The sequence below is a fragment of the Vicugna pacos genome, chromosome 7 (assembly GCF_048564905.1).
Source record: "Vicugna pacos chromosome 7, VicPac4, whole genome shotgun sequence".
In the NCBI taxonomy this organism is placed as follows: domain Eukaryota; kingdom Metazoa; phylum Chordata; class Mammalia; order Artiodactyla; family Camelidae; genus Vicugna; species Vicugna pacos.
The window spans coordinates 40,652,812-40,716,661 of record NC_132993.1 but is presented as its reverse complement, the minus strand read 5'-3'; the positions used below and the strand labels follow the sequence as shown (position 1 = coordinate 40,716,661).

The following is a 63,850-nucleotide window of genomic DNA, read 5'->3' as shown; positions in this document are numbered from 1 at the left end:
CAAATCTCTTTGGCAGAGGCCAAATATCTCTGGGTTGTCAAACTTGCCCAGACCTGCCTGAGCTGAGAAGGAAAGGCCGATCAAGCTCACAGAGCTTGTGCTTAGCATGCATGAGGTCCTGGGTTCAATCCCCAGTACCTCCATTAAAAATAAATAAATTTAAAATTTAAAAATAAATAAATAAACTTAATTACCCCCACCCCCCAATTAAACAATAAGAGCCTGGGACCCTAGGTCATAAGGAAAATTCCAGCTAACGGGGAACATTGCCCTGATCCCCGCTTCAAGCAGAAGAAAAGAACAGAAAAAGCAAGTGGCAGAGGCAGAATCCTCACCAAAAACACAGCCTTGGAGCAGACAAGAGCTGTAACTAGACAACCGCCAGGCATTTAGAAAATGAAGAAATGGTTGCCTCTGAGAAGAAAGAGTATGGGAAAAAGATGGTAAGACACCAGGACGTGAAACATGAGCTTAGAAAACAAGTGGGGGAAAAAAAAGAAAAATTAGCCCAAGGAAGAAAAACCACTGCTGAAAATATTGCAGTGATGTAACAAAAACTCAGCAAAATGAAGTGGAAATAAAAAAGCTTAAAAGAATTAGACATGCAAAGGATCAGCAAAGACTTTAAGGATGTACTGAGCACCTATGATGTACCAGGCACCATTCTAGGCACTCATGTAGGGGAGCAAAACATGCCACCCCGAAGGGTCTCTTTGGCATGTGGAGTATTTTCAACGGAAGACAATCGAGCCTCAAAAGACTCAGGAACAAACTTCGATCTTCTCCTTAACTGCCTAAATGGATTTAGACAGAGGGCCTGCTCCTGGAATAGAGCTGTCACCAGGGAGCTCTGTAAAGATTACAGGCTGGTTGGGGTGGGGGAAACTTGGCAGTGCCTGCACATTAGAGTCCACTCTGGCCCGTCACCTCTGTGTGGCCCAGCAAACGTTTGTTTCTAAAATTTGCTTTTCCATCTCCATGTGAATTGCCTTCCTCCCCTTTGAGGTCCCAAACCACAACCCCCAACATCCTCTTTTGTCCTTAGCTGAAGACAGTGTTTAAGGTGAGGGTTTCGGTCATTTTGGAGTTACTCAGTTTTCCTGGGTCTCGCCCATGTATACACATTATTAAACTTTTGTTTGACTTTCTCCTGTTAATCTGTCTCATGTCAACTTAATTCCTACACCGGCCAGAAAAATCTAGAAGGGTAGAGGAACATTTCTTCCTCCCTGACATAGGAATACAGCAGCTTCATGATGACACTGACCAGGCCCTGGTAGCCCCTGGAACAAAATCGTGTCTTGTTTTCAGCTTTCCAGACCATCTACAGTCGAAAACGCAAAGCCCACTGTCAGAGGATGCAAGGAATGAAAAGTGCCCACCGAACTGAGAAGGCATCTTGAGACTGAAAAGCGAGGCAGGCAGCTCCGTATAACCAATGATCAGTTTATTATGGGACAACTTACACACAGGGTGGGATCTGGATCTGGTGGGCAACGATCCGGAAGGATTCGCAGTTGCACTCCACACCACCAAGGGGCCGTGGGGACCATTTTACAGTTACCTAGGATATGGCGGCAGGTGCTTAGAAACACGACATGCATTCCTAAGCTGAGATTTATGAATGGGTAACTAGCCTCAAGGGTGCCAGGATTATACCACCGACAGTTTTCATCATTGTTTGGGGACTTACAGAGGCCACCTGGTCTCAGTGACTATTAAACAATATCTATTAACTGCAAAGCCCTTGATGACAGAGAGGTGACTCACTGCACAGTACAGTCCTGGGTGGGGTCAGCTGAAGGGCAGGAGAAACCGTAAGTGCCCAAGATGGCGTCAGTTATGCCAACAGCCATACAACCCCCCAACAGAGGGCCCACAGTCAAGGTACCCCAGGGACCCCTCTGCTCCCTCCCATCAACAGGTGTCTGGTATTATCCAGCATTGGAACAGCCTCCTCAAAAATTAATTTTCCACACCTTTCTAACTTTATCTTGTCACCTCCTCCTTAGCTTGGTCATTGTGATGGATTGAATTGTGTCCCCCCACCCAATTCGTAGGATGAAGCCCTAGCCTCAAAATGGGACTGTATTTGGAGATATGGCCTTTAAGGAGGTCATTAAGGTTAAATGAGGTAATAAGGTTGGGGCCTTGATCCAGTAAGACTGGTTTCCTTATAAGAGGACGAGACACAGGAGTGAGTGCACACGCAGAAGAGGCCAGGTGAGGGCACCGTGAGAAGGAAGCCGGCTACGAGCCAGGAAGAGGGCTCTCACCTGAACCTGAGTTTGCGGCACCTTGACCATGGACCTCTAACCTCCAGAACCATAAAGAAGTAAATGTCTGTGGTTTAAGCCACTCAGCCTATGAGATTTTATTATGTCAGCTCAGTCTAATACAGTCACTGAATGTGGCCCATGCCCAGAAAGGGACCATCTCCTCTTCTTGCTTCCTGGGTAATGTCCAGAGCAAAGGGGTGGTGAGCTCTATAAGCTTATTTTGAAAATTTGGGATTCTACCCTGACCATTCCTGGACATGGTGCTTCTTTTCTCCCCCAGATGCAACACCAGGCCAGGCTGGTGTGTACCCTCCTGGGGGCAGCTCAACCAAAAGGGGACGAGGGGATCCAGACAATTCTGGATCAGCCACTGGATCTTCTTCTTGGCTTGAGACGGTCCTAGATCATAAAGCTAATGGCTACTTGGCTGAGAGCCCTGCTTGCCGAATCCTCCTGCAGCAGTCCTTGGAGCACTGCTGTGCGTCTCTGTGAATCTGTTAAAAATCCTTGTCACTCTTGTATGTGGCCCTCCTGGACAGAAGGTCTGGGCGTGCTGTGGGGATCACTAAGGAAAGATGAAGGTACAGGCACTGGAATGGGATGGGATGGCCACTTTTGTGGTGGTGGAGGAAGAAGCAGAACCCTAGCATCTGTGGGCGGCATGCCTTGGACCCTGGGGGTGCTGAGTTGCAGGGGCAGGGGTGCAAGTAATGGTTCCTTGTTCACAGGACCTGGCACCATCACACTGTCTGCGTAGATCAGGCAGCAGCCATTACTACAACATACCCTTCTGTGGGGTTTGCCATCCTGATCTGAACACAATGAAAATAGAGAAATTCATGTGGAAATGGCGGCTTCTGAAGCATCCTCTGTGCCTGATGCTGCCAGTAGCAACCCCAGTCATGCCTCCCATCACCCCTGATACTGTCCAAACACCTTGTTTCTATCTGACCGAGTCAAATTCATATGCTGCTTCTGATGCCCGAGTGATCTTGGGTTATGCCACATATGGCAACCAAGGCTGCAACGACTCAGTGCCCTGTTCATGTCCCTTAACCAAACTATCGTAGTAGTGATCCAAATCCAGTCTAACAACGAATCCCAAGCTAGAGTGACCCACGCCCCTTTGGAGTCTATCGCTGTATGAGAGGGAGAACGGGCCGCTGCATGTCTCTCCAATGGGGTCTGAGTCTCAGCCCCGGAAAAGGCTCTCCCCAAGGTGACTTCTTCCTTGGGTGCTGTGCCTCAGTCCTGGGCCACTGCCTGCTCCTACATCCACTCTTCCTGTTCTTTGTGTGTGTGTGTGTATGTGAGTGTGTGTGGTGAATGGACGTAAATAAAATTCACCACTTTAACCCTTGTTTAAGTGTACAATTCAGTGACATTAAGTACATCATGATGTTGGGTAATCATCACCATTATCTATTTCCCAACTCTTCCAACATCCTAAACTGAAACTCTCTACCCATTAAACAACCGCTCCCCATTCCCCCTCCATCAGCCCCTGGCTACCTCTGTTCTCCTTTGTCTGCATGAATTTGCCTATTCCAGATACCCCGTATAAGTGGGACTGTACTATACTTGTCCTTTTGTGTCTGGCTTATTTCACTCAGCAAAACGTTTTCAAGGTTCATCCATGTTGGGGCACGTGTGAGAATTTCCTTCCTTTCTTTGGCAGAATAATATTCCATTGTGTGTATATACACCACATTTTGTTTATCCACTTGTCTCTCTGTATTCTTTAGAGTTCTCCTTACCACTCAGTGGTTAACCCTCTGCCATCGGTTAATAATTATTTATATTAAACTTTCCTTGTTCACATCGTGTGGTTCCTGTCTCCTGGCTGGGACCCTGACTGACACACCAGCCTTTGGGAACTGTCTTTCTCTTACTCGGTGTGACTTTGATGGGGCCAATCATGGAATCTCATTTCTCTCATCGTAAGTCATACTGCCCCATCACTCTAGTAATAGTGATGACCCAGGACGGGAACCTAAACCAACCAATGCCAATCAGATTCCTTCCCCAGGACTGACAGGTGAATACAGGAATCCCCATGGGATTGCTTCTCTGGAGTTCCTGCGGCCACCTTCCCAACACGGACAGGGGGCTTCGCTCACGGCAGCAGAAACTGAGACCAACAGGCCAAGAGAACTAGAGATGGGAGTGAGACGAGAAGAGCTTCCTAACATGGCCGAGGCGGCGCAGCTGGAGAAGGTCAGGCCTTAAGGGAGTGAGGGGCCAATGGGAGCAGCGACAAGGGGCAGCCAGACGCAGAAGGAACATCGGATGCCGTTAGTACCTGATACTGTGATCATTAGGACACCAAGAGAGGATTTTTTAAGAGAAAGGAGATTTTAGAAGGGCTGGAAAATGGCCCCTGGATGGGGCATGAGGTAGGGGTGGAGAGCAGCGCCCCCAGAGTGCTCCCTGTCCGTCTCCAGCACCTCTAGAGCTCCAGGCTCAGCCACACTTGCTGTTCCTCAAAGGTCCTGCAGCTCCCAAGCTTCCCCGGCTCATCCTTTTGACCAAGTCTGATTGATTCTCCCAAATTCAGCTCAAGCTCAGCTCTTCAGAGAGGCCCAGCAGGTCAGCTTCCTGATCCCAGAGAGGAGGAGCCCTTCCCGCAGCACTTGGCTCATCCATCCTTCGGATAGTCACTCTTCATGCTGTTGGCTTTGCATGTTTGTCCCCTTCTCCAGTCTGAGGACCCCTGTAAGGCAGGGACTTGGCTTTGTGCATCTTTGTGTTCCAAGCACTCAGCACAGGGCCTGACCTTGGAAGGAGCTCAGCACGCACTGACAGGTCAGGGTCTGCAGGGCTGCGCTTGCCACTCTCTTGTGAGAGGAGAAGGCGATCTGGTTGCCATGGTGCTGAGGGAACGATTTCTCCACCCGCTGTTTTCAGAAGGAACAAATCACAGTTAGCTGACTGCATCTGGGCATCTGGCCAGCAGGAGCTGCAGAATTCAGCAGGATGGATGCCACGCCAACCCTGAGATGGCTGAGACCCCTTTCCAGCTATCCAGACCTTCTGCCCTTTTCTCCCAGGCAAATAAACATCAAAGAATTGCCTTCTTTCTGCCCCTTGGCCGATTTAAAGGGCTCATCTTTTGCCAGAATTCCCTTAGCTCTCAGTCCAGTTTTTCCTCTCCCCCTGCACGGTCCTTTCTACCTCCTTGCCTACTGCTACCAAATCCCCAGAGGACCTCAGTCTTTTCCTAAAGGACTTCAGCTGATTGGATGAGGCCCAACCACATGATGGAGAATTACTCTACTCAAAGTCTACTGATTTAAATGTTAATCTCATCTAAAAAAAATTCCTTCACACAACAACATGTTTGACCAAATGTCTGAACACCGTGGCCTAGCCAAGGTCACACACACTAAGAAACATCACATTGTATGACCCAGTGCTGGCCAATGAGATGTCAGCAGAAGTCGCTGAGTGGGGCTGCCGGGAGGGCTCCTGAAGAGGGGGGCAGCTATGCTGGCCCACATCCTGTTACCTCTTTCTCATCCTTCCTGCCTGAGAGGTGAGCCTCGTGATGGGCACTTCATTAGCCATCTTGAACTAGCCTCGGAAAACCCAAGAGAAGCTCGAAGAACTCAGCCCAACATCCTTAAGCCCTGCACCCGCCCCGGACTTCTCACCTTGGGGCTTCTCTGTAGATGAGAGAACAACAGAGCACTGGGTTTCTCATGTCTCTGCCACCTGCAGCCAGAAGCAATTCCTAACAAATACTCTCTGCTTCTTGGACATTCAGACCTCCCTGACCCTCCCTGACCTGGCTCTCACTGACCCTGTGAGCCTCTCTGATGTCTCTCCAATAGGTGTCCTGTCATTTGGGCTTGCCTGAATGGGACCTTGTTTGCGTCCAAGAATCCTCCCTGATACAAGTCATAAGCCAGGCATAAGGGACTAAGGAGATTAGGGGCATGATGGGGGGCAGGGGGCAGTAGAGATGAAAGAAAATGTTCCAGGGAGAGGTATGAGGACACACAGAGGCCAAAGGCAAAAGGCCACACTTCCTGCAGGTTAGTAAGGCTGGGTCCCAGAGTGTGGGTGGGGAGCTGACTAGAGTGGGGCTGAGAGGGAGGCTATGGTGAGCCTGGACTTTAACCCCAAGGATGTGGGCAGTCATGGGCAGGTTTCGTGTGTGTGTGTGTGTGTGTGTGTGTGTGTGTGTGTGTGTGTGTGTGTGTGTGTAAGGTCACATGATCACATTTCCAAACTGGGAAGCTCGCTGTCAGTGTTGCAAGGAGAAAGGATTACAAAGAGCCAGGGCAGCTGGCTCCACGTAAGGAATGATGGAGGCAGTAGGGAAAGGAGAAACAAATTTTAGAGAGGTGTGGAGATAAAATAGGCGAGAACTATATTTGGTTGGTAAAGGAGAAAAAGACGTCAAGTTCAGAGTCAAGAATTCTGTCTTGATGAATGGATAAAGGAGATGCGGTGTATATGTATCACTCAGCCATAAAAAAGAATGAAATATTGCCATTTGCAGTAACATGGATGGACCTAGAGAATATCATGCTAAATGAGGTAAGTCAGATAGAGACAAATATTATATGATATCAGTTAAATGTGGAATCTAAAAAATAATACAAATGAATTTACTGACAAAACAGAAACAGACTCAAAACAAACTTATGGTTACCAAAAGGGAAAGGGGGGAGAGGGATAAATTAGGAGTTTGGGATTAACAGATACACACTACTATATATGAAATAAATAAACAACAGGTACCTATTGTATAGCACAGGGAACCATATTCAGTATCTTGTAATAACTTATAATGGAAAAGATTCAGAAAAAAAATATAACAATCACTTTGCTGCACACGTGAAACTAATATTGTAAATCAACTAAACTTCAGGTTTTTAAAAAAGAATTCTATCTTGAGCACCTGGATGGATACCACCTTTTTCCTCCAGCAGGCAGTTTATCATCTTCATACCACACCCCTGTACCTGTGGAAGTGTTCCTGGTGACCAAAGAACCTGTCATCTCTTATCCCTTCCTTGGAATCACAATGGTCACAGTCTTTCAGATGGTCTCAGGCTGCATCATCAAAGATATTAAGCTCAGAACCAGGGAGGTGATGCTCCTGCTCTCCTGACTCTGGTTAGCACATATACCAGCTATATCATATCCAGTCTTGGTCACTAATGGCAAAGAGAAGTTTAACAACTGGAGCTTGTCCGTGTAAAGTGACCATTAGGAAACCACAGCAACAAGGACATTTAGAGGGACCTGGGACCAGACAATTTTTAAGGGGATAAGGCTCCTGTGCATAAATATCTAAAGGCAGAGGGAGCAGAGGGTTCTGTGTGGCCCTTGAATACAGAGCAAGGGCTGGTGGGCTGAAGCTATAGGGAGGCAGATTTTTTCCAACACAAAAACCGTCTCTGGGTCAGAGTTGCCCCATGTGAACAGGAAGCCTAGGGAGGAAATGAACAGCCCACGCTGAGAAGAGTTTGGGGAGCAGCTGAGGGGTTCTTCCTGCCAGCCTCCAGGGATGGTGGAACCGGGACCACAGCTCAAATGCCCACAGGAGCCAAGTGAGGCACTCGGAGGAGCGGTCCAGCTAAAGGCACCCAAATTCAAAACTAAAGCCAACAGCAGCAACAACAAACACTGTGCATTTGTAACAGAGCCCACTGCAAAGGTGGGGTGGAGTGGATGCACAGCCTCTGCCTTAGAAGGTGGGGGGCAGCGTGTATTAATATGCTGCTGCTGCCAGAACACAGAACCCCCAACTGGATGGCTTAAGAGAAATTTATCATCTCACAGTTCTGGAGGCCAGAAGTTCAAAATCGAAGTACTGGCAGAGCCATGCTCCTTCGGAAGCTTCTAGGGGAGGATCCTTCCAGCTTCTAGCAGCCCCTGTGTTACTTGGCTTCTGACTAGACATGACTCCAATCTCTGCCTCCATCTCTACGTGGCCATCTTCCCTCTATGTCTGTGTCCAGATTTCCCAAGGACACCAGTCATACTAGACAAGGGTCCACCCTACCCCAGTATGGACTCATTTTAATTTAATTAGTCACACTTGCACTGATCTCGTTTCCAAATGAGGTCACATTCTGAGGTGACAGTATCTTTTGGGGAGATGCAATTCACACCATAACTGGGGTCTGAGGTCCCATCCAGCTGGAGACATGTCAACCTAGGGGTAACACCTAGCTTTGGTGAGTCTTTTATTTGCCTGGTTTTGCCGTCTTGTCTTCCCAGCTCGCATAAACTTCCTTCTCCCAATCAAACTGGCAAAGCCAGAGCCCCACTAATCTTAAGTGACTAACCCACTCTCTCTCTGCAGGGCAGGCGTGGGGGGCTGGAATGCCTTAGGGAAGAGCTGAGAAGGGGTTCAAGGGCTCCCCTGTGGTCACTCTCCAGGGGCAGCGTGCCTAGTGCTCAGAACTTGGGCTCAGAGGTTCCTTCCTGCACAGAAGGCTCCATAAGGTCAGGCCTGCACATGCCCATCACAGCCCTCATGCAGCTTAGCTGCTGGTTTGTGGGGAGCTGCTCCCCTCTGCTGGACAGAGGGAAATCTGCTCTTTCCAGTTCTTAGGAGTTCGTTTCCCTATGTCACAAGTTCACAACCCCATAGTAGAAACAGGAAGGGGTCAGAGATCAGCAGGTCCAGTTTCCCTCATTGTTCAGAGTGGGAAACTGAGGCTGGAGTGGGGAAAGGCCCTGCCTAAGGCCACACAGAGACCAAGCATGAGCTGCCTCCCTCCCATATTAAGGTCTGGGAAGCATCATCCGTTAGGGTCCTGAAGGTGTGGGTTGGAAAAAAGCCATGGTGGGGCTCCTGGGAAGTCTGCATACTGCAGACCTTGGAGAACAAACGGCCAGAGGAGGAGAAGGCAAAGAATGAGCGGGTAGCTTACTTCAAGGAGAGGCACCAGAAAGCTGGAGAGACACTGACCCAGGGAAGAGAACCAGGACCAACAGTCAGTCCACCCACTCTGGGTGATTCCCATCAGCCTGTATGAGTGATCCCAGTACAGCCTAACTCCATACTCCTAAAAAGTCATGTATAAACAGAACTTTTGTAAATCAAATGCTCTTTTCACCCTCTCCCTCTTTCTCCTGTGTCCCAGATACCCTGACCACCTTTCTCACACGTGGCCCAGTGGTAGTACTGCAGTTAGGGCAAGCTTACTGCTCTAAAAAGTGGACCAGGATGTATCACAGCTCAAACACAATGGAAACCTACTTTGTGCTTGTGTCAACAGTTCACAGCGGTGTTGGGAAAACTGGACAGCAGCATGTAAATCAGCGAAGCTAGAACACTCCCTGACACCATACACAAAAATAAACTCAAAATGGATCAAAAACTTAAACATAAGACAAGATACAATAAACCTCCTAGAAGAAAATATAGGCAAAATATTATTTCACATACATCTCAAAAATGCTCTCATAGGGCAGTCTACCCAAGCAATAGAAATATAAGCAGGAATAAACAAATGGGACCTAATTAAAGTTACAAGCTTCTGCACAGCAAAGGAAAACGTAAGTAAGACAAAATGACAACCTATGGAATGGGAGAAAATTTTTGCAAACGATGAAACTGACAAAGGCTTGATCTCCAGTATATATAAGCAGCTCATACAACATAATAAGAAAAAACCAAACAACCCAATCCAAAAATGGGCAGAAGACTTAAATAAGCAATTCTCCAAGGAAGAAATACAAATGATCGATAGGCACATGAAAAAATGCTCAATATCACTAATTATCAGATGAGGTATCACCTCACACCAGACAGAATGGCCATCATTCAAAAGTCTACAAATGACAAATGCTGGAGAGGCTGTGGAGAAAGGGGAACCCTCCTACACTGCTGGTGGGAATGCAGTTTGGTGCAGCCACTGTGGAAAACAGTATGGAGATTCCTCAAAAGACTAGGAATAGACTTACCATATGACCCAGAAATCCCACTCCTGGGTATATATCCAAAAGGAACCCTACTTCAAAAAGACACCTGCACCCCAATGTTCATAGCAGCACTATTTACAATAGCCAAGACATGGAAACAGCCTAAATGTCCATCAACAGAGGACTGGATAAAGAAGATGTGGTATATTTATACAGTGGAATACTATTCAGCCATAAAAATGACAACATAATGCCATTTGCAGCAACATGGATGTCCCTGGAGAATGTCATTCTAAGTGAAGTAAGCCAGAAAGAGAAAGAAAAATACCATATGAGATCGCTCAGATGCAGAATCTTAAAAAAAAAAAAACATAAATACAAAACAGAAACAGACACATAGACATAGAATACAAACTTGTGGTTACCAAGAGGATGGTGGGTGGGAAGGGACAGACTGAGATTTCAAAATTTGTAGATACCAACAGGCATATGCAGAATAGATAAACAAGATTATACTGTATAGCACAGGGAAATATATACAAGATATTGTGGTAGCTCACAGTGAAAAAAATGTGACAGTGAATATATGTATGTTCATGTATAACTGGAAAATTGTGCTCTAGTTTGGAATTTGACACGACATTGTAAAATGACTATCACTCAATAGAAAAATGTAAAAAAAAAAAAAACAAAAACCAGTTCACAGAGCTTATCAGAAGTGGTGGGGCGATGGGCTCTGTTCCACATAGTCACTCACGGACCACGCTCTGCCATCTTTAACATACAGACATCGATATCCAACCAGCAGAAAATGGAAAGGCAGAGGATGGCACACAGAAGTTCTTATAGGCTGGGCTGGGAAGTGGTGTACAGCAAACTCAGTCACGTTCTATTGGCTAGAACTCAAAGGACCCAGAAAGGACAAGGAAAAAAACAAGCCCAAACCTAGGTTAGATGTTGATCTGATGGGAGGTGTGGTAATACAAGAATCCACCTCACAGGCCTCCTACCCCAACTGCTGCTCTTTGAAATCCACGACAAAGCTTGTGCCAAAGCACGCCTCCCACAGGCTGCTCCCTGTATTGCAGATGAGTGCAGTTGACACACTAAGGCAGATGGTTCCTGCCACGACAGAAGACTCTTGTGTGTTGTGTTGTCAACTTTGGTTGCAGAACTTCCAGTGGCTTTGCTGAGCCTTCCTTAGACTGTGTGGCAGGCTAAGATGCTTCACCCAACTATCACTCTCTCTCTCCTTCTCTTGGGGTCAGACTTGCATTGTGGTCTGGTGGTTTTCCTGGCCTCCCTGGCTTCTTCCCTATTTCCTTTCACATAGGGTCTTCCCTTGATAAAATCCTTGCACTCTTAATCCTGTCTTGGCATCTGCAACTTAGAGGACCCAGTCTGACACAGGAGACTACGTCCTGGTGAATACCCCAGTGCTGGCTGGAGTCATTTAGCACAGGTAGTGAAGATGGACAAGACTTGTTCGAACAAAAGATGCTCTGGGTAATCCCAGAACTTGCTAAGTTCATATAAAGGTACCAGCGGTTAGGATTTCAATACGATTTTTGGGAGGACACAATTCAACTCATCATAGTCTCCACCTTTGGTAAGGCCTCCAGTAGTAGCTTGACTCCTGTCCGCATTTTCCTACAGGGTTACTCTACTGCTCTTCAGCAGGGCTTTTCCAAACCTTCTCCACTCTCAACATTACACCCTGCAACCTTTCCCTTCACATTCAATGACTTTAGCGCCTCCTTCACAGAAAAATGGACACCGACAGAAGGCGAGTCCTTTAACCTCATGTAGTACCTGCCTTTCACTGTCTCTACCTTCTTCTCCTGCCCTCCATCGCCATGTTCTTCTTCTAGTCTAATCTATATCCTAGTTTTTGGATCTCTTTCCTCTGAAGCAGGAACCTTGCCCCTCTCCCAATTTTCACCACATCAGGAAATGACACCACGATCTATTCATTTGCTCAAGCTAATGATATCTATGAGTCCATCTTTATTATTTGCTTTTCCTGACTTTCCTTCTCCAACACAACTAATCCATAGCATGTCTTATTTGCTTCACCTTCAGAATATTTCCTAAATCCAACCCCTTTCAATATCACCACTATAACTGCTCTGATCCAGGCAATCTAACAGGTAACTACAATAGCCTCTTAACTGGTCTTCCTGCTTCCACTCTTGTTTCATTCCAGCCCAGTCTCCACACATAGCCAGGATGATCATCTTAGAGACATCAGACCACTCACCTCACTCCCCTGCTTCAAATGCTTCAGAGACTTTGCACTGCACAGAAAAAAAAACTGTGTGTGTGTGTTTTTTTTTTTTACCATGGCCTACAAGATCTATATGATTTGGTCTCTGCTTACCACTCTAATACTATTTCTTGCTTCTCTATTCTTCACTCACAACATTCCAGACACATGGGTTTTCTCACTTTTCTTCACACAGGCCAAGTAGGTTCCTACCTCAGGGCCTTTGCACATGCTATTACCATAAATCTTCTCACAGCTGATTCCTTGTCATCTTCATATCCTTCAAATGTCACCTCCTCAGAGAGTCCTGACCACCTATCTAAAGACCACATTACCCCCAGATCATGTTCTACCCAATTTCCCCATTTTATTATTTTTTAGAATCTTTATCACTATCTGAAACAGTTTATTAATCAGCTCATTTTCATATTGCCAGTCTGGTCCAAAGAACACAAACTCCTTATGAATAGAAAGTCAGTCAGTTTTGTTCATTGCTGTCCCTCCAATTCCTAGAACAATGTCTGGCACATAGTAGGCATTTGGTAAATGTTTATTGAATGACTATGTGACAGGTGCTAGGGCTTTTAAGCAGCATGGAAGATTCAGGGAGGCCACTGTCTCACTACTGTGACATTCACTGTACAAGTCCCCTGAAGGTCAACAGTTTGGTCACTTGCGTGCCAAGCTGGAACACAGGAACTCTTTCAAAGGCTAGGAGTCCCAGCCCTTGGATCCAGTCTCCCCAGTGGTGTTGCATAACCATTTCTCACTTAGATCCAGCACTATGGCCAGGACGATGTTTGGAAACAGTGCTGGTCTCCATTTCTTTGAGATCCACGGACTTTAGCTCTTTGTCTCAGAGAAAATCCTGCCACTCTAGCCACTTCTGCTTCTTACTTTCCAAGCCCTTGAGTGGACATCTTTACCCTGACCCCTACTTTAACAGTATTAGAAGACAAAATCTGTCCTTAACTATGCCCTGGGAATCAAGGAGAGAAGGAGTTCTCTTTCCTCCTGATGTTTCAACATCATTAAAATCAAAACAGAAATTAATCATGATAACTTACCCTGCCTCAGCCATAGACATTATCACTCAGCTTTCAAGGGACCTTGCCTCCTTGTTTTTACAGGACAGAGGCTGAAACAATCTTTGCTAAAGGAGGCCAGAAGTTGAGGCAAAACTTTGTTAATGTCAGGACCCAGGAAAGAGAGTCAGTGAGGGAGAATTAAGGAAGCCAGATCAGCTGATCACAGCCTGTGTTCACTCATCCTGCATTTAAAATCTTTCTCAGGGCACCTCCCTGCTTTGGCCCCCACTATAGCTGCCTAAGGAAAAAAGATCCAGAAAATCAAGCCTTGAAATCCTCTGCTTCTCAGGTAAAGGGGTACATGTTTATTGAATGACTTCATGATCAGTGCCTGGTTCTTCTATAGTAAGGAGATTCAGGGAGGACACTCTCCTTACTGTGGTGACATTCTCACTGTAAAAGTCCCAAAAAGTTCCTTGCAGGCCAACACTCTGGCCACTCACTTCTCAAAAAAAAAAAAAAAAAAAAAAGAGGGTTGCATAGTCAGTTCAGGGAAGACACTGTATTAGTTATCTATTTTTGTGTAACAGATTACCCCAAACCACCTAGCAATTTAAAAAGCAACAAACATTTCTTACCTCACAGTTTTCATAGGTCAGACATTTGGGAGTTTAGCTGGGTAGTTCTGGATCAGGGTTTTCCAGAAAGTTGGAGTCAAGATGTTGGCTGGGGCTGCAGTCATCTGAAGGCTGGGCTAGGGCTGGAGGACTTGCTTCCTAGTTGCTTCCTCACTTGGCTTGTGGTAGGAGGACTTAGCGTCTCACTGGCCACTAGCATTATTCACACAAAGGCCGGAGTGGCTATATTCGTATGAGACTAAATAGATTGAAAGATAAAAGGTACATTTAGAGATGAACATTTCATAGTAACAAAAGTGTCATCTAGCAAGAAGATGTAACAATTATAAATGTGTATATGCCAAATAAATTCAAAACACATGAAGCAAACATGAAAGAACTAAAGGGAGAAACAAACAAATTCACAGTCATAGCGAAAGATTTTAAAATCCTCTCTCAGGTACTGATAGAACCACTAGACAAAAGAAATTAATATTGATATAGAAGATCTGAATAGCACCATGAGCCACCTTGGCTAGTTGACATATATAAAACACTACATACAACTATATAATGCACATTCTCTTAAAGTCATGAAATAGTCACCAAAGTATGTCAGGTCATAAAACTGATTGACGTCAATAAATTTCAAAAGTGTTTCCCAGACCACCTGGGAATTAAACTAGAAAGCAATAATAAAAATAATAGGATATGTTTAAAAGCCCCAAATATTTGGAAATTAAACAACACTCCTCTCAATAACTAATAGGTCAAAGAAGAAATCATAAGGGGAATTAGAATTTTGAACTAAAGGAAAACAAAAATAACAATCAAAAATTTGGGGATCCAACTAGAGCAGTACTTAGAGGCAAATCTATAGTTTTAAGTGTTTGTTTTAAAAGAGAAGAGGGGCTTACAATAAATGATCTAAATTTCTACCTTGAGAAACCAGAGAATAAAGGGCAAATATAAAGCCAAATTAAATAAAAGGAAAGCATTATAAAGATTAAAGTAGAAATCAATGGAATAGAAAATGGGCAAAGCAATAGAGAACCTTAACCAAGCCCAGGAGGGGATTTTGTGAGGTGAGGGAAATGTTCTTTTTTTTTTTTTTTTTTTGAGGGAAATGTTATCTTGATTGGGGTGTGGGTTATAAGAGGATATTCCTTTGTTAAAACCCTTTGAACTCTATGCTTAAGATTTGTGCATTACAGTGTATGCAAATTTTAGTCCCTCAAATAAAGAACGTAACTTTAATAAAGAAAGAAAAAAAAATGAGTATACAGTGCCAGGGCCTCTTGCAGGGTCTTGAGAGAGCCCATCCAATGAGGGGTCCTCGGTTCTTATGTGTCCTGAAAGCATTATCAGCTGCATGGTAAAACTGCCACCTCCTGGTCCCCATATTCTGGCCCTCTACTCTCTTAATTGTGTGTTTAATATCTTAGTGCCTTGAATCTCAAATCTGTAAAATGGGAATTATTATGGAGCCTATCACATTGGATTAGTGAATAAATTATGTGTGGTAACTCAGAACACTAACTGGTACATAGTAAGCCTTCCATGAATATAAGCTATGATTATTGTCTTGCAGAAATAGTTCTCTAAGGAAAACCACTTAAAAAATTCCGCTAATGGCCACATGGACCTAGTGAAGTGTTCAGAGGCGCAACAAGCACAGCTTGCCTTTTAGAAATAATCCTTGACGCGGAGCAACAGTGGGGAGGGTGAACAGGAGTGGGGAAGGATAGATCTGGAAATTAGTGACGAGACTGTCCTCACATGAACATGGATGAGGCATTATGATCAAAAGAATTTAAAATATATAATAATTGTGTGCAGAATTTGAATATGTTTTCATAAAAATGTAAATCAAAGTATATATAAAAACTTATATTGCTTTTAATATTTTAAAATATTAAGATAAATTCAAAATTATGTATTAAAATAAAGCCAAATAAAAGTTATGATGAATAAATAGTCTTGAAATAAAGGTTTTAAAAATACAAATTGTTTAATATTGCAGAAGAGCCTCCTGTACCTGCTTTGCTTAGGCTAAAGTGTGAGTGCATTTCCAGGACCACGAACTGGAACAGGAAGAGAACATGGGCTTTCCCACTTCTGGGGAAGGCGACTTCACTATGTTGAGCCTTTCTATTCTTGTACATTCCTGGGGTGGAACCGCTGGTCACAGGGAAGGTGTGTATGGTTGGCTTCCGTAGACACTGTCCAGCAGTTCTTGAAAGTGGCTGCACCAGCCCTCACACCTCTCAGCTGTGTGAGAGAGTCCCAGAGCACCACTTGGCATTTTCCATTGCTTTCATTTTAGGCATTCTGGTGGGTGTGTACAATGCTATTTCTATAACCAACACATTCTTTATTTTTCTATTCCCTCTGTGGAAAGCGAATGCAGCTTTTTCAGCCAATGCACTCTTCGGGCAGGAGGGAAGGAGGCAGCCATTTCTGGAGGGTCCATCTCTGGGGCTCAACCGCAAGAGGAAGGTCAGCTGAGGCAAGGCCACGCAGAGGGAATCCCAGGCACCTAGATGCTCATCTCCAGTCCCTGGCATATCACTGTTTCCCAGCCTCTTCTCATTTCTTTGCCTCTTGCCTTTCCTCATCTCTACTGGTTCAAATCCTGTTCGCCTTGCAAAGGCTGGTCAGCACTGATCTTCCCTCAGAAGCCCGTCATTCTTCTCCATTTACCTGCTTTTTGTCTTGACATTGGCAAGGCATGGATGCGTGAAGGTGGGCAAATCATTAACCTCTCTTGACCTGTTTCTTTATCTGAGGATCATCATTTAGTCTAAGTCCCTATCTGATGTGATGTTTAATGACTCTTTAAGAACCCGGGGGCAAAAGGACAGAAACAGAAGTGTGTACTCCCCTAGGTCAGCCAGCGGGTCAGCGCCAGTGTAGAAGCCCATGCTCTGAAGATCCTCATGAGTTTGTCTGTATGTCTGGGATGGAGCTGCGTCCTTGAATGTCCACTGACGCATGATTGTGCAAACCCGTATGCTCGGCGGGGGTGGCGAGGGGGTGTCTACCTGGGACCCTGCAGCCCTCCCGTGCGCCCACCGTGGAGCAAGGATCCTCGGGGCTCTGAAGGATACCGGGTCCTTCCGGGCTTTTGTGTCGAATCGGCTAATGGCGCCGCGGCGGCGCGGCGCGCGGTGGGGAATGTGCGGCTGCGCGCGCGCCGCGGCGTTTACGCGGCGATTTCATCATGCTCCGGGCCGGGCCGCGCGCGCCGCTTCCGCCACCGCCCCCTCCGGACCTCCCAGGCCCGCCGGCTCATGCCCACTTTGCGCCCGGCGCTGCTTAGAGCCGCCCGTGCCGCTCTGCTGCTGTCGCCGCCGCCCCGGCTCCCGGCCCGGCCTCCGCTCCTGCCCTGCCGACCCATCAGCAAGCCCGCCCGCTCCCCGACCTCGCTCCCCGCCGCCGCCTCCCGGAGCAGCATGGACGGCTCCGGGGCTGAGGAGGTGCTGGCACCTCTCAGGCTAGCCGTGCGCCAGCAGGTACCGGCATTCCGCGCCTTCCCTTCATCCCCGCCTTTGCTCGCCCTAGTTCCCTCCTGCTCATTCTCTCTCTCTTCCCGGGCACCAGTCCACCTCGCCGATTACCCCTCTCCTTCATTCTCTGGAAGCCTTTGGTTTCCTGGCATCTTCCTCGACTCCCTCATTTTGGACCCAAGTCTCCGCGTGCGTCGGCCACCTGCGCTCCCATGGACCCCTGTCCTCCCCTCTCTTTGGGTCGCTCCCTCAGATTCCCTCCGACATCCTGCGTCCCTACTACCCTTGCGATCCGTTTCCCTTTCCCACTGTGCTTGCCTCTTCCCTCTCCGATCGGGCTGGGATCTGTGACCCTTTGGTTCTTCTCCTGTCCTAGCCCAATAACCCCAACTTCAGTTTTCCAATCCTTGCTGTGTTTTTTGTGTTCCCTGGGTGGCGAGTTCTTAATTCTTTCCTGGTCAATTACAAGCCGAAGCTGCGGGTTCTCTCTTCTTACGGCCTGACTCTCTTTAATCTTTTTTTTTTTTTACATTTTTATTGATTCATAATCATTTTACAGTGTTGTGTCAAATTCCAGTGTTCAGTACAATTTTTTCAGTCATACATGGACATATACACACTCATTGTCACATTTTTTTCTCTGTGATTTATCATAACATTTTGTGTATATTTAAAGGTGCTTTGAATAGTGTTTGCTCCTAGACGTCTTCCTTCATTCACTGCTTAGTTAGCTGAATGGTCCGCTGAGAAAATAAAAATAGTTGAAACGTGGATGTGGGGAGGTGTTGAACTTGTGTTGTTGTTGTTGTTGTTTGCTTTTTCTTTTCTAATAATGTGAGTTCATCGTCCTTCGCTCCTGTCATCTTTTCTGGGTTCCAAAAGGGCCATTCGAAATGGGCGAGCTTTCAGATCGTAAGCTGAGGAAGCTGTAAATGTTGCTGCGTTACTCTGTAAAACCAGCCATCCATTGTATGGAACATTTTGAAATTTGATTTTGCGGAAGGGAGGGAGGTTTATTGGGCTGGAGGGCTTGGGGACTTAATGCAGGCCTCCTTTTCCTAGGGCACTGCATGGATTATCAGAATTTAGAGAGGACAAGGAAAAGATCATTTCAGAGGGATTCTCACATCCAGTCGGGTAGAGCCAAAAGCTCGGAATAGGACCCTGAGGATGCATGACCTAGTAGTAAACACCGAACGGGTTTCTCATGCACGGGCGCCTGATGCAATAACTTGCCTTAGCTCGGGAGGGTGGAGGGTGGAGGATGGATCTCTCTCTCTCTCTCTCTCTCTCTCTCTCTCTCTCTCTCTCTCTCTCTCTCTCTCGGAAATAATTCATTGGGGGCAGAGCTGCCGAAAATTCAGAAAATTCTGCCACTTTATCTACTTCTCTCTGGTTTGAGCTGACTGATTCAATAGCGTTTTATTTTGAAATTTGACTATTGGCTTAATTTTTCCTTTACTCTTGGTATCAGAGCGCTGTGAATGCTTGTTCTCCGTCTCCCTCCACCCACCCTCCCCAAATGAAATTAGGTGTGGTTTCTTTGTCTTTTCTGTAACTCCCAAGGTTTTTTTGTTTTTTCTTTTTTCATATCCTTCAGTTTAGAAGGGAGAATATATCTAATTTGGAAAAACACACATCCAGACCCCTCCCTCTGCCACGTTAGCCTGGAACTGCAGTGCAAATTACCCATGTTGTAGTAAGACTGTGGAACTAGTTAACTGAAGTGAACTTTGATGATGAGACGACTTTCCGATGCTATTATTATCTTGTGTATTGTTAATGTTGGCTTGATTGTTAGTTTTTTTGTACTTCAAGATATTTTCTGAGTATGTAAGTTAGTTATCTGAGTTAGTTTGTGGGTTTTGTTTTGTTTTTGTTTTTCCTAATTTTCCAGGACCACACATATATCAGTTAACTACCTGAAACTTTGAATCACACTGATTCCAGGGTCAGCTGGAAGGGAATTTAAAGATCATTGAGTTAAACTCGCCCCCCCCTTTTTTCCCCCCCCCGCTTATGAGGAAGTGAGACACATTGTCATCTTTACACATTTTACTTACATATTTGCAATGTGAAGTTTGTACAATTGGAGACATCCTTGGGGTGGTATTTTTAAGGTGCTTAACAACTGGTCTTGTTAGTACCATGTGTTTCATATAAATATGTATTTCATATAAATTTGCCAGTTTGCTGCGCTCTGGGGATGCTGCAGTTGTTTTTTTTTTTTTTTTTTTTTGAAGGTTTGGTTTGTTGATTGACTGAAATGTATTTTCCCATGGCATATTCTTAGTTATTTCCTGGATAATTTAATTACGGAGCTTATAGGAGGGCCTCAGAGCATCTAGAAAACTGTTGTTTGAAAAAGGGCACCCTAGGGCAGCTGAGTTTTAAAAAGAAAACCAAAAAAACTTGGTATTAGTATAGGGTGGCCAGAAAGGCAGACCATAACTCAGAATAAAGAACAGTTTTTTATATTTAGTAGGTTTAGCTAATACATTTATCTCCTTTTTTTTTTTTTTTTAACCATGTATTGGTGAAAAGTTTGTCCTGGAGTGTCTTGTTTGGAACTATTGCTCTAGGGCAGTGGTTCTCAAAGTGTGATCTGCAAACCCTTGGAGGTCTCCAAGGCCTGAGCCATTTTCATAATAGAACTAAGATGTCATTTGTATTTTTCACTGTGTTGACATTTGCACCAAAGGTGCAAAGCATGGTGAGTAAAACTGCTGGCCCTTCAAGTCAGGAGCACTAAACCAAGTCATTATATTCTCTGCCACACTCTCGCGGTTTTAAAAGAAAGTCAATTTTGCTTTAGAGTGTTCTTGACAAAGCAATAAAAATGATTAATTTTGTTAAATTCAGACCTTTGTGCACACCTCTTTGGAATATTCTGTGTGACTAAATGGGAAGTGTGCATGAAGCATACGCAAATATGATGGTTGTCTTGGGAAAAGCACTAACGATTGTTGGAGTTGCAAGCTCACCTACCCGCCGCTTTTCACGGGACACTAAAATGTCTGACAGACAACTGTCATTCAGTCTTGGGTATTGGGCATTCATTCATTTTCCAGAAAATGAGTGAAGTGAGACAATCACTTCAGGAGAACAACTGGTAGTATTTGTGGTCAATAATAAAACTCAATTCGGGGAAAAAGAAAAGAAGTTTGGAAAATTTGTGTCTGCTGCCGCGAGTTTGACAGCTTCATAGTACTTACTTTTTCTGATGAGATGAGTGGTGATAGCGTCCGCTTCTGCTGATAGCTAGCTTGTCCCCGAATGTATGTGTGCCTAATTACATACCTGAACTTTAAAAGACAGAAAAGTGATTCAGGAAAATTAATTTTAAATTCTTCCTACCTTTACTTTTACCCTTACTTGTGGCCTTGCTTGCCCAGCCCCCTTTGAAAAGCTCCAGAAGAAGATACGGGAGTGCCAGCATTTGACACACGGGGATAGACATTCAAAAAGAGCTGCTTGCCTCTCTTCAGAACACAGACTCTCATGAGGTTCTTATCCCTGTCAGAAAGCACTGGTAGTGAACATTTATGAGATAAGCGTTCTGACAGGTGGAGGAAGGGGGGAAAAAAACACTGAATGAGCAAAGAATAAGACAGTAGATATTTACCAAGTACTAAGTGCTTAGTGTTGTGCTCAGTTTAGGTTGTGGTATCAGGCAACAAATATCTGAGTGCCAGAATTGACTTCCCCAAATTCCTGTCTTAATAGAGACTACTCTGTAATGACAGGGGCACATAAAATACATGTAAATAAGTAAGCCAGTCCATTGATAGGGTGATTTCAGGTGTTACACATGTAAAGGAGAGGTTAAAATAAAGTTGGAAGGTGAGGATGTTGCTTTAGCTAGAGAGGTCGAGACGACAGAATAAAAACTGCTAGTGTACTAGCAGACCAGACTTATTTGTGGTAAGAGAATGAGGAATAACCAGTTCAGTGGCTCTCAGCTAAGACCTGATGTCCCCTTTTACAGTAGATATTTTGGAATTTTCCATTACTACCCTGTAATGAAATTCATATGAAATATCTATGTAAGTGTAATTAAAGAAAAATATGTATACACATAATGCTCTAAATACAGTACAAATCAATAAAGTAATTAATAATAAAATACCATGTATTTCAATATGTAAATTTTGGGGTATGACTCCAGTGGAAGTGACACTGAAGTAAGCAGATGTTTATACCTATATGTAGATTTACTATGAATGCAGCTGCTATAAATGCATACTGATAAGGGTATATTGTGTTGTTTATTCAGATACGACAGCAGCATTGCCGCTGGTCACATGGTTGGTTGGTTTTTGTTTCAAATAAGAACTTTGTAAAATTCTGAACAAAGCAAGAAATAGTCTTCCTTTTTTTTTTTTTAATTGAAGTCTAGTTGATTTTAGTCTTTCTTTAAATTATATTTTCCTGGTTACATTCCTGGAAAATTCAGTGTATGTTAAAACTGGGAAAGTGCTTCTGATTGTATGTAAGCAGAGTTTGGTTTTAGGTTCAGATCTGTGTAAACAGTTTTTTCACCTCGTAACCGGGACGTTCTAAAGTAGCATGGACTGCAGGAAAAAGGGACTGTCATTGAATGAGGGGAAGTAGGCAGGAGCTTGGAAAATGTCAATTACAAGGGGAAAGGATGATGACAGGCCCCTCAAAGGAGCTGGAGTTTTAAAAGGAGAAAAGAGGAATCAGTTTGAAAGTAGAACTGAGTGGACATATATTGCATTTCCAGTTCCTGAGGGTCAAAGGGATGTGGGAGAAAATCCAGCCTCTAATTGAATATGGCTTCAAGGGGAGAAATGTCCCCGGGGAATGATTGTAAGGTTGCATTATTTAGGAAATGCTTCATAAAGGATGTGATAGAATTTCATCAAATGAAGGGAAGCACTTTTGCGTAAGAGGATAAAAATTATTGAAGGTATGAGGGTAGGAACAGACACCAAATTGGGCATGCTGTGTGTTTGTGAAGAGAAGGCTTACAAAGGTGGGAGAGAAATGACATGAATTAGAGCCATTTGGGGCCAGATGTAATCATAGTGAGGCCCCCCCCCACCTTATTTTTTTGGTGAGGGCATTTTTGAATGAGAGACAAACTGGTATCTATTGTAGCAATCTAGTCCATGAGGAGTGAAAAGGAGAGATTAGATTTGAAATTCTCAGGTGACATTGACCAGAAGTTGGAGGTAAAGAAGGATAACTTGACATTTCTTGTAGGAGAAATTGTAGATTTGTTTGCCATTAACAGATGGAGAGCAATACAGTGCACAGGAGAAGGAGCAAGGTTGGGACAGAGAAAAATAATATAGTTCTAAGTAGTTGGATTTGAAATATAAAAAAAATAATTTGGCTACAGCCAAGTTGAGGTGTTTTATAGCATAATAGCAGCTATCATTTTTTGTATATCTACTGTGTGTTAGGTTCTGCTGAAGATATTCTTTGTACATTTTTTCATTTACTCTTTATAACAGTTCAGTGAGGTAAGTATTATCATCCTGATTTTGCAGTTGAGGAAACTGAAGAGGTTTCAGCTTGCTCATGGTTTCACAATTAGCTGATCAGGGATTAAAATCCAGGTCTTTAACGCCTCTTAAGCACTGCGTTTTACACAGCTTATACAGGGATGAATTTTTGTTTTGTATATGGTTTGGGTTTCATTGTGCTTCCTAAATCTGAGAATTCATGTCTTTGAACAATTACGGAAAAATTCATAGTCATTATCTTTTCAAACACTACCTCTTACAAATTTTCTTTGTTCTTTTCTTCTGGAATTCTGAATGGATGAATGTCAGACTCTCATTCTGTTCTCTGTATCTCATTATCTTATTTATATTTTCAACTCTTTGTCTCTCTGTTCCATTCCGTGGATTATCCATGGATAATTTATTCAAGTGTGTCTTGTAGGTCACTAATTCTCTCTTCAGGTGTGCCTGATCTGCTATTTAAAATGTCCAGTGAGTTTTTAATATCAGTGATTTATTTCCAGGTGATCTATGTGATTTTCTTTTCAAGTTGCCTGATTGTTTTTGATAATCTCTTTTTCTTTGCTCATGTTCTAATTCTTCCTTTTATTTTACTTTAAACATCTTGAGCATTTAAAAAGTTTACTTGGTCATTCTAATACTTTTAAAGGATCTCATTTGGTTACTTGTCATTTCTGCTGAGTCTCACTCATGGCTTCTTTCCTCAGGGGTTTTTAAATTTTGAGTTGAGTACTTATTATTTTGGTGACCTTAATCTGTAAAAATCCTAAAAGGCCTCTATGGAAGGTCTACTTAAGAGAGCAGTTGCTTCTTTTGGGCACCCAAGGGCTCTATTAATTTGGCAACTTTAATTTCTCTACTTGAAATTTCCCAGACTATGTGTTTTGTTTTTTTCCCCAGATTACCTATTCCAACACATTACTGTAAGGAAATTGGTGTACACGTGGTAGGTTGTTGAAAGCAAATAAAGTAGGCTAAGGAAATTAGCAAGGAAAAAAATTCCAACAATAAAAGACAGAGGAAGACAAGCCAGTAGTGACTGAGAAGAAATGGCCAGAGAAGTAAGTGGAAAACTAAGACAGTCATTTCTTTGTAAGCAAAAAAGGAGAGAGATTCCAGGAGAGGGTAGTCTGTTAATTGGTTCTTCTGTGTTCTCAGTACTAATCTTGCTTTTTGCTTTTTCTCAATGCTTTTCTCTCCTCTGTGTGTCCCCTCCCCACAAAGAAAACAAACAAACAAACCAGTAATAATCACCTTACAAGCATAGCTACTTAAGTACTTGTCTGTATATTCTGCTGGATTATAAATGCTGAAGGCAAAGATCTTCAGTCAAACATTTGAATCTCCTCATTCTTACACAGATACTTTTTAAAAGGCATGCTTAAAAACACCTTCCTAACTTTTCTTGACTTCTAAATCAATCCTGAATACAGATTTTCTTTGTTGGCTAGGGAGATCTTGTGCGAAAACTAAAAGAAGATAAAGCACCCCAAGTGGATGTAGACAAAGCAGTGGCTGAGCTCAAAGCCCGGAAGAGGGTTCTGGAAGCAAAGGTGAGTCTTGGGATCCTCAAAATGGAACGTAAGGAGATGTAGGATAGTTCATGTTCATTTAGTCTCTTTGGGTGGGAGAGACTTAGAAAAGTTTCTGAAGAAATAGTGGAGTCCTCATCCTTTCAATGTGTAACTCAAAGTGCCTGCTTTTCCTTATCCCTGACCCGCCCCTTCTCCCCCCAGACCCATCCTAGACTGGTTATGTTCCATGAGTCTCCCTGGAAAGCACTGTCTTCTCCTTTATGAGTTTTCCTATACCTGCAAATAATGGTTATATTGTTTAAAAAAATTTGTTTTAGGGAAAAGTTCTATTCACCTGATACCTGCTCCCAGACCTTTCAAGTAGTAAATCTTCCATCACCAAACTGAAATAGTTTGGAGTTTTAAGTCACTATTTCGCTACAGTGATCCATTAAAAATTCAGATATTGTTTATCAGTACCTGCATCTAAGTAAGCATAGTCCTTATCTTGGAGATGATTATATACTTTCCTAAAGAATTAATTAAGGGTATTTTTTTCTGTAACTTGAAGAGGAAAAAACCCTAGGGTTTCTGTTGTTTTAAGGGTATCAAAATCTTGTCTCTTTGGTAATTTTATATTGAATTCTGCTGAGGAATAAAGTAAATTCACATGTATAAATTGAAATTTTCACTCATTCCTCCAGTCACATGTTTTCCCTTTAAAAATCCCTTACAGGAGCTAGCATTACAGCCCAAAGATGACGTTGTAGACAGAGCAAAAATGGAAGATACCCTAAAGAGGAGGTTTTTCTACGATCAAGCTTTTGCTATTTATGGAGGTAAGGGATTAATGAGAGAAAGAACAGTTGTGTTGTTAGCAGCTTTAATATTGTTGTTCAATCCAAAACACAGCATGCCAGCTGATACCTAATTGTATCAGATCACGCAAAGCAGAGTATAGATATCTTTCATTCTTACAGAGTCAGTCATTTGGTGTGATATCTGTTCTTATTTCCCTCCGCCTTACTTATCCTTGAAGACAACTTTTCCCCATTAGGACTTAGGGGATTTTGGAGGACCTGGATATTAAGCATTTGATGTGTCCACATACATACCAGACTCTTCTTAAAAATCCCAGTGGAGACCTGGGAGCAGTAGAGGGCCATTGTAGCGCCGGCCAGCTGTACTGTGCCCCTCCACACGAGGGCAGTGCTAACCCTTAGTTCCTAGATTATTCACATGGCAACTGCCAGGAGAAGACGTTCTTCATAGATGTGCAAGCCCCTCTCTGCATCTTTCTGAATGCTACATAAAGGTATGCAGGCGAATATAGTTTACTGGTAATGTGGAATGATATTTTTCATAGTTAACAGAGATCATTGCAACAGTATTAGACTTCTAGTACTTTGCCACTGAAACTTGATTTGAGTTTTATTCTGAGCAGATCTCTAAATGTTTAACTTCTTGAGGTTTAAACAGTGGCTCGGGTACCTAAGAATAAATTAGAGATTTGGGTGCTAAAATTTGAGATCATTTTTATTCAGCTGATGCAACAAATGGTTTTCTAATTTCTATGGCAGAAAACTATAATCCACTTTTTCATTCTGTTTCTTATATATGGAGGAACTTCTTTTGTTCTTAGTTTTTTGCTAGTCCTAGTTGAAATGTCAAATATGGAGATAGTGAATGGAGTAAGAGCTTTTTAATTTTACTTCTGTCGGGTAGCTGGAAGTAAGGCTCTTCAGCATTGAGGGATTTGAAGGGTTGACTTGAACACATTTTTAGGGGGTATGTGAAGTCTGATAAGGGTCAGTTTCCACGTCTCCTTGCTTTGATTTATGCAGAGTGACAAAATCAAGTACACGTTTTCCTCTCCTATTTTGCAGGGGTTAGTGGTCTCTATGATTTTGGGCCAGTTGGGTGTGCTTTGAAAAACAATATTATTCAGACCTGGAGGCAGCATTTTATCCAAGAGGAGCAGATCCTGGAGATTGATTGCACCATGCTCACCCCTGAGCCAGTTTTAAAGTAAGATTTCTACTTTGAGGGCTGAAATTCTTTAATATGCATATTTAAGTAGCTACGTCTGATTTAAAAAGAAAACAAAAAACTTCTCATGTTCATTGTAAAAATCTGGAAAATAAAGAAATGCAAAGAAAATATATACCCACTACCCATAGATAGCCATGTTAAAGATGTTTTATTTATCCTTTCTCTCTTTTTAAGTCCCTATATGATTGTCCCATATAAATATATATGAATATTTTAGTAGCACAGTGCTTTTTTTCACATAATGTAGGTGAACATTATGTCATTAAATATTTTTCTAAAGTATTTTTAATGACAGTATAGTATTCTGTTTTATGAATGTGCCATAATGTACTTAGCAAGTGCATTAGTGTAGGCATTTACGTTGTTTCTGATTTTTGATTGCACTGAACACCCTGATAGGTGAATTTTTATGTATATCTCTGATTATTTCCTTAATGTAAATTCATAGAAGTTCTGGGCAAAGGAATGTACACATTTAAAATCAAATACTACTATTTGTATTAAAGTTTCAGTGCAGAAATTTAAATTATTCCAGCCAACATTGTTAAAAGCAGGATTTCTCAAATATTAAAATGAAAGAGGACTTCTTACCATCTTGTTATCTTATCACTTCATTTAATGTTGCCTGTTAAAGGGCTGGTTTTCACTATTTGTATACTTCAGGCTCTCACTTAATAATTTCAGAAAATTAAACAAGTTGAACTCTTGATGATGGATGTAAAAGATCAGGACAACCTATTCTTTAGCTACTTGCTTCATGAATAGGAACTGTATAGAGATAATACCAGTGTCCATACAGGTTTGTGAAAACTATGGATAAATATGTAGAAGGGAGATTGTCTTATCAGGTTAAAATCTGTGTGTATGAAAATGACAAATTGGTTTGGCATTCATTAACTTAGGACTTCTGGCCACGTAGACAAATTTGCTGACTTCATGGTGAAAGATGTAAAAAATGGAGAATGTTTTCGTGCTGACCATCTGTTGAAAGGTATGGTTCTTCATCTCAGATAAATGTCCTTTCAGATAGGATTGATCAAAACAAAGAGTTTGGATTGAACTTTTCTCCCAGATTTTTTTCATTAAATTTTTTTCTTGAAACACAACATACAAAGAGTAAGGTGCATAAGTCTTAAGTATTCAGATCAAGTCCCTTATTTAAAAAAAAAGTTGTATACAGATAATTAGAAATTTAAGTCACCAAAACAATCAAGACAATATCATGACTGTCCCTGTAAAAGTCAATTATGGGATTCATATAAATTAAGAATATTATCTTTGGATTTATTTTTTTTCCTGCCCAGCATTGAAACTCAAAAATGCATTGTCCTTTTTCCCATTAATTGGAATTGATATGAACCAACACTGTTCTTGTAGCTCATTTACAGAAATTGATGTCTGATAAGAAGTGTTCTGCTGAGAAGAAATCAGAGATGGAAAGTGTCTTGGCCCAGGTGAGTGCCTGAGAGATGTTATCACAGTAACCCAGTTAGGTGCTGTCTGTCCTTCAGCATTTCATAACTGTTGAATTCCATGTTGTGTCGACGTGGTCACAATTGTGAAGAAGGAGAGTTTACCTCTATTCCTCGTATCATCTCATTTTGCATTATTTTCTTCTCTCTCTGCCTTTTGTGGTTAACCCTTTATTTCTGTCAAAGTAGCAAGTCAGTGTAGACAGGCATGAGATTAGTTCTCTGTTCTTGGAAACCAGTTTCCTGGATTTAATAGCAAAATCTAGGGGAGTGTCTAATGGTGAATAGCATTCAGTGTGGAGATTTGGGGCAGGTATCTATATGAGCACTGCCACTTGACCTACTTCCGGTTGCATTGACCTTGACTACATGCTGTTCTTCTTAGAACCTGATGAAGCAGGCCCCTGCTGTTCCTGTAGACTTACAGTTTTATAGTTTACATTTAAGTTGACAAATTTTAGAGAAGGCAAAAGAGACCATAGAGGTAGTCTATTCTGACTACCAAGTGTGGAAATACCTTCTATATCAGAAATAATGCTTATCCCTTTATGAGTCAGACTACTTTAAAAATATGATGAAAACTGCACATCTTTGCCCCAGGGAGATGCACGTGTCCATATGTAAATGTTGCTGATTCCTTACCTCATCTATCCTTTTCAAGCAAAGTACGTTTCTCCAACTCTGTGTTTGATCATGAGGCCCACCAGGGTCCACTTCTTAAATTTATTTACTTCCTTGGATGACAAAAAACAACAATTGGTACTGTGTTTATGTACATATTTTCTTACATTGGTATATAAATAAGTGAGGCTGAATGTAGGACTCTCTAACTCTGCTTTTCTCTCATGAGAATTACTGGATACTTATCCACGGTTGCCCTAATTTTTTAAAACATGCTAACTTTCCTCTGTGATATCTAGCTTTCCAACATCAGCTGAGAAGTTTTTTTTTTCCCCTTCCTCATTTAAATTGAAAAACTTCTTAATTTGGCTATTGACTCATCTGCCAACTTATTTTTTTTTAATTGAAGTGAAGTCAGTTACAATGTGTCAGTTTCTGGTGACCAGCATTATGTCCCAGTCATGCATGCATATATTCATTTTCATATTCTTTTTCTGTAAAGGTTATTACCAGATATTGAATGTAGTTCCCTATACTATACAGAATAAATTTGTTTTTTTAATCTATTTTGGCAACTTATTTTGGTTTATGGGGCTTGACTTTATTAATCTTAAATCTGTGTCCCCTTTACCCACACCACAAATTCTAGTTCTCAGCAGCACCAGCGTAATTATTAATATGTTTTATCCCACACTATACATATTGTCTTAGAATAACACTACCAACACTACCATCAACGGCATGAATGTTGAAAAAAGTTAAAAAAATTTTTTTGTTCTTTAAGAGATACACCAGTAATGTGAAGTCTAAGTGTTTGAAGTCACTTGGAGCCATTTTCTCTGAATATCTCAGTCACCAGCTGGATATACAGTTAATTCATTATTCTATTTTAGTTAGAATTTTTAGGGTTTCATTTTTTGAAAGTTAACTTTATAGTTAAGGCAAAAAAATTTTCATAGATCCAAACTTAAATCTTGAAAACAATGTATATTCAAATAGATCCAGTGTCTGTCCCTCTTCCCTTCCAACCCCATAGGTACTAGTTTTTAAGTTGAAAAAAAACTTTATTTTGTTGTCTTTACAGAATATAAATGAAGACATGTAGAAATTTAATGCCCCCCTTTCTAGGTATATGAAAGCATTCTGTAAAAACTTATCCTCTGCATTCTTTTTTCATATAACTAAGAAGATCTCAAAGGTTGCTCGAGAATACTGTATAGAGATAAACCTTATTCCATTTTATAGCTACAGAGTTCTCCGTTGTATAGATCTGCTAGTTTATAGAACCAGTCCCCTGATGATGGACATGGCCTTTGCCATCTTTGCTATTACATATAGTTCTGCAGATACAGCCTTGTGCTTGTGTCTTTATATTTCTGCTGCTGTATCTTTGGGATAGATTCCTAGAAATGGGATTGCTTGGTCAAATGTACACGCACATATAATTTTGCTAGATGTTGCCAAATTCCCTTCCACAGAGATTTTGATTCCTGTCTGTATCCTCACAATCTTTTCTTTCTGACTTCTTTCTTTCTTTATGTCTTCTATTGAAGAGCACTGTATATTCTTGAATTGCCTTGGAAACAGAGGTGTTTCACAGATTCTTTGACTTTCTCCTCGAGTAGAGAGACCAGTTTATGTTTATAGTCTTTGTATCTTAAAGTCACTGGAACAGTTTCCTCATTGATCCAGTCTCCTGGGTAATGGTTTAAATATGGCATTTTGTGAATTGCCCCTAGAACTTCTATAGAAATAAATTCTAGACAGCTTAATTTTTAATTGTTCATTCAAATTTCGAACATTATTAGTGTGAGTAGGTTACCCTTCTGTGGAATGAAAATGTCCATTGGATTTATGAGGGGAGCAAATATATATTGTAATAGTTACATTTTGAGTAGGTACTGTGTGCTAGGCCCTGTGATAAGTACTTTACTTATATTATTTTATTTGATCTTTATAGTAGCCCTTAATAGTGAGGTAGATTCTGTTATCCCCATTTTACAGATAAGCAAACTGAGGCTCAGATTAGGTAAGCACTTGATCCTAAGTCATACAACTCCTAAGTGGTGGAGTTGGGCAGTTCACCCTGGCTTTTCTGACCCCAAATGACCATAAATTGATTTATCTAATTATTTTGTTTCTATTAGATTTTTCTTAAAGTTTTAAAATTTCTTTACTGTGAGATGGTTTGTCATAGTCATTTGGTTTTGTATTGGAGGTCATAATCATTTAGATTGTTGGCGTTGATCATCAGTGTGCAGGGTGTACAGTGCACTGGGCAATGCAGAAACGAATCAGACACAGCTTCTACTTTTAAGGAACTTAATACTTACTGGGAGAGGAAAGTTACACGCACATTTAATTAATACAAAATTGCCCCTGACTCTTAAATATGCACAGAGTGGTAAAATTCAATTGTGAAAACTTATTTACATGATTTCAGATTCTTGCCAAAAAAAAGCTATTATAATTGAACAAGAGACATTTTGCCTTACCTTTCATTGTAAAATGGTAAAGATGTGAATTTTCGGTCTGTCCAAGAAAGCTATTTCATTTCTCCGTTGGTAAATAGAAAGTGTATAAACTGGTAATGGTTTTAATTTAGAAATCTTGAAGGTTAGATTAATTTTGATGTTCTTATTTTAGGTGAGTTTTAATGATGGATGGGGTTTTATATATAATACTTTATCATATGCCTTGTTTTATTCTTAGTCTTTTACACTAATTATTTCCTTGATGTATTCTTTAGCTCGAGAACTATGGACAGCAAGAACTGGGAGATCTTTTTGTGAACTATAATGTAAAATCCCCCATTACTGGAAATGATCTGTCCCCTCCGGTGTCTTTTAACTTAATGTTCAAGACCTTCATTGGGCCTGGAGGAAACATGCCTGGGTATGTATCACTTACTGTTTATAACATTGCTTGTAATAAAAGATAAATATCAGTATCAGCCATGAAGGAAATTTTTTGAGAAGTGATTTGTAGAAAATGCAGATAAATATATGAAGGAGAAATAAAGATAGATGTATTTTTAAATTTTATTTCTTCTAATTCTTTCTGAATACAATTTTTTTTTTAGTATATATGATAACTTTTTGGCCATAAAATAAACACAAAAGTCTGTGATCATCGTATCTTGTAGATATAGTTGCACAGGGCGGGAGAGATAGTTGAAGAATGATTTTGAAGGTCATTGAACTTATCGCTGAAGGAGACTTTACAAACCACTTAGTGTAGGTCAGCGCTGCCCAGTGGAGCTTTCTGCAGTGATGGAAATGTTCTGTAATCTCCACTGTCCAGTCTAGTAGCCGCTAGCCACATATGGCTGTTGAGTAGTTGAAATGGGGCTAGTGCTTCTGAGGAACTGAATTTTTAAATTTATTTAATTTTAATTAGTTTAAATTTAAATAGACATGTGACTAGTGGCTTACCATGTTAGACCGCACAGGTTTGGCTTGTTGATTCAAAAAATGTGGTTTTTACAGATACAGTAAAGAAAATCTCAGTATTTTACACTGTGATCCAGGAGAATCTGTATTTCCAGATTCCTTCTCTGTTGTTAACAAATTCAGTCAAAGGATTCCATTTCATAGCGTCAGATATTTTTCTTATAGTCTCATTTTAGGGTAAGAGAGGGTAGGTTTTGCTAGATGAGGCTGGATAGATCACGTTCCCTGGAGTAGACACTGAAGAATAATAAAAATTAATTGTGACAGAATGCATTTTGGAATTATTTTAATAAGACAGTGGGTCAATTTGGGATATTTTGTGGAAAGAGGCCAAGAGTGAGCCTTTCCTTTTGGCAGTACATATGGAGAGTCGTAAAATGGGCTGTGCCCTCCGACCTGCCTTCCCACTCCTGTGAGTTTATCAAAGGAAATAATTCAAAAGGAAAGGAAGCTGTACTTATCAAGAGTATATAAATTAAAAGTAGAAATAACTGCCATAAAAGAGAATGAAATAATGCCATTTGGAGCAGCATGGGTGGACCTAGAGATTATTATATTAAGGGAAGTAAGTCAGACAGAGAAAGACAAATATAATATGATATCACTTATATGTGGAATCTTAAAAAAAAAAAGTGATACAAATGAACTTACAAACTAGAAATAGACTCACAGACATAGAAAACAAACTGTGGTTACCAAAATGGGGAGACGGGGGGGGATAAATTAGGATTTGGGATTAACATATATGTACAAAACAAATAAAACAACAGGGACCTACTGTATAGCACAGGGAACTGTATTTAATATCCTGTAATAAACTATAATGGAAAAGAATCTGAAAAAGAATATATATATATTTATAATCGAATCACTTTGCTGTACACCTGCAACTAACACAACATTGTAAATCAACTATATTTCAATTTAAAAATTCTTTTAAAAAGTAGAAATAACCTATATATCCAATAATTTGAGGATGATTAAATTATAGAACTCATTTTAGTGGAATACTTCACAACTGTTAGATGTGAGAAGATTTTACAATTTCTTAGATAATGGAAAAGTATAAAAGAAGGAATTCATAATTTTACATTCAACTTAATAAATATGCATATAAATTGTAGCTATTCTTATATTTGGATGAAATCTGGAAAAAACACAAAATGAAAAGTGTTGGTATATTAGAGTGAGAAGAGGGTAAAATTTTATTTTATTTTTTCTTTGTTTTAAAGTTGTTTTCATAAAATTTTTATTTTGAAGTAGGCTATTGGGAGCACTTTCTGTGTGATGTTTTGCACAGAATATTTTCTGTGAAATTGGGAAGAAAACTGTCATGGTGTGCTTGACTGGCTGTAGCTTTAAAATGTGGAGGAATACAGAAGGGGCCTCTGGCTGAAAATGTCAAGTACCACAAAGATTTGATCATTCTGGACTTCTCCATTTCTTTGTGTCTCTGGGTACAAAGAAGAAAATACATGGAAAACCTGGAAAATAGCCTGGCAGGGTGTGATGCTCATGACGAGTGAGGTCTAATGTTAAATGTGAGGCCATCCTGCCTTCTTAGCTCCACAGTTGTGCTTTGATATATGTGGGTTAACTGACATGTACTTACTGTATTTTCAGAAGGACCTAAAATTGTCATCTGCCTCTAAAGTAAATGATCTGTCAGGAGAATATCAGAGATTTGAGAGACATTGTAAGGAAGATCGTGTTTGACTCACTGGAGTGATTAAATAAAATGACATTTCTGAAAATAGCGCTGCCGTACCAATCACCTGATACCTTCTCTAACACTTGTGTGACAATGTTTGCTATCAAGAAAAATATCTATTTCTAAAACTTTGTTTTAGGGCCTGTACAGTTTTGTGTGAAAATAGTATATTTAGGACTTTAAGGATTTGCATCTAGAATTTCAGATTTACAGGGAGACAATTTCTTTTTTCATAACAGACTGATGTGTTTAAATTTATAGGTACTTGAGACCAGAAACTGCACAGGGAATTTTCCTGAATTTCAAACGACTTTTAGAATTCAACCAAGGAAAGTTGCCTTTTGCTGCTGCCCAGATTGGAAATTCTTTTAGAAACGAGATCTCCCCTCGATCTGGACTGATCAGAGTCAGGTACTGCTCGTGGTGTTCTGGTGGAATGAGTGAATGACTTTGGGACTGACTTGGAAACAAAAGCTTGCTGTTTTGAAACAAGTCTGCTTCTTTCTTACCTGGTTATGTATTTATTTTTATCCTCCCAACAAGCTTGTTTTACATTTGTAACCAAACATAATCTCTAGGATGACAGGCAGTTTTGAGTGACTGAAATGTACTTGAAGGGAAAGGAATAGGGGTGAAGAATAGCTTGAGTTTCACACCTGATGCAAACGACCCTTTCCCCTTGTTCATCACAGGTTTCGAGGATAGCTGGATCTTGGTTACCTATACCAAGGCAGTTTCGGCATGGCGATGTAGATCAGTGTAGGGTGACTGGGAAGGAGGTGATGGTTATGGCTGGAAGATCATTCTAGGTGTCCAAGGAAAACAGCGTTGCTGGTGTTGGGAGTGAGAGTGTTTCAGTAACCAGCTGGTGTTCCTCCAGATATTTGGGGAACTTTTATGAAGAAAATGCAGCCAGCGAGCTGACCTGTATCTACCCTAGTTCAGACACTCCCTTGTGTCTTTTCTAATAACCTCCCTTTGTCAGGTCTATCCAGGAACGTGTGGGAAGGCGTGCTGGCACTGTTGCATGACGTTTTTCTTTAGAAACTAGTTGTGACTTAGATATTTATGACTTAACCTTTTTGTGATTTCTGTACGTTTTCTTATTGATATCATCTCTTAAGTTCTTAAATTCCATACAAAAATGGGATATGTAGGTAAACTTAACTTTCCTAGACTCCAGAGTATTTTCTGCAGCCTCAGTGCCCCACCTGTTTTCTCTCTTCTTACTTGCTGTAATTACAGACATCAGTCAGCATATTTCAGCCTTTGACTCTACATCAAAGCACCCAGAGCACCTGCCTAATCTTGTTAGTCCCCTTGACACCCTCTGAGGAAATGCTCCTGTGTTCTCACCAGACTGGATCATCAGTCCCTTCAGCTGTATGGTCTAGACAGAGGCTCTTTCACGGACGAAAGAGCTTGCACAACCAAAGGAATTGCAGTGGGGAGGACCCCTCTGGGCCCTGCTGCAGAAAGAAGAGGTAGTCAGAAACCTGAGCAATGAAAGACTTGCCAGATTTGTTCTGTTCTATTGCTCAGTGTCTGGGTTTCTTCATATTTTTTTCCTTTTGTTTTTGGGCTTCCCCTCTGCTCCAGTAATGTCTGCAAGCATGCTTTCAGAATACCGAGGAAGCTCTGAAAGGCTGAGCTTGTTTAAAGCCAGTGTCTTGGAGAAGATTTTAATCAAGTAGAATAGCTGTTGGAAGACTATAAAAGACTGTGAAGTAAGGCAAAACCTGGGGCCTGTGGAGTAAAAAGTGTTAAATAGGAAAACCAACTCAGAACTGAGGAGCAGTCCCCAGAGTTAACTGGGGAAAGGGCCTCAGGGCTTCCTAACGTTTTATTCCTTGGTCATTTTCACTTCAAAGTGTTCTGCCTGGGTTTTGGCTGGTTTTGCCATGTGTCTCTACAGGATCCTGGCTAGACGTCCACTCATCCTTCCACGAGTCAGTTTTCCCGTGGCTTTCGTTCCATGGTAGGGCTGGGACTTGGTTTAGTGTTACGGTTCCTTCTTGATGACATAGAGCTACCACGTGGTGAATCTTTGTATAGCTATGATTTCTTTGGTTTAGGTTGGGAGTATTAGCTTGTTGATGTGAAATATTTTTTTGATTTAATTTTATTTGGATTAGGTGGCTCTATCTTCCATTCCTTTGTCCTCACAGTTGCAGGTACAGTCTCTGAGAGCTGGTGCAGTCAGTGTTAGTGCTGATTTCCATCTCCTGTCCGTGAGCTGGGATTATTCGACAGAACAGATGGGAAGACTTTGGCAGCAGATTATTTTGGGAATCTGAGCAAGGTCCTTATTTCTGCCTGCCCTTCATTTTAGATATTCTGTTGCTGTCATCCCAGTTAGAAGCTATTTGAGGGCAGACATAGTGCTTCTCCGTCTCTCATATTTCTGTGCACACAGATGTTTGATTGCTGTTGAAAGACAATTAAGACATAAATGCTGCAAGACCAAATAAGAGATACCATTAAAAAATAAAATTAAAGAGAAAAAAAGCTCTTTTGCAATACATTTCATGTATTTTTAGGACCAGTTTAAGCAATTTTTCATTACTTCTGAAACATCTGAGATAATCATGAAAGTGCACTAGTAAATGTGTGTGTGTGTGTATCTTGTGTGTCTGTGTGTTAAAGAAGAGATTTTGACTCATAAAATTAACTTGAAACACTTTTCCCCCCAATAGATACTAAATTGCCATTCAGGGGAAATTTCTTTGGCAAACCATTACTATGTGCATATTTATTTCATCATTATGCAGTCAGCTTGATGTTAACTTGTTGGATTCATGCCTTATGTCCTCTGCCTTGAATAACACTTTATTTAAGAAGCTGTTACTCTAAAGACACCAGCTGTATGGCGCCATTATCAGTCATTTACTTGTTCAGAGCAGTAAAAAGGAAGAAATCAAACTGTTATAGACGCTAAAGAACAATTTCAATGCACTTTAATTTCCCATTTTTTGAAAAGTAAGTATCAGGAGCTTCATTTAGTATACATTTTATAAAGACTTGCTAATGCTTTAAGGAAAACCATTTTACTCGGAAGTCACTGGTCAGTATCTCATTTCTCGTGTGTGCCTGATGTTTGCCCAGGTATTCCTAATTTTAGAAACTGTATCAATCTGTTCTTAAAAAACTATTTTCTGTATCATTCTATGTCATTTGTAGAATGAAGTTGAAAATCAGGGCCTTGTTTATTGTTTCTTATAGTTAAGCATGCAACTTTTATCCCTTATATTTTTCCTTTCAGAGAATTCACAATGGCAGAAATTGAGCACTTTGTAGATCCCAGTGAGAAAGACCATCCCAAGTTCCAGAATGTGGCAGACCTCCATCTCTATTTGTATTCAGCAAAAGCCCAGGTCAGCGGACAGTCTGCTCGGAAAATGCGCCTAGGAGATGCTGTCGAACAGGTAAGATTCAGTAGGTGACTTAATTTAGATTATACCTATTCAGGGTTTAGAGCACTTAGCAAGTTCTTCTGTGTACAGGGTAATAAAATATTTTATTTTAGCAGTCATTGTATTTTTATACAGTATGTGTTTTTATACATTATTTATTATACATTATTATTATAGTGGGAGGAAATTACCTGAACATGCCAATGTGTGGGACATTAGGGCTAATGTGAAAAAAAGTTTAGCAGAGTGCTTAGAAAAATGTTCTTGGTTTGAACTGTGCTCAAGCAGTCTGACTTTTTATAGTATGTACTACTTTTGGGGAGACATTTTGGCTCAGAGAAAGCAAGCCCTCTGGATTTTAAACTTTTCTGTATTACCCATAGCAGTTGGGATAAGGTCTTCCGTGTGATAGAATTTCTCTAATTATTTTCCTAGAGAAATGAGTGAGTGAAAACTTTCCAGTAGTAGCTGCTGCCCAACAGTGGAATGAATTGCCCTGGGAAACAGTGCGGCTCCTGCCTGAAAATATTCGAGTAGAGGCCGGGTGATAACTTGTCAGCTGGTTTTTGCAGAGAAGAGCCCTACAGGGAGGGGGTGAGACCCTTCCATACTAAAATTGTAAGATTACATGTACTGTAAGGGGTTCACAAATTTCAGTGGTTAAGAATACATTAAAATCCCCTCAACTCGTCTTATTGCTTTTGTCAGTTCAGAAGGAATATGTCCGCCATTCCTTAGGCTCATTATTATGAATGTCATTTTTAGTGCTGTAGCTTTAGAAGATAAGAGGCATTATGCTGAATTTTTGCTGACCCACCCAGTGAGTATGCTAGAAAGATTTTGAGTAACGCCATTATTATCCACTTATTAACTTGAGAGGTGAACCTTTTGAAAATAGCCAAGATCACATTTTGGGTACTTAAGATTGTTCTGAAAGCTGGATGAATTAGCTTACCTTGTGTTTCAGCTATTTTTCAGTAGATGATGAATAACTCAATGGAAAATGATACCTTGCGTTAATGTTGTGCTTTTTCATTCCTGCATGCTTGCTTGCTTCTTTATTTACTTATTTGTTCATCCATTTACTTTTAGGGTGTGATTAACAACTCAGTATTAGGCTATTTCATTGGCCGCATCTACCTCTACCTCGTGAAGGTTGGAATATCTCCAGATAAGCTCCGCTTCCGGCAGCACATGGAGAACGAGATGGCCCATTATGCCTGTGACTGTTGGGATGCCGAATCCAAAACATCCTACGTAAGTAGAATGGAATGGTTTTTACCATGTGATTTTCACCTTGTTAACTTAGAAGCATGGGTATCGAAATTGCCTTTTGTGTGCTTTATGTCAGAGTGGAACAAAAAGAGAAGTGCTCTCTTCCTGAGCAAAATGGAAAAAACAGTTGTCCCTGCCCTCTCATACAAAGGGGTTTGTGTCAAAGGAGCTCTTTGTAGACTTCAGTGGCTTTTACAGAGAGAGAGAGAAGGCCAGTGATGGGGCAGTGCTGGTGTGTCCATTCCTGGAGTGGGCAGTGTGACTGGTGACATCCCTGAGCGCAGCCGAGATGGAGTGGCCTCCTTCCAGACCAGGACCTCAGCAGACGCTGGAAGTGGTGGTGGGGCTGAGTAAAGAAGGTCGTAGTGCTCGTAGTTAGAGAGCTATTTTGTAGCTTTGGGGAATAGACTAGGAGATTATGATCTCTTGCTTTGGAGCTTCCTTTTCTCAAATTCTGCATATTTAGTAATAATTCTGAGAAGACCCCCAGGTTACCTGTTCACTGTACTTTCCCACCCCCGACTCCCCAAACCTGAACATTAGTACTGAAGCTGAGGATTGAAGGGCATCTGATATAGGAGATGCTTCCTGCTCTGGTGGCAGCAGGACAAGGTGGACAAGTTCCTGATACAGGTGGCACTCCATCCTCTTCCTCTCCCTCCTCAGAGGTGACCCCGAGCCTAAAGTTGTTGCCTACCATTTTCAGGCATGTTTCTATAACTTTACCTTTTAGTACATAAATACGTTAGTTGACATCCTTAGTAAATGATAATGAGCAAGTTTAAGAACATAGATAAACTTGTTGACATCTTTAGTGAATGTCAGATGATCAGTTTACATGGGTTTAGGCTTTATTCTTTAATTTGTAGTTTGTTGTTGTTGTCATGTCTTAGGGTTTCTGAGCTTATATGAGTTTTATATTTGCCTCTTTATTCCAAGCACCCCATGTGGTAACATGTGCTTGGAAAGCTTAGCAGTTGTAATGGTTGAATTTTCCCAAACTCTTTGGATAAAAGGCAAAAATAAGTATTCATGAGAAGGACTAACTAGATATCTCCTGAAATAAGCCTTTTACTTCTTATGTTCTTAATTCAAATAACAGGTTCTTAAAGAGTCTTTGAAAGCACTTTAGATTGTGCTTTTGAAAAGTACCTTAGGCATTAACAAGAAATGGAACCTGCCATCCATGTGGTAGTGATGCTGTTATTAGGTTTTGTTCTGTAACCTAAACAGTGCCTGTTCTTTACTGAGTTCTCTTTTGTTGGGTAGGAAACCGAACTGAGCACAAATGCCCACGTTCGTGGCCAGCTGAGGTGTGTGTTTAGTGCAGCCGTCTGATGCCAAGTTGTGAGAGCCATAGACGCTTGATACCAAGGGAGTACAGTTGTCCCTCAGGGTCTGCCTGGGCTTGGTTCCAGGGCCCCCGCAGACAGCAAAATCCTTGGACGCTCAGGTCTCCTGTGTGAAATGGCTTAGTATCCACACAGACCTTATGCACATCCTCCCGTGCACTTTAAATCATCTCTAGGTTACTTAACATACCTACTGCAATGTAAATGCAACGTTAATAGTATGTGGAAATTGAAGCTTTTTGGAACTTTCTAGAATTTTTTTTTCCTGAGAATTTTTGATTCACAGTTGAATGCAGATGCGGAACCTATGGAAACAGAGGGCTGGCTGTGTTACGGGGTGTTATCACTTGATTGCCCTCTTCAGAATCTACTCTATATTTTTTAATTTATTTCGGTGGAGGGGCAGGGTTAGGTTTATTTATTTATTTATTAATGGAGGGACTGGGGATTGAACCCAGGACCTTGTGCATGCTAGGCATGCACTCTACCACTGAGCTATACCCTCCCCCTCTTTCATAGGCTTTTTAGTGAGAGAAAGCCAGTAAAACAGTGAAGTAACAACAGAAAAAGCTCCCTTTCCTCTCTAAGCTACGTTTACATTTGTGTGGTCTCTCCTTTGACCTCTCCATGTGGTAAATAACTACTCAGAGTTTACCCACTTGAAAGAACAGATAGGATACTAGAAAGAGGAGAAAACAGGCGACATGTAGTAAATTCATGTCCCAGTGCATTAATGCCTCCCTCAGGTACAACAATTGACGGTGAGTTCGGTATCCCCATCATCATTAGCTTGGCACGTGGACATTCTTCTTAGTTCCTGGGTTCTTCCTCGGTCCTGGTCTGGGCATGTGTCCTCTCGTTATCCTTCGAGGCTGATGGGATGCATTAGCACCTGTTCATTTCCTCCTCCTTCTGATGCATTGTAGTCTCCTATTACCCTCCTTTTTCTTTCCTTTTTAACGGTTCAGAAACGTGCATGCACGCTATATTATGTTCTTTGTCGAATAATTTCCCTTAAGAATCTTCCAGCGAAGAGTTATGAACTTGACTGACTTAGGCAACGTTGGGCATGTTGTGATGTAACTAACTACCCAACGGATCTCCCCTCGCACGTGTTACCCTTCGAATCTTTGTCACCTACAGTCAGACTCACCATCACCGCAGCATCATAGCACGTTCTCGTTTCTGCTGCTCTTCTGTTGTAAAGTCACAATGTCTGTTGTACTGTCTCCTCCTCTCAGATTGCTGGTCCCTTTGGCGAGTCCTTGCCTTCCCACCTGCTGCTGTTGACCTTACTTTTCTGTCACCTGTGTTGGTTTCTGAACCCTAAAGGGATTATCAAGCGGCTAATTGGGTCACTCACCCATGAACTGTTGTAACCTGTAGTAAAAACTGGTGCAGCTCTTCCTCATCTTAACTCTCTCCACAGACCTTTTTTGAGGTGAACACCAGCTTTCAATTTGTGGGTGCCTGTGTTCTATGTGGACTCACAAAAGGGATTTCTGTTGACCCCTGGGCCCTCCATGTGTACGGTGATAGAAAGTCTCTGGGAGCGTGCTGTTGTGTGCATTCTGTGCAATTCGGGAGGTCGAATTCTGGCCATGGATATGATTTACTTGCCAGTGTAGGGCTCTTCCCAAAGAGCCATGCCCTTCTCTTTGTAGTTCTTAAAAGTGCACAGACAGTAATGCCTAAGCAGGTGTGACTTCTTTGATTTGAGCCAGAGATTTAACAACATAAATGTATGAAGGTGGGGGAGGGGCGGGAAGAATTGTTAGAATCATCACTCAGTGTTCGCGGGGGATTGGTTCCAGGATCCCCCTGTGAATGCCAAAATCCATGGACAGTAAAGTCCTTTGCATAAAATGGTGTTGTGCTAGTGGTTTCTGCCAGGCTCATTTTGAATCCTAGTTACAAATTTGAAACAAATCTACCACTTTTGTCTAGGTTCCACATTTTATTTCCATAATTAAATCCTTGAAGATATTAGTTAACCCCACATTCACAGTCGGCCAAAATAAATCTGTCCAGAAAATAGACTACTTTGTGTACATGTGTGAATTATATTTTATAGGGGTGTTACTGCCTGGTGTATAAAATTATTCCTATTTCAAACATTGTAAAAGTTGAGTAGAGATTCTACAGGTGAATTACTCTTGAGTATGTGAAAGAGTTAGTTATAATCTGCATGGATCTGTGAATGAACCTTACGTAAGTCACAAGTGTTTTCATCTATTATGTCTTCTTAGGGCTGGATCGAGATTGTTGGATGTGCAGATCGTTCCTGTTATGACCTTTCTTGTCATGCACGAGCCACCAAAGTCCCACTTGTAGCTGAGAAACCTCTGAAGGAACCCATATCCTTTCTGGTCACTTCAATAGCTCAGGACTGAAGTGTAAACATCTTAGAAATGGATAAGTCCAGGTCTATGCCGTGTTCTGTGGATGCACTGAGGTGTTTGGATATTGTGGTAGCACTTTATTTAAACATATTATTTTACCCATTTTTTGCTCCTTTCCTGTTCTCTTAACTTGTGACCTGCCATGTGCCCACTCAGTGTCTGGTCCCTGAAAAAAGCTCATTCAGGAAAAGGCTCTGATGTCTTTCAGGATGGTGACCAGTTTTTCTCAACCATTTCCCACACCTGCATCTACGTATATGCTCTTTAAATAAAGGGTGTCTGGTGAATACTTTCTCTATTAAAAGATGGGTGCTCTTTTATGGTAGATGGAATAATTTAGCTCACTGGATCTGTAAACCAGCAAAGGAGAAATTTCCTTCCTTTGCCAGGCAGTGAGGTTGTGAGCTGATCTTAGGGCTGGGCTGGTGATGGGAAGTAGATCCTGTTGTGTTGAGACATATTAGAAATGAACAAATTATTATGCTACCTATCGGGTTATATTGCTGAGTAGATAAAATCCCTTTATCTCACTGTAACTTTGAAAAAGCCTTTCTTGATGATGTTTCCTTATTTTGAGTGAGGATTGTCTGAATGCTTTTATGGGTGGTGGTCTCACCCTGCCCCTGAAATCAGCGGAAAGGAGATCTAGGGCACCGACGGGGACCTGGTAGTTGTTTCACATCACTGGTTGCTTGTCCTCAGGGTCATTTCCCAGAAGACGGAGGCAGGTCTGCAGTTTTACATTCCTTAACTACTTCATACAAAACAGTCAATGTTGTTCAGTTTGAGCCCAATAAGGGAGCAATTGGTAAGGCATATAAAAAGGATGCAAAGCTGGTGATGGAGTACCTTGCCGTCTGTGATGAGTGCTACATTACAGAAATGGAAGAACTACTGAATGAAAAAGGGTAAGATTTAAGATGTGTATTTTTACATGGGCTCCAGTCAGCAATGTCCTCTGTCAGATTTTGAAAGTTAGAGTGAGATTAGTTTCTGTAGAAATTTTTTGCAGGTAAGTACCATCTCTTGGCTTCATTGAAAGGACTGCATTTATCAAGATTTTGGCATTATAGCCTAGAAATAGATTTGAAGTGAACTATAAAGATCAGATTTTTTTCCCCCCAATAACTTTCTTAGAGGAAGAGTCTTATCCAAGGTAGTGACTAAGGAGGGAATAGAAACTATATCTGTCTCTCAAGTCAGTGATCTTTTTTTAAGCTTTGGAGTGGTCTGTGTAATTGTTGTAAGCATAAATATAAAAACAATAGAGATGAATCTTTAAAGGAATTCAACAAAATCTGGCATAAACAATGTAAAATTTACTGTGTCCAGCAAACAGTAAAAAAATTTCCAGACATAAGAAAAAGCATGAAAATATGCCCTGTAGTGAGAAGAAAAATCAGTCAAAAGGAACGCCGAGAAATGACAAACATAAGCGAAGACATAAGGATATTTAAACAGTTATTATAAATATGCTTCATATGCTAAAGGATACAAGGGAAAACATGAACATATGAGGTGAGAAATGGAAATATATAAAATATAAAAATATTAAAAAAACCAAATGGAACAGCTAGAGGCAATATCTGTCTAAAATAGCATCAAATCCCATTAAAATTGACATGGTTAGATCACTAGTCAGGTATCATTATCTACAAACAGGACAGTTTTGTTTTGTTTTTTAAATTCTCAAATAATGGCTATCTCCTTGCTGATTTCAGCTTTTTTGTAACTGTTACCACTCTACACTAAGACTGTATGCACAGAGAGAATATATATGATGCTGTGTATGTAATGGCACCTTTAATGCACGCACACACAAACTTCAGACAGAATGGTAGAAAATGTAGAAAATCACTGAAAACCACTCCTGTGTTGCTTGAGATTATCACTGCTATAAACGAGCAAAATGCAAGGTACCACGCACCAGCTCTCCAGCTTCAAGGACAACCACATGAGGGCTCTCTCCCCCCAGCACTGAGCTGCCTGTGAGACAAGACACATCCAAATTGATCTTCATAACGTGAGGAGATACCTCATAGCTGAAATACGGGTATTACATGAAGCACTTTATAAAGGTGAATTCTTATAACCTGAAATGGAATGGGCGTGTCTCAGGATATGAACGTAAGGCAGGCAGTGATTTGGCAGTGGGGCGGGATAATATTTTACAATGACATATCACACAGGATCATTAAACTTTTAAGCTGATTTTCATCAGCGTAAGTGTCAATGTTTATTTTGGAAATAGCGTGGGAGTTTTAAAATTTCTCTCTAAGATGGCAAGTTGGTCATTTTTACATTTGTTAGGACAATAGAGAAACTACTCTTGTTGCTGACAGGTCTGTTTCTGACAAATTTATTGTAATTATTCTAAAACTCTGTTTTAAAAAAAAAATTGGTTTTGGTTTGATCTCAAAACCAAAAGAATTGGTCTTTAAGTCACTTGCAGAATTTTATAAAACTAGCCACATTTCGGGGTGCCTCCCACAATACTGTTTGGCGCCATTGTTAGAACAATACTTAATTTGGTGTTTCTTATTAAATCACTTAAATTTTCCTTCCAATTTATATCTGGAGAGTTGACCAAGTTGTATTACACTTAAAATGAGAAACAATTTAGCAATCTTAAAACTCCTTTAAATGAAGGCATGTGGATACATATTTTCACTAATAAATACTGTGCTTTGTTTCTTTGTAGGGAATTTACTATTGAAACTGAAGGGAAAACATTTCAGTTAACAAAAGACATGGTCAATGTGAAGAGATTCCAGAAAACACTACATGGTAAATTTGTAAAAATAATTAAGAAACAAACTAAAAGCATTACTCCTTAAAGGTGTTTTGTTTTTTTTAAAGTTTTATAGCATAACCATTTTACAGAAAACTTGAAGAAGAAAAATAAATCCTTAATGCCACAGCCCTAAATTTGATGAACATGTTTAAGGCATTATCTTGGGCTTTTTTTTTTTTCCAAATTGTACTCATACTGAAGAATAATTTATAATGCTACCGTTGTATTTCCTATGACCTGACATACATATGAAGACTATTTCTTTGGGGCTGGAGGGTATAGCTCAGTGGTAGAGCACGTGCTTAGCACACATGAGGTCCTGGCTTCAATCCCCAGCACCTCCATTAACAAAAAAAAAGGAAAAAAATTTTTTTAAATACCTCTTTGATTAAAAACAAACATCTTATTTTTTTCTCTTTAAGGTAAAGTTCTTTCAGTTCTTAAGCAAAAGAGAGAATCACCCTTCTGCCTATTTTAGCAGATTAACTTGTTATAAGTAATTTAGATTTGTGATCTTTCATGCTTTTTTAAAAAGCAAGGAAGTAATTTTATTTTTTGTAGAACAAATTCTATGAATTGGGAAATGAGTATTTTGGAGACTGTGTAAAGGATGCTTGTGGATAATTGTAACTGAACTGAAACTCTTGGAAACTGAGAGTAGTGGGTATTTCAGAAGCTGCTGGCGTGGAGAGAGCAGGCATCCTTTCCCACTTGTTTTTGGCCTGTCTAGTTGTCGCCAGGCTGCTGTGAGCAGTTAAAGCAGTCTGAGCAGTGGTGGGAGGAAGCAGGGGGTCCCTCATGCTCTCTGGCTTTTTAGCCACCATCCGGAAGCTGGCTCAGAGCTGGACTTCACGTTGCAAGGATGCCGTGAAAGGATGGGCAGAAAATGCCTTGATCATAGTTCTAAAATGTTATTCTTATTTTTATCACACACAAAAGGAACAGCTTCTCTTTTCTTCCACATATGTGAGTTTTGGATTCCAGTTATCTCACTTCCCTTGAAACATAAACTTTCCAAGATTAGAGTCAGTTACCTTACACCTGGACAGTGCTTAGCATTGCTTCCTTTCTGAATAATAAGCAGTGATGAGTCCAGCTGCTGTGCATACCACAGGAATAGCGTCCCCGATGGGAGGAGCTGTGGGGCACCTGGCAGGTGTCTTTGACTGAGTACTGGTCCCTGAGCAGACTCTTCTCTAAGGGGCTCTTGACCCCAGGACTTTGGAAGTACAAGGGCAGTAACTTGGCTCTCTTAAGGAGTTCTCATCAAGACAGCAAGACAGCAAGTAAAATGAAAATCATACGATACTTATTCTATGTAGGAGCTGTTTTTGTTCATTTTCCCGGCTGTGGTGGTAGATTTTTAATTCTAGCAAAGTCTCATAGAAGCTCTAGAGTTTTCATGCTTTCTGCAGAGGTAAGGCAGCTCCCTGCTGTTCATCGCTTACCAACCGGGGAAGGAATACCCTGGTATATGAACAAAGAATTAAATTTTTTCCCCAGTTTTATTATGCAGAATTATTACAGTTCAACTGCCCATACACATTATATTGTATGTAAATACATATATACAGTACACTGCACATTTTCTTAGTTTTCATATATGTACTAATTACTGTTTCTAAGAACAGATTAGATCTTTAGATTTTTAAACTTACATACTTATCAAGGAAATAAAGCCAACTACAAAATAAGAACCAAGAGAATGCGGTAATCCAGTCATAACGGACAGTCAAATGTGCTTACACATATTCAAGGAATCAGAATAATAATTAGTTCATTTGTGTCCTATTATTATTGTTATTACTTTTTAGATTAACAAAGAATTAAATTCGGTGAAAAATTTTTTGACTCTAAACTTCTCTGCAAATGATCTTTAAGAATGTTCTGATTTCTTTGTCTTGAGGTACAGGATTGATTGCAACCCATCTAGAATAGAGATATTTTTAGGGCTAATAAGAATTCTTAAGAGAGGACCTGGAGTGCATCATGTAGGGTGTGAGAGAGTGCAATTGAATTTCCATGTCTTTGCAGTGGAAGAAGTTGTTCCCAGTGTAATCGAACCCTCCTTTGGCCTGGGCAGGATCATGTATACGGTATTTGAACATACATTCCACGTCCGCGAGGGAGACGAGCAGAGGACGGTGAGTTGTCCTGTGCAGGGTGCTGTTCTCTGCAGTGTCAATGAACGAAACCCACTGAGGGACGTTAAGACGACTCTGGAATGATCAGTTAGTCGTTAATTACTCTTAAGGTTAACACTTCCGTTTGCTTAACTGCCTACAAAGCAGAGCACCTTCTTGTGTTATCTCACTTGAGCTTTAGGACGTGTAGGTTGTTCAAGATGCCATTGTTTCAGTTGCATCCGAGTCCTGAGACAGGACGTGTTACTTTGAGGGAACTGTGTGTTGCATCAGTGGAAGGAATGGTACTTTCTGGATCTGTTTGGGTTTTCAGAAAATTGGGAAGGAGGAGATGGCTTCTAGAATTTGGCCAGACCAAAGAACTGTATTTATACACTGGTAAAGCATTAAAGAGAACCTTTTTAAACTGTATAGAATTGCCTAGGGTATTTTTGAGAGTAAAGGTCCTATTCCAAAGATACTGATTCAGTAGGTCTGGGACCCAGGGGTCTGATTTTTTTTTTTTTTTTGGTTTGTTTTAGAAGAACCCCAGGTGATAGCAGTGTGGGAGATTGACAGGTCATAAATTGAGCAGTAGTCTGTGAAGTATAGCCTTTCTTAGCATTAAAGTATTGCTAGAGATAAATGTTTGCAAGAAGATTCTGCAAATGTTGCAGAATCCTTGCTCTGTGTCATCCCCAGTCTCTCTTCATCCTGCCTGGCTTCGCCTTCCTCACCTCGCCTCTGTCTGCAGAAGTTACACTCTTTTAATTTATAGCTGCAGGTTTCTGGGAAAATCACTCAGAAGAAGAATGGCTAGAGAGGAGAGGCTTCATAGGTCAGATTAACCGAAATAAGCATTCTTACCTGCATGACCATCTGAAGCTGAGTGTGTACGTGATGTTGGACATCAGCTCTGTAGTTCTTTCTAGGGCATTTAATCTTGAAGGATGGACTGATGTGTTCCTGGCACCAGGGTTTTAAAAAGTCTGACATACTGTTGGTAATGTGTAGCTAATAAAGTTACTCTTTTATTCTCTGCCCTAAAGTTACATCTTCATTTCCTGACACTTAAGGAGTGGCTTTTTGTTCATTAACAGATAGTAAGAACCTGAGCTAGACACTGTGCAAACATAAAACGTGGTTCTTCCTGAAAACCTTTTAGCTATTCCTTTGAATCTAACAATATTGATATAACTAGAGTTTTCATAGAAATTTATAAGGGCTAAGAAAGAATAAATTAATTACTGTGTTTTATGAATTACATAGATTCTCATTGTGAAGAGAAATTTGGGTAGCTTGTGAGAAGCCAAAAATGTTTCTAAATTATTAACACAAAGTCCCTCAGTCCATCTTCCTATAAATTTGACATAAAAACATTGCTGGTGAGATAACCCCAAAATTATTTTTCTGTAAAGGAGGGTCCCCAATTCTCTCTCACATTAAATGGAATTCGCACAAGATGGAGGAGAGTAGTGGAATTCTGAGCGTTCCATGATTCAGGTGCCATATTGGTAGAGCCTAGGGTTTACATACAGCAGGATATTCACCATTGGCTGGCATTTATTTAAGGTTAATTAGGCTTTGGGGGCGCTAAACTGGAACTCGTGAAATTCATTATTTTTATGCGACCTATTCCTTCTGAATCCCATACTCTTGCCTTCAAGTGAACCTTTTGTACAAATACTATTTAAGAACTATCTTCAGCTCTTATTTCCAGCCCAGAATGGTAGACTGGTTTGCCTTTCATGGAATATCTTTGCTTCCTTTTATTTCTGAGTAACTCTGAAGGCTGTTTCAGGAGCAGTTTAGGAGGACTGTATTTTTCACTTGGGTATATGGCACATCTTTTTGTTTGTTTTCTACTATTTCTTTTGAACATGCATTTGTGAGCCAATTAAACTTTCCTGTTTTACTTAGTAAGGCTCATAGATCCTTCAGCTATGCTGAGTCTCTTAAAGGACAGAATGGGGCTTTTATCTGTTGACACTACCACTTACTTCTTGATCTGGGGGGGAGGTTCTTTAGGGAGCTCCGCAGAAGAAGCCAGGCTTTTATGTGGTACCAAAAAATTACCATCTTAGATGGTAACTTTCAGAATGCTTTCACATCATTTAACTTTTTTACAACGGACCTGCCAAGGGAGCAGCGCCGACGGTAGAGACCTCCTTTTTAGATGGAGAAACTGAGGTCCAGAGAGGTCGAGTTCACTGAGTTGGTCCAAGTTCAGAGCTGAAAACCAGATCTTTCTGATTCTAGTTCTGGTTATCTTGCTTCCTCTGTCTTGTCGCACTGCTTTTCCTGTGTTTTCTGGTATGTTGATAGTGCAGTTTGGACGTTAATGTTGAGATCTTTATACACTAACATATTTATCTATCTTTCTTTTTAAACCACCTAGTTCTTCAGTTTCCCGGCTGTAGTAGCTCCATTCAAATGTTCCGTCCTTCCACTGAGCCAGAACCAGGAGTTCATGCCGTTTGTCAAGGAATTATGTAAGCAAATCCAGTTGGGTAATCTCCAAGGGAACACTGTCAAGTAGATTGAATTTTAGGAAATGTCTCTTTTTTTTTTTTTGACAAAAATACGAATTGAATAAAGAATGGATCTGTGGTTTTAGCGTCCGCTCTTACTGCTGAGAGTGTGCCTGCTCAGGATGTTTTCTCCTAGCAGTTGAATGAGTCAAGGTGGGACCCAGGAGTCAGATTTAAAACATCCTTGCTTCTCCTGTTGACCCTGGTGCTCACTTCTGCAGGGGAACCCTAGTGGAGGGTAACAACCCCAGTGGATCTGCCACCACTGGACCCACCCACATCCACAGGACAAGGATCCTGGTGGTCATCTGCTGCGGCCCATGTGTTTCAGAGTTGGGAATTGGGAAGAGTTCATTGAACTGCCCAGGGTCCTGCAGGCCTCCTGGCCTGGGCTCTCAGTCTGATACTCGTTCCCCTGCAGCCACATGAGATGTAGGTAGGAGTGAGGGACTGGGCTCCAGCAAGAGATTAAACTGTCGGGATTTTTCTTTCTCTTGCAGCTGCAACTTATTGCTCTTTTGTGTCAGTCCCTTTTGTAAGTTTCCTGAGCTTGTATGACAACACTTAGCTGACATCGGGACTTCGTCCTTTTTCAAATGTTTAATTTACTTATTGTGTTTTGGATAGCGGAAGCCTTGACCAGGCATGGCGTCTCTCACAAAGTAGACGATTCCTCTGGGTCTATTGGAAGACGCTATGCCAGGACTGATGAGATTGGCGTGGCTTTCGGCATCACCATTGACTTCGATACAGTGAACAAGACCCCTCACACGGCAACCCTGCGGGACCGAGACTCCATGCGGCAGATAAGAGCAGAGGTGGCTGCCCTCTCTTTGGCACTTTTAATCTTAGAAATGTGTACAGCCTCCTTCTGATTTGAGATGGATTTTTTGTTGTATTTATGCTCCCCCCTTTTTTTCCTTTTTAATTTCAATCGTAAGTTTGTATCAGAGCACAGATTCCCAAATCCCTTTGGTTTAATTATGAAAATATTCATTAAGACTTCTCTAGTATTTTATAGCTATTTGGATCACTCTGGGCTCATTCTCTGACAGCTTGCTTTTATAGTTGGTTGGTGGTTTGGACAAGAGAAATATCCTAAGTGGTTGCTGCCATAGTTTTATTGGCAGGCTTTGGGGGTGCTTAGACAGTTTTATCTTTATATTTCTGCGTACATGTGTTTGTATAACTTTTTCATGTTGATTCATTCAAAGCAGTGAATAATGTTTTAGTCATCTTAATGAGAAGGGAATAATGGAGATGAGAAAAGGACAGGAGGGAAAGGACAGAGTGGCCACTTTAATTAGCCATCTGACTAATTTATTTTGAGCAAGTTTTTATTTAGAGTGCCTATTATGTGCTCTGCTTGATATAGAGAATTAATAATAGGGAAAAGAGAGGTGAGAGACTGCTTTTTTCCACAGGAGTGTGTAGTCTACTTCAGAAGTCACAGATTTATGGCTTGTCTTTTCACGAAGCCAGATCTGGCTGCTCTGAACCTAGGTTTGCATCGGGCAGGGGTTCTCAAAGTATGGGCCCTGGACCACTATCATCCTCATCCTCTTGGGACTCATTAGAAAAGCGAAATCTCCACCCTAGACCTACTAAATCAGAAACTGGAGTGGGGTTAGGGGTTGGAAAGGGAAAGAAGGTGGGCAGAACTGTTTTAGTAAGACCTCCAGATGATTCTGACTGTCACTCAGGTTTGAGAACCCCTGCTGGGTGACAGCCAACGTTTGGTTATGGCGGAGGGACAGCTGGCCCCCTTAGTTGCCGCTCTCCAGTTTCCCACTCTCCCTGGCTCCCTTCACGCGTGTTACTTGACTGACCACTGTTCTAAGAGGGAAATGTAACACACACTTCAGGTGGCACGGAGATGCTGAATAATTAGAAAAGGCTCTGTGGGGGAACTGAGTTATGCAGGGGAGCTGGCGGGCATTCTCTGGGCTGGAAGAGGGGCAGGAACCCGAGTCTGGAAGGAGGTGAGTATAATTAGGTAAAGAGGCTTCAGTGGGAGTCTCGAGGAACGTTGTGTGGGGCCCAGTTTGTAGAGGGATCCTGTCATTACGTAGACACTGACTTGGCGCTCTCTGTGGTTTCCCGAGTTCAGGGTGAATCCTCTTTTTGGCAGTCTGATCACGCTGGGTGATGCTGAGACTTGTTTCTCCTTTTACCCCAGGTCTCTGAGCTGCCCAGTGTAGTCCGCGATCTGGCCAATGGCAGCATCACGTGGGCCGACGTGGAGGCCAGGTATCCTCTCTTTGAAGGTCAAGAAACTGGGAAAAAAGAGACAATCGAAGAATGAGGACAGTTTGGGCAACTTTTGACCATTTGCGTGAATTAAAAAATAATTTGTCATGTCCACTTTACAAAAAAACAGCACTGCAGTCCCTCCCAGGGACTGCATTTTATCCTCAGTGGCTGCCTGATCTTACTCCCACAATTAAAGTTGAAGGAATTCTGAACAAACTTGTGATCTACTTGCTCGTGTTTGTGCATTTGCAAAAAAACAATTTCTCCCACCTTTGGGTAAACACACTTATACTTAATGTTAAACACAGTTAATACATTCTTTTAATTAACAACTTTATTCATAAAACCGTAAGATTCACCTGTTTTAAGTGTACAATTTGATGATGTTTTTAGTATATTTGCAGAGTTGTGCAACTGCCACCACAGGCCAATTTTAGAATGTTTCCAGTGCTCCAAAAAGAAACCTCATGTGCGTTTAGCATTGCTCCACATTCCAACCCCAGTCCCAAGCAACCACTTACCTACTTTCTGTGCTTATAGAGTTGTCTTTTCTGTTCTTTCTATTTTTCTGAAGAAGTGGTGCATTGTGCTAAAGAGGCAGCACCATGTAGGTGGACCTGCTTCTGGGAGCAGCTGAGGTGGGAAGGAGGCTGCAGGAGCGCTGGAGGAGGCGGCGTGCTGGGGTGGGGTCGGGCCATCAACCCCAGTGTCCTGCTGATGGAAGTCTTTGCTGTTCAGAGTCTCCAGGAGGGGGCGCACCGACAGAAGCCCTCTTCATTTTAATGCGTTCTTGTCTCTGCCTTGTCTGACTTAGCACTTCTCAACCATCAGCGTCTTGATTCTAGCCTAGTAGTTTTGTAGTTTTGGGCTCAGCTTTTGAGGGACTTCACTTCTATGATGTGTTTGTATAGAATGCTCAGAACACATGTGTTTATTTGTTAGGAAAAACAGGAATGTGTGAATTTGCACAACTCTTTATTAGCAGAGTTAAGACTGTCTAGAGTCCCAGCTTCTGACAGTAAAAGGCTCCCGAGTGTTTTCCTTTGTCTTGGGTGTGAAGAGCAGTCAAAGAATCCTCCAAGGGATTCTCTCATCTTTATCTCATCTCTGAAGATGCCCGCCACAGCACTGTCCATAGTAGGTAGTCAGTAAACTTTGGGTGAGTCTTGAATTTTTGAACAAACCTCTTGCGGAAGCCTTTTACTGAAGCGTACTTCTCTTCTGCCTGGTGCTTTTTAAGGTATTCGTTATTAAATTAGAAGGAACTAGATTTTAAATAAACTTCATTTTCTAGGGATTCCTTTCACCTCGATTCCGTATAAGGCAGCTCTTAACTTGGCGTGTAGTCTAGCGTTCTCACATGGGGGTGGGAGGTGACTGTCTTGACTTCTTCCCATTTACTTCCTTTTACAGTGGGCACCTCCGTAGTCAAACGGTCACCACCGCCTCAGACATTGTTACGAGCTCCTTAATTGGAAAAGATATGTTAAATGCACAGTGGGATTTACCCACTTTGGATCATAAAGGTATCGGAACAAAAGCTCTCTTCACTTTTCATTAGTCAGTACATTCGTCATGAGTTAAATGCTGGATATTAATTCTGCAAGCCCTCCCGTTCTCTGTTCCTCCCCCTAGATGCAATGTATGATTTCTCCCGGGAGAACACACCCTGTCTCTAAAGTGACTCATGACCTGAGTGGGGAAGACGGGCCAGCAGCAGAGCTCTCTGGTTCTGTTCGTAGCATGTATGCTTAATTCTAAGCACAAGCTGAGGAAGAGCTGTTTTCTAAACAAAGAAGCTCTTTACACACCAGAGTTGTGTGCCCACATCCCTCTACTGTTCAAGCTCAATGTGCGTTTAAAACCAGGGTCTTTCTGGCTTGATGCTCTGTGAAGCCCTTTCTTATTTATGTATTTGTGTGTATCAAACGGGCTCGCTCAAGAGCTGGATAAGTAGCACTGTCTCTCAGAGAAGTGACACCAGTTCTTCACTCTCCCCCAAAACAGGGGTGGGGAACCGTCTAACTGGTAAACATGGAATGTGCATAAACACAGTAGTTTCTTTAAAACTGAGGTTGGAATTCAGGGCATTCAGTCAAATACGAGGAGGAGGTATGTCCAGAGAGATGGTCTGGGCCTGAGTTCTGCAGGAGTCCAGAACCTTAATATTGCTTAACCACTCATGATAGTAAAAATACTGATTATAGATGAACGTTCCAGAAAGGGAATTCATTGCCAAGCCATATAAATGTAGAAATGAGCTTACTAGCCGCATGGCATGGTACTAGATATGTCAAATATCTAAATTCTTTGTGACAATAATTTGCAAAATTATTTTAATAAATGACATTCATTCTAGAACTTTGTTTACTGTTCTTTTAACTAGTATAAACTTAGGGTAATGATAATGACTGTCTTAGTCCGGGGGGTCTATTCAGGAGAGAATCAGATATAAATTTGGAAATAAATCCAAATTCTCTCTGGATATAGCTGCACTTAAATTAACCTCCTAGCACCAGGAAAGACTATTAATCTTATCTCTTGGGTGGGGCTAGATGGAGATGTTTTGATAGCATTGCTTACATTAGAGCTCTGCACCAGCATCTTTGCTGATAGTCTGACTGTGTGTAGGCAGGTTTGGTTTATTTGTTTGGCATTTGGCGTATATCACAAAGAAATAACAGTTGAAGAATGGATGAATAATTTTGCTGTGCCTCAAAATTCACCTCTTGTTGTCTCTTCAATAATTCTTGGTTATTGGGCTGCATCTAAGCAGTAATTATGTTAAGACCATGTGGAAGGAATTAATGTCTCTTCCGGAAACTGGGGAGTAATTTGGGAGCTTCACCAGGAAATGCCTGAGAGCAGTAGCCTGTGGCCCCGCACCCCCACCAGGAGCTCCTCTTGCGCTGGTGACGAGCTGTTCTCCCAGCTGGGATGGCACAGCTTCATTACATGTTAAAGGACACATCTTTTTAAACCTGTTGCAGCAGTGAAAGAGTTAGGGCAGTAGTTCTCAACCCTGGCTGCACATTAGAGTCACTGGAGCTTTAAAAAATACTCCAATTTAATGAGGTTTGATGCCTGGGCGGCAATATTTTGAAAGCGCCTTAGGAGAACCACTGCTATAACGGATCCCTCAGCTCAAGCCATAAAGAGCCTGAACCCCCTGGGGTGGGGAAGTGTCTGCTGAATGAAGAGTTTCTAATGACAACAGCGGTCAAGTTGTCAACACCAAAGTTTCCAGAAAAGGTGAATTTAGAGGGCACTGCTGTGTTGCTCCACCGAGGTGACTGTAAATGTGCTCTCACAAACCCTAATCATCTGGACAGTTCGTATCCTGCTTCTCTTGCCTAGTGTTGGGGGATGAATTCCTCTCCTCTGCCCTCCAGGCTGGCCGCCCGGCTCCCCAGGACTTCCACTGGAGTCGTAGCACAGTGTTTACAGGGAGAAAGGCATGTTTGCCAGGTGCCTACCACGTGCCAGGTTGTGCTCTAAGAGGGGTCCTATGTGTTCTCTCTTTTTACCTTTACAATTACTTAAGGATCATCACTAACCTTTTACATAAAAGGAAAAGGAAGCAGAAGCTTTATAAGTTCACTCAGCTAGTAGGGGGCAGAGACAGTTTCAAACCAAGTTCAAAGTACATGGTCATACCTACTCTGCTGCCATCTGTGGCTCTGCTAGTTTCTACCTTCTGTGACTGGGGATGAGGATGACTTGAGAAAGTGTTCCCTGAAGGGAACTAAGAAAATCTTGCTTTAAGAACAGAAATACTCCAGGGTATTCAGCCTCAGTGAATAAGGAAACCCACATGCTCTCTGACAGCCATGGAAACTTACCGTCTCAATCGTAAGGGAAGCTCAAGCTCTTGCTGTCAAAACAGCTGACCTTGAGCTGAGCATCGGCTTAGTCACTCAGTATCTTAGCATCCTGGAGTTGGCTTTGTGGCTAACTGGACAGGCTCCTCGCCTCTAAGGGACGAGGTTCCGGAGGAGCCTACATCTTACTTCCCATCCTAATTGCACCTGAGCCTTACTCAGTCACTACAAAGTTTAAACAGTTTGTTTCCATCAAGAGATGCTTATAACCTTGCCCTTCAACTCAAGACCTGCTTGACCAACCACACTCTGGAGTTTGTAAAAGCAGGTTCTCAGCCAGGTTAGGAAGGCTAGTTTTATCAGCCATGACTTATTTCAAGAGAAGCTGTGCCTGTGACCTCTCTCTGAGGAGGGCGATGCTAGCACGTGGGAGGATGACGGATGGGGCAAGAAGACACCATAGGCTCACTGTTTGGCTACAGAAGTGATATTTTCTGTCTTCATGAACTCCAGTTTCTGTCCTCAACCACTAACTTTGCTCAGTGCCCTATCTAGCTGAATTTTTCATCTTCTTTTTTTTTTTTTAAATTGAGTTGGGGGTAATTAGGATTCTTTATTTTTAATGGATGTGCTGGGGATTAAACCCAGAGCCTCATGCATACTAGGCATGTGGTCTACCACTGAGCTCTACCCTCTTCCATCTTCTCATTTCTCTTTCTCTTCCTCTCATCTGGCCCTTGCTCATCTTCCTACTTTTATCTCTTGTCCACTGTTCAACATTAGCCCATTTGGGGTATTTACCATACACACACACACACACATACAATATAATTTTTAGTTGGCATCAGGAGGTGCAGAGCATTCCTGTTTGCCTTGATATGAAGACATAGCAAAACCATTTAGGCATCATTTGTGAAGTCATTTAAGATTCTTTTGCCCAGGTTAGGGCACGTGTCAGAACAGAGTCAATGGTCCAAGCCGTTAGGGCATAAACATGTGCACAGTTGCCTGACGTATGGGGCTGGGAGAAGTGCTAAGAGAGTTATTATACAAGGAACCCTAAGATAGGGCTCTTGCTTGGAGAGGGGAGAGCTGAGTTGTCACCTGAGTCACTTGGTCCTTTTGCTATTCTCCCTGAGACTTAATTTCCTTTTCTGAAAGCTCAGTGGAATGATTTCAGCTTTTAGTAGGTCTGTCCACGAGATCCCCCTCGCTCCTTGGTGTTAGCATCAGCGCTGACTGAGTAGGAGGCGCCTGTCCTTGGCCTGAGTTCTTTGTGCTTGTCCACAGTTGGGTTCATAATCAGTGACCATTTTCGTTTTCCTGCCTAGGTACTGTCAGAGCAAAAGACAGACTTTGGAGGCAAACACATCCACATGTGAACAAACTCAGACACACAGGTGGTGTTACCTTGGGCAATTTGTTGAACCTAAAGCTGACCACCCTTTACTATTAAAGAAACTATGTCCTCATTGAAAAAAAGAAAAGAAAAAAGCCCCCATCAGCAGAGCTTTAGGCAGGTGGACCTGTGTCAGGCCCAGCAAGGTGGCTGGCTCTGTGCTAAGTGAGAAAGCTTGATTTTTTTTTTTTTTAATCTAAGGTCACTCCAAGCTGGCTAGAGAGGAGACTGCAGAACTACAGCTGTGGACACTGGCTGCAGAGACCCAGTCCTGGGTCATGTGCAATTGGATTTCCAAGAGAAAAGGGCCTGTTTAATGAGGAAATGCACACTGGCTGGCTGCTGTGTGGGAGCCCAGGTTCTGTGGACTGTGCATTCTGGGGGCAGGGACAGTGTGGTCACGATGAGCCTAGGGAATCCCTCAGAGAGGCCATCATTTTTCTTGTTTCTTTTAGTGTTGTCCCTAAAGTGCACTTTCTTGCCAGGTGAAGCGCTGGACTGGTTGCTTTCCTCAGAGTCTTCCCTTTGAGAAGGTGAATTTATAAGAACCTTGTATCCAGTGAGACAATTAGATAAGCCCTCAAGGTGTGGGAGCTGGGATGTGAGCAGTGGGATTTCAGCTTCCCTGGGTGAGCTCACTCAGGGAGCCATGATGTTGCTGGAGCGGCGCTGTCTGGGGCTGTGTGCTGGAAATCATGGGAAGTGGATTCCAGCCCTGACTCTTCTAGACAGAAATCTAGCTGTGAAAGCCCTGCTCTAACCCTCCACAAGACCACTGTCCCAAGCCACAGCCTGAGCCTGAACCCAATGGACGTTTCATGAGCTTGGGGCTGGGAAGAGAGAGCCTTTCCCTCTTTGGGAGCCAAAGCGCTCTGCCCTCCTCTTATAACACTCAGGTCTTGGTGCAGAAGGAGGCCCAGGTAGAATTTTTCCAGCCAGTGTCTGCATTTGTTGGGTCTTAAAACTCAATCACCAATAATTAGTGCAGAAGTAGTTATGCTAACTGAAACAATTTAGGCTAATTAAAACCTTTTTTGGCTCATCAAAACCCACTGTTCTGCTTCTGAGTGTGAGTTAATTGATAGTGAGATTAAGCACAATGAGATTATGGGAAAGAATAAAAAGCACCGACAAGCTTTAAAGAATCTTTGTGAACATTCTTTTTAAAATTGAGGTCAGACCTTCCATCTTTCTCAAAAGAATTCTGAATTGAACTTGCAAACTGGTCCACACCATTAACCTGTCCTCAGGGTTAGTGACACTAATGCCAGTCTTGACTTCTCTCTCTCTTCCATGCCACATCCAGGCCATCAAATCCATCCTCACTAGATATTCAGAATCAGGCCACCACCCTGGTCCAAGCCACCGCCATCTCCCAACTGGTCTCTTGCCAAAGACTTATCTGAACTCTGCTGTACCTGCGCCCCTTCGCAATCTATTTCACTCCCAGTAGCCAGAGTGGTCCCATTCTCAGTAGCTTTTTTTTCACTCAAGAATAATACCTGTGTGAAACCCCCCACCAAACACACACATGTGCACACACACACTCACACACAGACTTCCGTCCTGTTGCCCCAGCACACCCAGAAGCAGGCCCTCGGCCCTCGCTGTTCATCTGTCTGCAATGCTTTCTGCATCCATCCTTACACCCTCTCCCTCACTTCCTTCTGGACTTGGTTCACGGGTCACCCCAGTGAACCCTCCCCCAGCCATTTTATCTGCAGTTTCAATGCTGAGCCACACCCTCATCCCCCCACAAACATTCAGATCCAAACATACTTCATACCCCATTCCTGTCCTCTTTAGCACTTAACACTTAATAGCATATTTTACTTCTTTGCCTTGTTTAATTTTCAGTCTCCACATCAGATGGTAAGTTCCATGACTGGATTTGGGTCTGCTTCATGCAAGGCTGTCTCCTCCCTTATGCTCAGGGGAGGGCCTAGCACTTGGCAGGCACTCAAGAAATACTTGAATGACTTCCGAACGCATTTTCTCCAGGGCAGCTGCCACATTCAGTATTTGTGTAAAAACTGCCATTTCTGAGGCTCAGAGCCAAAGCAGGGTACTGCACACGACCTCTGCACACAGCACCACCTCCTGCCCAACCCTCTGCTCCTCACTCCATTTAAGGAACCAGCTCACCTCCCCTCGGGGAGTGAGCAAGGGCACCTGTTTCTTATTTTCACTCCCTTGTGCTGCAGCACAAGTCCCAGTAAAGCCTTCCCTGAATTTCTTCTCTGGCCCCTTGTCAATTTCTATTGCTTAAAAAGTCCAAGGACCCGGGTCAGTAACAAAAGATTGTATACATTCAGTGGTTTTCAGGTTCATGCTTTTGGAACCCTTAGTTCAAATGAAATCTCTTTTGGAACGCTGACATCTCCTGGGTGCTGGTAATTCAGGGCAGGGAGCAGACAAGGCCCTGCCCTCACGCCCTTCAGCACCTGCTGGAGGAGACTAAACCTTACACGCAGTAGGTAGGTGAACTGGCCAGCAGTGAGGCCTCTGGGAGAGAGGAGTCGCCCGCTGCAGGGGAGGTGGGTGCAGAGCGGGACACAGCAAAGGAAGGGCCTCACGTGCCAGCAGCTCCCAGGGCTCTCCCGTGTGAGGACCATGGTTAAAAGTGCGAGTTCTCACCTCCTGGGATCGTGTGTCAGGAGGTCTGGAGTGGGCGCGGAAACCTGTGTGGCTTTAAATGCCCTGGTACCTCTAATACACGCGCAGCCCTGAGCACCACCAACGCAGGGAATTCTTATTAGCTAAATTAGAGGGGTTTAATTTCATCCTGAGGCCAGGGGCTTTGAAACTCGGGTCCGTGGTTCCTTTGAGGATTTCTGTAGAAACTTCACGCACCATTCAATACACTGTACTTTTGCAGTACATACATTTATATTTTTCTAAGGAAAAGAATCCATCAGGTTTCCAAGGAAGGATTTTTTTCTCCTCATTCCTTCAGGTTCAAAGACCTTAACATCCAAGCCTGCATGTTGAGGGTGTGGGGGAGAGCCCAGAATGTGTTTCAGGTGGAGGAATGAGATGGATTTGGAGACGCAGGGCTAGGGGAGTTAGTTTGCTTAGAAACAAGTGGCACAGACCCGCAGTGCACCCTTCGGAAAGCCCCGAGAGGACGAGTACTTGGATTGCGCTGAAAGAATAAGAAGGGAAGGCGGCAGCTGCAGGGTCCCTGGTGGGCCCACCACCAGCCTTCCCCAGGGAACTGGAGGCCCGAGCTGGGGGATGCAGGAAGAAATGACAGGTCTTTGAATTTCTCCGCCTTCTTGGGCAGACGGGCCTCCACGGGGATCCATGATGCCCAATTGTTTATCAGGATTGGGCCTCAGCTAATTAAGAATCACAATTAATTACTGGGTTGTATTTACAGCAGAGACTGAGGGACAGTTCTGTTCCAGAGCTAGAATCAGCTCGTCCCTGTCCCTCTCTGCTTCCCATTTGTCCAACAGGCAGATATCCGGACTGGTCTCAGGTTGCAGCCTCGGAGGTTCCCTTCTATGCGGGCTCTTTCCAAAGTGCAGTAGCTAACATTTGGAAGTTTGTGTGGACCTGGCTCTCATTCATTTACTCAAGCAGCATTTGTGGCCCCTACTATGTACCCAGACAAATGTGGGGTTTAATAGCGTGATCATACAGAGTTGACCGTTGAACGACGTGGCTTTGAACTGCGCAGGTCTGCATAGATGGATTTTTTTTTCCCACTAAATGCGTGCTGCAGGACTACACAATTGGAGGTTGGTTGAATCCCCAGATGTGGAACCGCAGACATGGACAGCTGACTGTAAGTAATACGCAGCTTTGTGACTGCCTGGGGTTGGTACCCCTACCCTCCAGCCTGGTTCAGGGGTCAACTGTAGCTTATTGTCCAAACCAGGACATTTGTGAGGGTGAGAGTGGTGCTTTTAATTACACCAGGACAACAGGTGTAAACCTATATGAGCTGGGGCAGACCTGGTCTTGTCACCCTACCTGGAACTGGTGAAGGGTGGGCTCATTGTCCACCCAGCAGGAAGTCGGGACCCACCGAGGCATGGGGCCCCTCGGGGCGGGATGAATCTGTGGACACCTGCAGGAGAGTCCTGGAATGATGTGGAGGCCTTCCTCCTGCAGTTTTCTGTCTACATGTGGAGTGGAAAAGAGGGGGTGCCCTCAGCCTGGGCACACACAGGGGTGTCCTCAGAGCAGTGGGCCCCTGGCCAGGCTCCCTGGCTGCAGGGACCGCTCTTTTCTACCGAACTCCCTCTGACCCTGGCTGAAATGTCACTCTGGGAAATGACACCCCTGAGGCCTTGTAGACCCCAGACATGCCTCCTTGTGGCTTCAGTCATGCAAAGGAGACAACTTGCCGTTCACCTGTCTCTCCTGTGACAGCCCCCTTCTCACCCAGCCATCTCACTGCACCTGCACCCCATCTGCCCAGGGGGCTCTGAAGGTGCTCAGGAAGGAAGAATAGCAAACTGTGCGAGTCTAGGTCTGTGCTGTCCGGGAGCTCCAGGACCTGGGTTGGGGGACGTGGGAAAGAATTAGGGGAGGGTGGCTGAGGTTTTGTGTGCCATAAACCTTGTCTGGCTGGGGGCCACCATGGGCATGGGCTCAAAGATGCGGCAAAAGCAGGGGGCTGAGGAAGGTCCAGCTGCAAGAGCGGACTGAACCCCTTCTCCCCACGAGGACAAACAGAAATGGACACAGAAATCCATTCAAGTAGGGATGCAGAGCACAAATTCCTTTTTCCTGTTTTTACCTTGTACTGTTTGGGAGCCATCTCTTCTCAACTAGATTTTGAATTTCTTGAAATGGGAACCTGTCTTATTCAGTGTTATTTCCATACCTGGCACACAGTAGTACTCAGGGAATGACTGGCATGGATGTGTGTCCGTCCAGTGTCTGGGTCCACCTCTGTGCGTCCCTAGGAGTCTCTTTGTGTCCATATGAGCCTCCCTCTGTGGCCCCTGGAGTGTTTGCCTCGTCTGTGAGCCTCTATCTCTATGTAAGTCCACATGTTGGCAGTCAGTTTCTGCATATTAACTCTACCTTAAGTCCGTTTTCTGTTCTGCTGCTAGTTCGTCTCCTCCACAAGAAACTGAGGTCTGGAGCCTTCGTCACCACCCCCACCCCCGGGGTAGCATCTCTACATGGGCCCTCCCAGCAGGGAACTGTCATCCTCGCCTTTCAATTTCTACCATCACCTGCCACACCTGCAGACAAACTTGTCACTTATAGGCTCATACCGCAGCAGGCACTTTGGGGCCCCACATTGATGGTGGGTCGGGGATGGCAGCTGTGCTGGGGACAGGGCTCTGTCTGTGGTCTTTTACTGGCAGTGGGGCTAGAGGGCTGGTGTGAAGACAACCCTTGAGGTCTCAAGTCTTCCTCAGCTTTGTAAATTGGGGCAGGGAAGGGTTAAACAGGGGTCTGGGAACTTGCCTGCTAAGGAGTCTGTTAATGAGGCCACTTTCCAGGAAGGTCTGCAGGCGAGGAGCTGCCTGCACTGAAGCAGACGCTAACGAGGACTGGCTTGGCTGCGAGAAACAGGGGCCGGTCGAGAGTGGAGGACCCAGAGGGTCTAGTGGCACTGGTGGCATTTCAAAGCCAGAGCTCAGCGGGGGCCGTGACAATGGGCCCCAGTAATGAGAGGATGCAGGGTCAGCACAGGACCGAGGAGGGGCCTCTCCAAACTGCAGAGGGAGCAGGTCAAGCTGCCTGCTGCACAAGGGTTAGCCACTTCGGGGACTCTGGGGCAGGCCCTCCAAGGGCAGCCCAGGCAAGTAATGAGCGGTCCGCACCTGAGGGGCAGTGATGAGCGGTCGGGACTTGGCACTGAGGCTCCACGGAGGACTGAGTTCTCTGCGTTCCTCTGATGAGCACTGGTCTCCTCAGGCAGCAGGGCTCTCTAAGTGGCCTCTTGGGGCGGAGTCATTTACAGCTCCTTGCTCTACAGCAGTCCTGATGATGCTTATTATGGAAGCAGCCAAAAGCACGCCTCTGAGTGTGCAGTTAGACTTTCCAAGACCTGCAACGGTTCAGTGTCTTAGGGGCCCACGAAGTCTGGGCTCCCCACCACTCCCACTGGCACAGAAGTGAAATTGGGCACCCCAGTGCATCTCACGCTATGCACAGCCCAACGCTTAACCCACCCATCCTGGCCCCAGCATCAGCGGGGCCCCCAGGTGCCCATGCTGAACCATGGAAGGAGTGTGGTCCCTGGGCAGCCCTTGACAAGTCTGATAATTTTCAATTCACTTTTTCCAGTCTTATTTAAAGAGGACTTAATCAAGTGGCCAGCTGACAGATCATTTTTGATGATATATCACTATGCAGTTTTTGGCACGCATCTCGGGATTTCAGAAAATTGGGTGACATCTACTTATTTGTGTGAAAAGGGTTCTCAGCATGTAGAGCTGTAAAAATGAAAAAAAGAAATGATGCTGACTGAGTCCTGATTCATCCATAGATTCATGAACAATTAATTTCCTATCTCTTTCGCTAAAATGTCTTTTCAGTATTTTCCTTTTTAGGTTTAATCATTACTTATAAAAATGTTTAGTATCAATGTTGTTTTAAGAAATTTT

At 42.5% G+C, this 63,850-nt stretch overlaps 1 protein-coding gene and 1 long non-coding RNA gene across 2 annotated transcripts; one reads left to right on the top strand and one right to left on the bottom strand.

The window, feature by feature from the left end:
• Positions 1 to 4,653: 4,653 nt before the first annotated feature.
• Positions 4,654 to 17,211, bottom strand: LOC140697387 (uncharacterized). Its single transcript, XR_012074378.1, has 3 exons — positions 16,119 to 17,211; positions 14,102 to 14,339; positions 4,654 to 5,176 (listed from the first exon to the last, which is right to left on the bottom strand). It is a non-coding gene; the product is annotated as an uncharacterized lncRNA (long non-coding RNA).
• On the top strand, positions 17,192 to 52,270 carry GARS1 (glycyl-tRNA synthetase 1). Its single transcript, XM_072964729.1, has 17 exons — positions 17,192 to 17,595; positions 24,536 to 24,637; positions 25,335 to 25,437; positions 26,485 to 26,626; positions 27,553 to 27,641; positions 28,028 to 28,104; positions 31,493 to 31,638; positions 34,168 to 34,317; positions 37,169 to 37,331; positions 38,412 to 38,576; positions 42,196 to 42,303; positions 43,111 to 43,256; positions 45,050 to 45,135; positions 47,177 to 47,286; positions 49,664 to 49,757; positions 50,424 to 50,614; positions 51,976 to 52,270. Exons 1-17 carry the CDS (start codon positions 17,374 to 17,376, stop codon positions 52,099 to 52,101), a joined length of 2,220 nt encoding a protein of 739 aa, XP_072820830.1. The 5' UTR covers positions 17,192 to 17,373; the 3' UTR covers positions 52,102 to 52,270.
• The last annotated feature ends 11,580 nt before the right edge of the window (positions 52,271 to 63,850 follow it).

Excerpts from the sequence above, each read along its gene's own strand:
- GARS1 (XM_072964729.1), top strand. The coding sequence starts at position 17,374 with ATGCCCACTTTGCGCCCGGCGCTGCTTAGAGCCGCCCGTGCCGCTCTG. Across the intron at positions 47,287-49,663 it reads AGGGAGACGAGCAGAGGACG|TTCTTCAGTTTCCCGGCTGT; the intron begins GTGAGTTGTCCT and ends TAAACCACCTAG. Across the intron at positions 49,758-50,423 it reads GCCGTTTGTCAAGGAATTAT|CGGAAGCCTTGACCAGGCAT; the intron begins GTAAGCAAATCC and ends TGTTTTGGATAG.